Source organism: Suricata suricatta, unplaced genomic scaffold (genome assembly GCF_006229205.1).
Source record: "Suricata suricatta isolate VVHF042 unplaced genomic scaffold, meerkat_22Aug2017_6uvM2_HiC HiC_scaffold_26, whole genome shotgun sequence".
NCBI classification, from domain to species: Eukaryota; Metazoa; Chordata; class Mammalia; order Carnivora; family Herpestidae; genus Suricata; species Suricata suricatta.
Window position 1 is genome coordinate 118,856 of NW_021871547.1, and position 72,089 is coordinate 190,944.

At 40.8% G+C, this 72,089-nt stretch overlaps 1 protein-coding gene across 2 annotated transcripts; it reads right to left on the reverse strand.

The window, feature by feature from the left end:
* Nucleotides 1–2,746: 2,746 nt before the first annotated feature.
* Nucleotides 2,747–32,863, reverse strand: LOC115284912 (collagen alpha-1(XIV) chain-like). 2 transcript variants are annotated; one of them, XM_029931366.1, is made up of 6 exons: nucleotides 32,727–32,863; nucleotides 18,246–18,371; nucleotides 12,348–12,464; nucleotides 8,619–8,762; nucleotides 3,714–3,803; nucleotides 2,747–3,172 (listed from the first exon to the last, which is right to left on the reverse strand). In XM_029931366.1, the coding sequence occupies exons 2-6, from the start codon at nucleotides 18,331–18,333 to the stop codon at nucleotides 3,144–3,146; spliced, it is 468 nt and encodes a 155-aa protein (XP_029787226.1). In that variant the 5' UTR covers nucleotides 18,334–18,371; nucleotides 32,727–32,863; the 3' UTR covers nucleotides 2,747–3,143. The 2 variants fall into 2 exon arrangements, with proteins under 2 accessions (XP_029787226.1, XP_029787227.1); XM_029931367.1 differs by lacking the exon at nucleotides 32,727–32,863 and adding an exon at nucleotides 32,339–32,417.
* Nucleotides 32,864–72,089: the final 39,226 nt, after the last annotated feature.

Below are 72,089 nucleotides of genomic sequence, written 5' to 3' on the forward strand. Positions count from 1 at the left end.
CGAAATAAAAAGAAAAATTCACTAGGAAAATATAACAACTCTTATTTTATGTGCACCTAGTTCATTACTTAAAGCAAAATTACCAGGGCTACAAAGAGAAATGGACAAATCATACATTAGAGAAAGAGATCAAAATCTCTCTCATTGCCCACATTTAAACAATAAAGTAAGTCTCTGCAATATTTTTAAAAAATATTCCAACCACAATGAAATTTGTTAAATACCAATAACAAGTATCTTTTAAAACCCTCTATAAGCTTAGAAATTAAATAATATATTTCTAAGTAACTTGTGGATCAAAATAGAAAACCTAATGGAAATTAGAAAATAGTATGTAATAGTACATAATAACAATAGAAATAGAAATAGTATGTAATAGTACATAATAACAATAGAAAATAGTACATAATAACGATATTGCTTCTCAAAATGTACATGATATAGCTAAAGCAGTACTACACTATTTATGATCTTAGAAATGGATATAATAAAAAGGAGAATTAAATATAATAGTATATATATGTAGACTATATGTGTGTGTGTGTGTGTGTGTATATATATATATATATATATATATATATATATATATATATATAGGTAAGAGGTAAGGAAAGAGATAAATAGTAGATACAAAAACATAAACTAAAGACACCATAGACAGGATCAACAAAGCCTAAGATATGCACAAACTATAACTATATCATTCAATATCTGGGAATACACTCTAGAGAAATTCTACCACATGCACAGAAGGAGACATAAATAAGAATATTTATAGCTAATCTGTAAGAGCAAAATATTGGGAATGCTAAGAGCCTTAAGAGTAAAAAGGGTGAATGCATTAGAGTATATTTATCCAATGACATTCTATTCTACACAGCAAGGAAGATGAGAAATTATCTCGACATAAGTCAACACGGATAACTCAGAAACATCTAATATTGTGCTAAAAAAGGCAAGTTGCAGAAAGGTACGTATACTATAATAAAATGTATATAAAGTTTAAGATATAAATGCATAATTAAAATATGGTTTAAGGCTCAGATATATGTAATAACATGATAAAGACACACAATGGAATAATGGACAATGAATTCAGAATGATGGTAACCTCCTAAAAGGGAAGGGAATATGGAGAGATACATAGAGAGCTCCAACTATATTGTAACGTATTTTCTTAACTGGGCAAAGTCATTTATCACAGTATTTTTATACTTTTTGTATATCTGAGATGTTTAACAATAATTATAATTATAGCTAAATATAAATATAAAATTATAAATTATTAGAAAAATGTTTCATAATCTAAGAAAATCATAAAACTAAGAAGTCCATAAAAATTAAGAATACTATAATTGTCATGAATTTTTAAAAATTGTAATTAAAATTTTCAAAAAGCATAAAGTTGTGAAGCAAATAATACAGAAAGAGAAGATATTTGCAACAATAGGACAATATAACAGAAAAAGTTTTAGCATCCCAACTGCATAGAAAATTCCTATACATTCAAAGAAAAAGAAAAGCAAACATGGACCAAAAATGGGGAAAAACATCAATGACCACTGAAGATATGAAAAAAAAGCTCAAACCTCACTAGTAACCAAAGAAATATAAATTAAAGTAATGAAGCATTATTGGGAAAATTTTGTAAGTATTGAGAATTTCAAATGTTGGAAAGAATTTATGTTTCAAAAATAAGTTATTAAAACAATCCTTTTTTAAAATTTTTTAATGTGTTTTATTTATTTTTGAGAGGCAGAGAGAAACAGCATGAGCAGGGAGGATCAAAGAGAGAGGGAGACACAGAATCTGAAGCAGGCTCCAGGCTCTGTCAGCACAGAGCCTGAAGCGGGGCTCGAACCCACGAACTATGAGATCATGACCTGAGCCGAAGCTGCACGCTTAACCGACTGAGACACCCAGGCGTCCCTCAAAAATAAGTTATTGAAAAAAAGTGTCAATTTGATAGGCCCTATCAAAATTTTAAAATTTGCTTATCTTTTAACACTGAAATTCTACTTTTAGGAAGTATGTTTTCATAGCATGTTTGTAATATTGAAAACTATAAAGTATTGAAACGCTCATCAGTATGGGAAATAGTTAATATGTGATGGTCATCTGTTCCTCAGAATACTATCTGGCCCTTAAAAAGAATGTGGTAGACTGATAATGACAGCCAACATTATACACTGGTAGGAAGAATTCTGTCTTTAACATATGTCAACACAGTTAATCCCTAAGAAATCTATGAAATATACTTGACAGATGAAGAAACAGACATAGAAATTACAACAACCTTGGGGTGCCTGGGTGGTTCAATCAGTTACATGTCTGACTTCAGCTCAGGTCATGATCTCACACTTAGCGAGTTTGATCCCCATGTCCAGCTCTGTGCCTGCTTCAGATTCTGTGCCTCTCCCTCTCTCTCTGCCCCTTCCCTGCTCTCTCTCTCTCTCAAAAATAAACATTAAAACAAAAAAAGGAAAGAAACTAGGATAAGCAGTATGAATCACTCAAGCTTAAGGCAAAGGCAGGCTTTGAATTCAAGCAGGTCAACGGCTTGCTGATGCAATTTGCCACTAGGCTGGCATGTCTCCGTATGCGGTCACATGGAAAGTTCTCAATGCACAGAATAAGAAATACAATAGGTCAGGCTCTGCATATATGTCTGTATAGTCACTGAAAACCGACTGAAAAATCATATGCCAAAGCATGAAAATAAACACTGAGGCAGGTTGCTGGGTGACAATATTTTTATTCATCATGTATTTTACATTTTTAGTAGACCATTTATTCATCTTTGCATTCAGTGAGTCTTTACTTTGATGCTTGTTATGTATCAGAAATTACTAGATACTCAGTGTTAGATACTGAGCAGTCAATGAGGAACAGAAACAAATTGTTGTTCTCTTGGGTCTTACAGTCTAGTGGAAAAGACATTCAAATTATAAGTAAATGTAAAATTATAACTATGGCAAATGCTAAGAAGGAAAGCTAGTTGTTGTAGGAGGGTGTATAAAGGAAGAGAGTAGTTGAAGAAAGTGATGATCAAATTGAGCTTTGCAGGAAGAGGAGGTATTTAAGCAGTGTAGTGATGGGGAGAGTGTCTTGTGCAGACAGTGCCACGGAGAGAGACCAGATCTTCAAAGGACCTGAAAGAGAGCCTGCAGGGCTAGAAAGCAGTGAGCTGTTAGATGAGGAAGCAGAGGGAGGTAAGGTAGGTTCCAAGGGTAAGCAGGGCTTGGAGGTCTAGTTAAAAATTCTGGCCTCTATCCTAAGAGCAGTTGGAAGCCACTCAATGAGTTTTAAGATGCGTGTGGGGAGAGCATAAGGTCAGATTTGTGTTGAAAAGATCGCTCAAACTTCTGGGTAGAAAACAAATGGAGATTTTGCTAAATAATTCTGTACACCAGACAAGAAATGGCACCTTAGCTGGGTATTGGCAACTGACATGGAAAGAAATGAACAGATTCTGTCAGTATTTCAATAGCAAATAAATTCATGAGAACTTGGTGATGTACTAAAGATGGAGAGGACGTGAGAGGAAAGTGCTGGCAGTTTCTAGATGTGAGGAAGAAGTGATGTGGGAATGAGGGAGAGTTCCATATCCGATCTGCACTCTTCTGATGGGGTGAAGTCCAGGTATGTGGGTAGTGACTGTGTTATTAAAACAATTCAACTGCCAAAATAAGCAAATAAAAAATAAATCTGACCTTCTTCTGGTGGAGATGGTTTGTTCCCATTTCCTTTATCCACAACCTTGACTCTAGGTTTTGGTTCCTTTCTTTTTTCCAAATCTTTAACTGGAAGAAAAGTAGAAACACAGCAACATGTTATGTTAACGTCTGAAAGAAAATATTCACTGAGTTTTACCAAAACCCTTGCAAGTATTGAGAGTATAAAGTAGAAATTAGCTCCATGGTAGAATTCCACTCCCACAGATTGGAACTGCTTTTTTATTTTGACCTTGTGATAGGAAAGGGTGGAAAACACCTAAGGAATTACTTTGGTCAAGGACTCACTATGGGCAGATGTATCAAATTCAACCTTTCATTGAGTGCTGAAATCAGCATGATTATCCCCATTTCATGCATGAGGGAACAAAGGACCTGAAGACTAAGTAATTAAAATGCATTTCATAAAACCATAAAGTATTGGCCCAGAATTCAAGCCATATCTTCTGATCTCTGAACAAGGTCAATGAGTTGGTTTTCGTTCTAGGAAGATCCTGACCAGAACTATCCTCATTTGGAGTTGGGCTATCCACAATAGAAGGTGGAGAATCCAAAATAATTTCCTTTTAAACTTAAAACACAAAAGTGTCCCTACTAATAAATAGTAGTATTTCTCTGTCAATTTCAGTATAAAATATTCAGGGGCTGGAATTAATACATCTGTACCAATCTACTCCCTCATAGCTTCGCTTTCCACTGCTTGAAACGCCACAGCCATTTCCTGCTATTGCTTGGTACATTGACTTGTTTGAGTCAGGCAAGACCACCGCCAATGCCAATGGTTTCTACACAAATAAAACACCCATGAAAAGGCCAAAGTGATCCCATGGTGAGATATTTCACTTAATTGTTACATTCACTTCACAGAAATCAGCACATTTATTGCAGGGTGGGCTCTGTAAGGGAAGAAATCATTTCCTCCAAACTGTCATTCCTGCCCTCTCTAGGGTGTTATTCCATTAACCCTATCTCTCTCATCTGCTGCTCTCCTCCTCCTATTTCTACTGGCTTCCATCCCTTTGCTGAAAGGATCTGAGGCTTGCCAACTGCCAAGGTCATGTTGCTCTAGTTCTGTTATTTGTTTCCTTAGAAACCTTCCTTCCTTGGCTTTCAGTACCTAGAGGTCAAATTCCAAGATTAAAATAATAATAATAATAATAATAATAATAACAATAAGTATAAGATCCCTTGATCCTGGTATTCCCATTGAACCTTTATTTTCTAAATCCATTTTTTAGACCTCACTCTCCGACTTTTTTATACACCGTGGCCACTTTGGAACACCCCTTTCTATAAATTCTTCTCTTTGTCAGTTTTCACAAAGGCACTATCCTGGATTTTCTTGTACTCCTCGGACCCCTCCTTTATCTTCTCATTTTTTGGCTTTTTTTTTCTGTTTTCCATTCCTGAAACATGATCATATATTAATGTTGCTTTGCATCTCTGTACACCCCGCCTACAATTTTATCATCCCACAACTGTAATGCTCTCTCTTCTGTGGAAAATTCCCAAATCGACATCTTCAGCCCCACCCACCCATAGCCCATGGCCTCAAATTGCTTACATTCTGTAAAAGAAATCTGCACCTTTAATATGAGAACAATTGTGCTGAGCGGTGATCAAAGCAGAAATAGATCCGGCAAAAAATAATTCCAGAGGTGGAGACTCATGGAAACTTCACAGGGAAGGTGACATTTGAGCCAGGCTTTGAAAGATGAGCATGATTTTGTAGGCAGAGATTAATAAAATGTCATTCCAAAATGATAGAAAAATGGTGGTCAAAGAGAAAGTTTGCCAAAATAGAGCAATAAACCATTCTGATCTATATCTGTATCATCTATATCTATCTATCTATCTATCTATCTATCTATCTATCTATCTATCTATCTATCGATAGCAGTCAATTTTCAATTTTGCCCTTAGGTTACATATAAGATATAACACATGTGTCACACCAAGCTTCTGTCTTCCTCATGCAGGAAGCAGACTAAATTGGAAAACAGACTGTCATAAGCAAAGTGGCACTAGTCATAACAACAGCAAACATGCCCCTGTTTGTGGCAAAGTGAGTTAATCCACACAGTAATAGCCATATCTCATTACCCCCTTTTGCTGGAAACTGAGGCCATGCTTGATTTGCTTGGCCAAATATACGCCCCAAATCAGACATGCCTTTCTATCTTCAAAATGCAAAGACTGTTTCTCATGCTTTCCTGGGTTATCAGAAGATAGACTACAGAGGACATCAAGTTTCTACATTACTTGTAAATCTGTATTGTCTGGATCATCATTTTCCTGAACCCAACCATGAGAGTCCTCCAGCTGGGGAGACCAGGCTATACAGCTCCATCTCTCAAGGAGCAGAACAAAAAAGAAAACCAACCAAAGTTATTTTAATTTCATTGTTGCAAATTTGTATTTGGGAAGAACTAATCCCTCCAGTTTGACAATAAAAACAATGCAGCTAAGAAATATATGTGCTTACAGATAAGGTGTCCCACTACCAAGATTGCTTCAGCAGAGTTAAGCAAGCTGACAACTGCATTTCCTTCTTTTAAAATGTTTATTTATTTTGAGAGAAAGAGAGAGGGAGAGAGGGAAGGAGAGAGAGAGAGAGGGAGAGGGAGAGGGAGAGAGAGAGAGAGAGAGAGAGAGAGAGAGAGAGAGAGAGAGAGAGGGAGAGCACATGCAAGAGCAGGGAAGGAACAGAGAGAGAGGGAGAGAGAGAATCTCAAGAAGGCTCCATGTTGTCAGTGCAGAGCCTGATGTGGGGCTTGATCCCAGAACCTTGAGATCATGACCTGAGCCCAAATCAGGAGTTGGACACTCAACTGACTGAGTCAACCAGGGACCTCTTATTGTATCTTTTTTAAGTGTTTTGAGTAAATAGCTATTGTAAAACCTTTTAAAGATTACTTATTTCTTATGCTGCTCAATCAGAGAACTATCTGAAATACTTTCAGCCTAAAGTAAAATGTCTCCTTGGCCTTTTACTGTTTCTCACAAACTTTAAGAAGAGTTATTTTGCTCACTCGGAATGTCTGAGGCCAGAAACTGAAGTTTGGTGCCAGTAAAGGGAGACAGAGGCTGATTTCTATTGAGAATAACATAAAAACGTTTTCCAGAGCCTCCAGACAATGGGAATCTCAATAGAATGTCTTGTTTGAAACATGTGCATGTCCTCCTGAGAGCTAGATTTACCAAATGCCTTTATTCAGAAGTTTCAAGATGTAGCAGGCTAAAAAAAAAAAAAGGTTTTTTTAATTAAAAAAATCACAAAAATATGTGTCTTTAAACATTACTTAGAAGAGGAAGAAAAATAAAGGAGGGAGGGACAGAAAATCCAGATAGAACACTGCTAGAACACACAGTTCTAGAGCCCACAGCCTCCCAGATTTGTGGATTAATCTAACAGCAGGATTTTAAAAGCTATTGTTCTGTGAAATGTGTGGATTTTGTTTCAAGATTAGGGCAGAGGGGTGAAGGGAGGATAATTCATGAAATGAGACTGGCCATGTTGAAGTGACTGACGGATACTTAAGGGATTTATTATACGACCCTGCTGATGATTTAAATATGTTTAGAATTATCTTTTAAGAAGTTGGATTTTTTAAAGAGTCTATATTAACAATGAAGTCACACAGAAAGTTAACCAGGACAGGCCTCTTCTGTTTACATTCACGATACACTAAACTTCACCGTCTGCATTAAACAGCCCCTCCCAGGAGGAGGGAGTTGCTGCGGTCTCTACTCGTGAGAATAGAAGGTCTAGATGGGAAGGGATCAGTCATGTTTCCGGTGTCTACTTAGCAGTCATGCAGTATATGTTTGGTAAATGAAAAAAACAATGAATGAATGAATGAGCATTTTCCTGAAAGAAGAATCAGCCTGTATGAACAACTTTCAAACTCAGTATAAGGAAAGGCTTTCTAATGCACACATGCACTGGGCTCCCTCGGAGCTTTCTCTCTTGCTTAGAATATCTCCGCAGGCCGTGACTTTCCTTGTCTGCCCAACTTACTACTTGAGAGCTGTCTCAAATACGAAGCCATCCCCCATCCATCCTCATCCTAGCTCATTATTGGGGCAGAGAGAGACCCTCTCTCCACAGAGCCCTGAATGTATGTCTCTCCCTAATACTTACCATGTTCACAAATCTGTTTGTCATGAGACTCGGCACATAACAGGCCACTGATAAGTCAGCTGATTAATTTATTTGAAAAAGTTAATTTCCTTATTGTATAGACTGCTTCCATAGAGGCTGCACTGGCATTTGCTAGGGATACTACAGAGAAGGTGCAGGCATATCCGCTGAGTCACTCGGCAAGTATTTATTGAGCACCTGTTATGTGCTGGGTAGATGAGATGTCTGGGGAAGGTTCAGGGGACAGTGTTAGGGAGGGCATTTGAAGAGTAAAACTAAAGGGCCCCTGGTTGGCTCAGTCAGTTAAGCATCCGACTTGGTCACGATCCCGTGGTTCATGGGTTTGAGTACCCATCAGGATCTGTGCTGACAGCTCAGAGTCTGGAGTCTGCTTCGGATTCCGTGTCTCCCTCTCTCTGCCCTCCCCCGTTCGTGAACTGTCTCTCTCACTCCCTCTCTCTGTCAAAAACAAATAATCATAAAAAAGAAAAGTGTGCTGTAACTTAAAAAAAAAGAAAAGTAAACATGGAAGGATTTAAGTAGGGAATCAGTGAAGTGGGTAAAGGGAGGGGCAGAGGAGCATCACGGACAGAGGAACTCATGGAAGATTGTACTAAGGCTTTTCCAGATCTCTTCAAATCCAAACAATCCAATTTTAACCTGTTACAATATTTTCTACAGGCAAACTCAGAGCTGGAGCAGAGTCCCCTGCTGGCGCTTTCAGAACTGTAAATACGTACTTCTGAATTGACCTTGGGCTGGCTTGCTTTCTTTGTCTTTATTGTACGCAATAATTTGAACTGTGTAATTCTGGTCTGGCATAAGACCTTGAATAATTGCTTTAGTTGCAGTGTTCTGGAGATTCAACTGATTGGTTTTTCCACCTATAATAAAACAGAAAGATAAAGCAGTGCTAAGAAATAGGTTCACTGTATACACCAAGAAAATGTATTCATCAAGCAATCACAACATTTAAAAATATAGACAATGGTGTATATGTACCTAGCACTTAATTTTAATATATTGTTCCTTCTCATTCTTAGCTGTGCTCTTTATATAACTTAAACAGTTGTCTAAATAGGACAAAACACATTCACAAACATCTTCCATCATAATGCATTATTGCTTTTATACACTAGGGAAAGCCATAGAACAGGATCAGAAGACAGTAAGCCCTTCACATCAGATATTTTATTCTTTGAGGAAAGAATTCCACTTAAAAGGGCAGGGAAAGATATGGGCGGACTGAATGTCATTGTCTACAGTGGAATTTTCACTATAATCTCTCTACACTGAGTCAAAGCATCCCTGAAGCATTAGCAATTTAATTATCTTAAATCTGAACATAACTGGTGCAGGCTGTTGACGGAACCAATCATTGCCCGGCTACTTAAAAGTCAGCTTGGTTCATGAAAAGATTTCAAACCTCCATGATCTTTCCATCAAATCAGACTAACATCTAAGGCTTTCTTGGAAATACTGTTGAATACTCAACTTTTATGCAAAATTCCAAATATACCTTTTTTTTCTGATTTCTAATAGCAATTACTAAGTCTGAGAAAGGAGAAATTTAAAACTTCTACCTCGCTAGCACTAATAGCTAAGAGGATCTGAAATTTGCTGAATGAATTAAACATAACACAGATTACAATATATTTTCATCATATTCTCATAAAATTTATGATGGTATGTCTGAAATTGGATGCTGCTATCATCCAGGCTGCCTACTACATGCAGAACTGAGCCTTTCTCTTGCCAAAACTCATTTCTTTAAATGCATTTATGTCCGAGATGTTAAAACTAGTTTCATAAACTTCTATTCTTTAAAACTCATCTACTACAAATATTTACAAATAAATCTTTCTTAATGTGTGCTTTACTTTTAAAAAAACTATCTTAGAAGACTTTGCATTAGAATCCCACTTCTATTATAGAATCTATAATATTCTATTATTTTACTAAAGGCCTTGAGAATCCTGCAATAAAAAAGGTTTAAACTCTTTAAGACAGGACTTGGTAAATTTATTTGACCATTAAACCATTTGGTTTTAGAAGAGCAATAGCATCTTTCAGATCACCATGAAACATGCTTTGGGAAAGCTGGTATAAACAATACTTGGAACATCTCTTGCAGTGGTAAAATGTCTACATTTTGTGCCCCGACACATTTATTACTCTCTTTATTTACTCTATTTATTTTACGTTTTATGGAGGAGATACCAGAGTGTCAACACTGTCTTATCAGGTCACTGGAAAAAATGTAACTGGTATTCATGAAGAAATTACTTGCTTTCATTCTCAATTTTTATTTTGTCTCTGGAAGTGTTTAAGCAAGAGCTGGAGGTCTGCTTTCTGGGTATGCTGTGGTGGAGGGCATTGAAGGATCTGGTTGAGGTTTGGTTCTGAAGCTACACAAGTCACTTCCAAGACTTCCCAATTCCAGGGCGCCTGGGTGGCTCAGTCAGTTAAGCGTCCAGCTTCGGCTCAGGTCATGATTTTACTGTTGGTGGGTTTGAGCCCCGCATCAGGCTTTGTGGTGACTGCTAACTCAGAGCCTGGAGCCTGCTTCAGATTCTGTGTCTCCCTCTCTCTCTGACCCTCCCTGCTCGCACTGTCTCGCTGTCTCTCAAAAATAAATTTTAAAAAAATTAAAAAAAAAGACTGCCTGATTCCTTCATGACACCTACATGAAGACTCAATAGTTTAGTATTACCAGTAATTAATTAGGGAAAGTTAAAACACTGGTTACCAAAGGAAAGAAAAAAAGAAAAGAAAAAGAAAGAAACAAAGAATAACCTTTCCAAATCCAACATGGCGAATTCTCAGAGGTACCACAAACTGGAAACTTGTATTTTGACCTTTAAAGTCATGATGATGTTTAAGAATCTCTTTAACTTGAATTTCCCATGATCGCTTATTTCAGAACATCAACTGCATTTTCAGAAGTCAAAGTTATTTCAAAAGTAGCCCATACTTCCAAATGAACATTCTGACCCAGGCTTGAGAATGAAATACTGTTTTCTGCAAGTGAGTCACTTCTCTGGGCCAACATGGGAAAAGTTGGCGTCGGTATCACCAAACCAAGGATCATTCTAAGGGGCCTATGGGTAATATTTGTTACTAGCAGAAGGTTCATTTTTAGTGGCCGAGCAAGAAACCAGGTGTTTCGTCTCCTTGTTTTAAATCCACTACTGGGTAAAATGTCCACAATCATGAACAACAGAGCATCTACTGACCTCATTAAGTAAGTTGAAAAAGGTCTCTAATGGCAAAGAGTCCAGGTCCTTGTAAACCTCTTTATCACCAATAAAGAGGAAAAAATTATCCTTATGTTAATATATATTATACAAATACGTTATATGAAAGATTTATTATGTACTATGTGAAAATGTATTCTAGGAAAGGAACTGAGGCCTGAGAGATGTAGTCAAGATCACCTTTATACCAATCCTGGGTAATATGATTGAGCTCCTACTCTTTGGCAGTCACTGTTTTAAGTGCTTGGCATTTATAAATTGAGTTAGTCCTTACAAGTGGTTCCCAAATTTCATATGCATAAGAATCCCCTGTGTGTCTGTGTAAAAACTGGATGCCCATTCAGGGAGTGCGGGAGTGTGGCTCTCAGCTGTCGCCTATGCTGCTGATTCCCAGGCCACATTCTGAGTTCCCAGCCTATGACAACTCCATGAGCTGGGTGCTAATGCTGTTTGTGTATCTTATGTAAGAAGAAACTGAGGAACTGAGAGATTGAATAACTTGTCCAAATGATGTTTCTTATACACCACAGACCCAAGGACTGAACTCAAGCTGTCTGTTTTGTTGACCCCTTCTTTGTCTCCATAACTGCCATGTAACAGAGGACATTCCTCTACCTACTCTAGATTATTTTAGCTGACTATATTTGTACAATAAAAACATAAAATAGAAGAAGGAAAACGTTCAACCAAAATTTAATTTATAAAATTTTACATAACTACTTTATCTTCCTGATGGATAAATTTAACGTTTGCCTTTCCTGTTTTAACTTAGCACTAATTTTTACAATGTCCACTTAGTTTTTATGATTTTAATGTATAATTGCTGAATAATATACTATCAAGTAATTCATCATAATTTACTCAGCTGTCAAAACTGTCGGCCTTCCAGACGTATCGTATCTTTTTTAAGTGCCAAGAGACCAAAAATACTCATCCTATGTCAAAACAGAAGTAGTGAAGATTTTAATAGTCTGGAAACTTCTCTTGAGGAGAATTATGGTGAGCTCAAAACTGACTCTTTAGACTTTAGGAACATTATTTCCTTGATTAGAGAGTGAGATTTCAAGTTCAAATATTAAATTAAAAAAAGACTTTCATAAAACAACTCTTACAAATAAATGATTTTAAAGCAACACTCAGTACCTCACATTTTTGGTTACTTATGTGAAAAAGTTGCTAATACCCTAGAAAATGCAATCAGCTCTTTTTTACCTGAAGCTGGAGTCACAAGAAGTTTGTATCCACCAAATTTCCCCCTTGGAGCCTTCCATGAAATCTGTATACTGTCCTGAGATAATACATTATATCGTAACCTTGTGGGTGGGGCCACTGAAAAGGAAAAACAAAAATTGTTTAAGTATTGAAACATTTGAGTTTCCATTAGTTAAATTGAAGAGTCAAAGTAATGAAATCAAAATATATGATTTCATCAGCCTCAAAGTATGTTCTTTCTATAACCCCAGTAATGAATTGATCAGTTCACACAATGATATGAACCCAAGAGTATCTGTTTCTTAAGAGATAAGCATTTGTTAAATAGTATTGACCTTAGTAAGACAAAGAACTATGACTTAGGGTTAAAATTTAATAATCTGGTCTACTTTAAACTGAAGACAATCCTGCAAAATGTGTTCATTATGTTACAAAGATGTTGTGTTTGGTTTGGTTTTTCCCTACTTGGAACATGTGAGCTTTTATAATCTACTCTCCTGGGGTGTGTTTTATGCCTTTAGGTTTTTTTACTTTAGTAATCCAGTATTTTTTATGATAAGGTCATTTAAGAAGGCTATCATGGACATATTAGAGTAATAAGATCTTCATTTAAAAACATTTGAGAAAGAGATTATAAAAGACCTAAATAAAAAAGACCAAATAAAAGATAATTATGTTTTACAAACTTTGATCCATTCTTGAAATGTGGCTGATGTATATCTTTTGGAAAGATACATAGCACACGGTCATGAATCATCCCAGTATCTTTAAACTTTTCTGATAGTTCACAAAATGAGTAGATCTATATTACTTTTAATGTATGTCATTCAAACTTCGAAACATGTGTTTGGAAGCCTACTATCAGTGTCCCAGAATTTCAAAAGAAATCCTTTAAGAGAAGATTTTAATGATATAATATCGAAATTACTTTGTTCAAAAAGAAAAGTTAACATGTAACAGAAAAGTTAGCACTATTACTACCCATTTTTATGCCCTGCTTTTCTTTCTTGCTTGAGCAAACAGAGAGAGGGGGAGGAAATAAACATTCTCTTTCATAGGGATGTAGCACGACATGGGGTTTGGACATCAATTTGATTCACATTCTGTCACTTATTAGATAAAGAAGCCTGAGTAAATGATTGTTTCTGCCAAGGCTTTATTTTTAGAAAAAGTGACAGCAATACTTTCTGCACAGCATAGACGGCAATGGACTATAGGATAATGAGTATAATGTATTATAATAGGTGGTCAGTAAATGTTTGCTTCTCTTGCACTTACTTCAACAAATGGGTAATCTCAAAAGCTCATTGGATTCTCACAAAAAATACACAGCTATCCCAACTTTACATATAAGGGAACCAAAGAGAAGCTAGGGATGTGTGCAGGTTCCATACTGGCGAATGACAATCCCTGGCCCCAAGCAAAATGCTCTGTTTCTTGGGCAGAAGAACCATATTTAGAAGGTACCCTTCACTGAGCTAGATGAATGAGTAATTTGCCTCTCTACACACTACCCACACATTCAAAATCAATAAGCAGTGAAGGACACAATCAAGAATAGCTATTCTCTGGGGCGCCAGAGTGGCTCAGTCGGTTAAGCATCTGACTTCAGCTCAGGTCATGATCTCACTGCTCGTGGGTTCGAGCCCCTTGTTGGGCTCTGTGCTGACAGCTCAGAGCCTGGAGCCTACTTCAGATTCTGTGTCTCCATCTCTCACTCCTCCTTCCCCACTCACGCTCTGTCTCTCTTAAAAATAAATTGACCGTTAAAAGAAATTTTTAAAGAAAGAATAGTTACTCTCTCCCCGTTGCCCTTTACTACCACTTAGTAGAAAATGCAGAACAAAAACATTAATTTCCCATCTCAATTTGACATGAATGGAAGAGTTTACATTTCTCTTGTTTATGGAAAATATGGATTTATCTTAAGAACAACTATGTTGAAATTCAAGAGGAAGGTGGCTGAACCTAACATTTGGATAAACAGAAAAACTATTACTATTTTGCTTAGTCTGCAACTTGGAGAGAATAATCTCTTCATAGGTAGGCTCTTGCTACTTATGGAAGAGAATTTAAAATAAGAATAAAACAATTTTAAACAACATATCCAGTTTCTCGGCCAAATCTCGCCAGTGAGCTGGTAGATATCATTGGCCAAGACCATTACAAGGTTCTGCCTGAATGCCCTGGTGAAGGACAGGGGATATGCCTGGGAGCCAGCAAGTGGACAAGTGCAGCAAACAGGCTGGAGGCCTCAGTCTAGGCAATTCCAAGAGGATCTACCAATGCTGTTGGTCCCCCCGGTTTGCTGACTTCTCGAGGAGGCCAAATAAGTCAGCAATATGCAAGCGTCCTAGGTTAATGATTAGGTATCTGTATAGCATTTTCTGGCCAGGCTACTGTTCCTCAAATGTGATATGAGTTTATAGCCTGACACATTTTTTTAGCCAATAGCCACAGCCTTCCGAACCTCCAGGAGAAAGTGATTAGGATAATAATGGCAGTGCTTGGATTACTTGCCCAGGCAACACAGAGGATGCTCCAGACCCACAGGGCACTGGCTCGCAATGAAATGTTCAAGGAAATATGCTATGAAGTGAATGCAACAACAAAATCCGTCCAAGTTCAGCTTTTTAAAAACAATTTACAAACGATGCATATGACTGGAGTCCCTTTACAATGGCTAGCAAAAAACAATACCACCATTTTCTTTCATCAACAGACCACATCATTGCCTCTAGAAGCAAAAATATTCTTATAATCATGAAAGGAAAATTTTGATTAGACACAAAGTTCACACTTCCTTTAGGGTTTTGCCTATAGGGAAAAACAGTGAACAGAAAAAATGCTAGTTAAGAAAGAAGGCATGAGGTCATAGTTTCAAACTTCAAAATTAGCTCCTTTTTCTCTGTATGGAAGACACTGGGACTTGTGCCAGAGCAAGGGTAGCAAGATTGACAGAAAACATTGTAAATTCAGGGCAAAAACAAACGTCTCATGAAACAAAAAGTTGTGTATCTCTAATGCCAGACTGATGATTTGTCTTTGTGTAAGCCCAAAGGAGGGCCTTCAATACATACACTTAACTTCCAGTAATAATTACATTCTCTCTCCTTTTCAAATAAATAAACCTAAAATAATTTTTAAAGCAATTCAAATTCTTGATTTTCTGCTCAAAATCGATCACATAAATAAATGCTACCATGGTAGATAGAAATAAGATTCAGTTTCTCAAACATCTCATGTACTTTCCTAAAAGCCAAAGGAGCTCAATGGCATCTGAAGTCTCTTCTTTCTGGGATTTCCTCCAGCATGTGCCTACCATCTTCCTTCCTGAAAATTTCTTTATTGGGCCGTGCCTTTTCAATTCACCTCTGAGACCTCAAAGGTCCCCATCAGATAACCTCCAAGCACAAAACAGTTCAGATACATCCCTGCCCTCATCTCTTTCACCTCAACTCCAGACCACCCACTACCCACCAGATGTCTTATCCTGGACATTCCTCAAACACTTGAAGCTCCACATATGTGTCCAAGACTGACATCATCTTCAGACTAATCTTGCTTCATCATTTATTCTTTTTTAAGTTTTGTTTTAATATTCAGAGGTGGGGGAGAGGGACAGCAAGAGAGGGAGAGAGAATCCCAAGCAGGCTGCACAGTCAGCACAGAACCTGACGTGGGGCTCAAACACACGAATGGTGAGATCATGACCTGAGCTGAAATCCAGAGTCAGATGCCTAGCTGAATGAACCACCCAGGTGCCCCTCTTCTTTTATTAATCTCTTCAACAAATGTCTACTATGACTGAGGCATTGGTCTCTATCAGAGATACAGGCACTAGTAAGAGAAGTACTAAAGTACAGGTACACAAACAATCACAACACAAAGGTACAGAAGCAATAATAGCACGTGGGTTGAAATTAATGTCCCCATCAACTCAGTTCTCTAGCAAAAAGCCTTAGAGTCATCTTTCATATTTCCCTTTTACATCTCCTTCCATGTCTAGCCAGGAAGCCAGTCCTCTCTCTTCTACCTCTGAAATGACTTTTGGATTTACTCTCTTCTCTCTATTCCCCTACCTGATTCAGGCCCTCAACATCTACTTCCCAGACATGTTAGTATAATCTTCTAATGGCCTCTGTCACTTTACTTATTCCTATTCCCTAAGTCCCTAGGGTCACAAATATGAGTATCAGCAATATTGCTCTCAGAGTCTCTCTGAAAACAGAGCTGTTTAAAATCCTCTGCAATTTGTCCCCAATCTATCTTTCCAATTTTGTCTCTTGCTACACCCCCCACAGAACTTACATTGCAATTTATCTGCCTGTACCTGTCTCCTAGTGGACAGTAAGCTGCTGGAAGGCAAAAAATGAGGTTTTACTCGACTTTGTATCCTGACCCTGACATATAGTAGGTGGCCCATAAATGTTAACTCAGAATGAAATTTGTGTGTGTCTGGTAGACAGCATCCCTGAAAGTACCCCCGCAGGATCTCCAGGTGATCTGTTACTCCATGAATGACCATTTCTGATTTAAGTTAGACGGAGATGGCAGCTCTGAAGGGCTTTGTAATTTGCCTGCTCTTTGTTCCTAAGGGCCTGGGTCTTCTATCCCACAGTTTCAGTGGTGAGTTATCTGAGATTTCTAGAATCACTTCTCAAAGTGTTCCTGCATTACTGTAGGTGGGGGAAGCAGAACTTGTCTGTCTAATTGTTCCCTGTGTGTTGCATGAAGCACTCAGAAGTAGGGTCTTTCGCCCTGTGTTTTAACACTATTTGAGCATGCAAAGGGTCACGTTCCATGCCTTTCCAAACAAGCGTGCCTGGCTTTAAGGAAGCAGGGTGTGGTGATTCTTAACATTCGACTTTTCTACAAATGTAAATTCCAAGCATTAGACATGAACACTCCTAAAACAACTTTCTTTATCTCATTTATGTTTCCTTGCTAAGCTGATGAATAATGATTTCAGTACGAACACATCTGTTTCTGCAAGATTATCGTGTTTACCTAGTAAGGTAGTTTTGCTCACTTACACGTGTTGTGCACTTATTTCGGAGGTTAGCACACTTTTTCTGCAGAAGGCCAGATAATAAATATTTTAGGCCTTGGGGGCTACACAGTTTCTGTCACAACTACTCAACCAACCTCTCAGTGTGAAGCCACAGACATATGTAAACAGACAACTGCATTCCAATAAAACGTTAACGGCAAAAGCAAGCAGTCTTTTATCATTTGGCCCATGAGTGGTAGTTTACCCACTCCTGACATACTTTATAAAAATGAGTGGAAATCAAAAATAAAGGTACAGATCCCAGTAATACAAATAGTAGATTTCAAAAAGATGTTCAGTGAAAACAAAGCTAGTAATCACCGGAAATGCTTACAATGGTATATCAACAGTTTCTGTCGAACTCTTAGGAAACTTTGCATTGTGTGCTCAGTTTTTAAAGAAAGGAAAAAAATAAGGACCGGGTATGAAGGGGTAGAAATATTTTGTAGACTTTCTATTTAAGAGAGAAGGCATGACTAAGGTGCATCTGAACACACAAGACAGCTCCTCACTAATGGAACTGATTTTGCAGCACGCAAATCTGGTTTCTGCTGATTAAATCCGCACAGCCTTTTCAGAAGCACGTGAAGAAGGGACTATTTAACAAACCCGCACAAAATGACCCTGCTCAGTCATCAGTGAGGTCTTAACCGTTATCAAAGATCATGGCACATTTCTACGAGGTAAACCGTTGAAAAAACTAAGCAAAAGCCAACAAATGACACTGCCTAGAAACCCAGGAGAACCAGCAAATCACTATTAGGGTAAATAAAATAAAAAATAATCATCACAACCAGTGCAGCTAGAGTCCCAGCCCTAAAGATGATCTTAAAGTGTTGTGTTACCTTGACCCTGGACAATGGTGCAAAAATAAGCAATTGCCAGAAAAGCTGGAAACAACCAGTATTGCATGTTGCACTGAAAAGTCTTCATCTTATCCTCTGCCTTTCACATGAGATGCAGCAGCAGTCCTGGAAATAGAGAGCACAGGAATATTTTGAGAAGCCTGAAAGTTACATATATGTGGTCATCTAACACAGGTCGACAAGCCAACAGGGATTAGTGATGCCAGGGAGTAATTCACTCCCCGGGGCACCGCATCTTGCATTCTGTAATATAAACTGATAAAAGAAAACCTTTTGAGAAGATGCTGTAAATGGAGAGAATGATCTGAAAGATTTGGGAAAGAAGTTCGGGAAATACTTTCTGACTCCTTGCAAGGCACACATTGCACAGTGAATTTTCCAAATGATTAAATTCCAAAAGTTTACCTGAAATGAGCATTAAAATCAAGTTTCCTTGACGGGAATGTTCCTCCAGTATTTTTCACATAAAGTCAAAAGCCCTTTCTTCTGGTAATCAAAGAGAATTTGAAAAACCACTTTGTGCTAGTATTAAATCACTATTCTGCTTTTATTTCACTGGGCTGAAAAATCCATAATCCTTTCTCCTTTTCTTTTAACTCTTTTTCTCCTAGGTGTAAATCTAAAGACTCTTCCAAGGTTTTCGTTTTCACGAGGAAATTAATGAAAGAAAAACTACAAGAAAAATAGAAATGAAAAAGGGGAGAAGAAGGTAGGTAAAGAAGAAAAGAAGATGGGAGGGGCACCTGGGTGGCTCAGTCAATTAAACCTCTAACTTCGGCTCAGGTCAGATCTTAGGTTTGTGGGTTCAAGCCCCGCGTCGGGCTCTGTGTTGACAGCTAGCTCAGAGCCTGGAGCCTGCTTCTGGCTCTGTGTCTCCTTCTCTCTCTGCCCCTCCCCCTCTCATGCTCTGTCTCTCTCTGTATCAAAAATAAATTTAAAAAACCATTTAAAAGAAAAAGGAAAAAGAAAAGAAGGCGGGAGGAAAAGAAGAAGCAAGAAGAGAGAAGCAGCGAGAGTGACTGGTATTAATTTATGAGCCCGCTCCACAAACTGTTGGTTGACCACAAGTCTATTATAAGTCACTAGAGAGGAGAGACTCTGAGAAATTTCCTCGGAGGGTAAAAAGACATCTGAAAAGTTTTCTTCTATCCAGGGTATTTTTTCATTCATGTATTCATTCTTTCATTCTCCAATACTGTTTCACAAAAGATCTGAGGCAAGTATCAGATAAATGGCAAGTAATGTTTTTAGTATGTCCATTGGGTTTTTGGGACATATTTAATTATACAATTTATTAGCACAGAGTTGTGTGATCTCTCAGCTTAAACCTTATGTTTCTTAGTTGTTGATCCATTTTCAGTATTCAATGATGTGTTTCTGATTTCTCTTCTCCCTCCGGAAGAGAGAATCTATATATTCGTCCACTTTGCAGTTTTTTTGAGAACAAGTTTTGTTTTGTTTTCTGATTTATCTCTGCACTTATCATCAGGAATTGCTTCTTTTCGCTTTTCTTCTGTTATTGTTTTGTTTTTTGTTGCTCTTTGTGAATTTTTTTTGGTTGAATCTTAATGTGATATTATTCTTTATTTGAAGCCATTGATTTTCCTCTGAATGTACTTTGGTCACATCGTATAAGCTTAAATTTCCTTTTTAACTGAAGACTTATTTCAGTAAATGTAGCAAGGCCTAAAAGTCTATGAACACAATATCCAGAGGATTAAATTGTATCTCCCTCAGGCAATCATCCAAAAATAAATGGGGGGCAAGTACTTTTTGTATAATACCCAATGATAATCTTGTGTAAACTCTTCTGTGTTGCCAATAAAAGGAAGAAAAGCTTTGATATGCATATAAATAATCAAGCTAAGATCCTATAATAAAAATTAAAGAATGTATCCAATTGTGCCTAGAGACCCCCAAAATATCTTCTCCTATCATCCTACCATAGTTCCAAAATGCTAATTACAAAAGACTATTTCCTTGGGCCCCCGGGGGGCTCAGTCAGTTACATGTCGGACTTTGGCTCATGTCATGATCTCGTCGTTTTTGAGTTCAAGCCCTGCGTGGAGCTCTGTTGCCAACAGCTCAGATTCTGTGTCTCCCTCTCTCTCTCTGTCCCTACCCCACTTGCACTTTGTCTCTCTCTCAAAAAATAAATAAACATTAAAGTTTTTTTTTTAATATTTCCTTGGACTGAGACATTCAACATTGGTTTCAACCAGAACCAGGTTCCCAGAACCAGGTAATGGGAAGGAAAGGCAAGGAATCAGCCACATTTGTGCTTCTGGCATACATTTTAAAAACAGGGGACCTTCGTCAGAAAACACACAATAGGATTTTATTAACATAGGAGAAAACGATCCTTCTACAAGCCATAATCTAAAAGACTTTCTCTCTTCTCTGTAAAACACAAGTCCTATGTCCAGGTGTTTTAAAGCAATAACTAACACAACATAATGGAAGCTAATTTGCATTTCACAAAATTTAATTCTAATTAATTAATTAACTAATTAACTAATTCTACCTTTTGGTAATTTTTTAAAAATCGGTATTATTTATATGGAAAAACTTGTACCCATAGCTTATCTTTAAATCTTCCTTTTTGCTGTTTACTTTAAATTAGGATGAGTAATACCATATTGAGAGAAGTGGAATTTTAGTTTTCCCAAGGTTTTCTGCCAAGTCTCCAAATTTTTGGACAGAAAAATAGGGGCAAGAAAAATCCCAACTCCTATTAAAGTGCCATGAGACACTTTAACATTTACCAAAATGTCAAAGCCCAATTTGTTGAAACTTTGCCCAAAATCCTGCCCAAGACAAATAACTCTGCCTTAATTTTATTATTATTATTATTTTTGGTTTAAAAACATCATGTAAAAAATGGCTACATAGGTCTAATTCAGAAGGTATACACCCAATTTTGGGAAAGCTGATCATGTTTAGTATAAGTTTTCTCAAAACACTGTCACAATTTTATGTCTGTAACTTAAAACTAACCCCATTAGGGATAATTTGCTCTTCTACTTCATGTGTTTGCTTTATTTAATCTCATTTGTATGGTTGAGATTAATAAGGAGCAAAGGCCCTGAGTATAGCCAGTTTTATCAAAATTCCTTAAGATATTTATTCTAAAGTTTTTGTAAACCACGGATTCACACACACACACATACACACACACACACACCCTTGTACAGGCTCACACACACATGTACATTCCAGTCTTGCATAATGTTCTCTTCAATCAGTGCTGACTTACAAAAAAACAAACAAACAAAAAAAAACAACCCAACCAAACAAACCATGAACTTAAACAAAACTATTGCTAGCTTTCTGGCATTTGGCCTTGAGAGAGGTTGTTATTTGTAATATTGAAATTTTCATTCCAACAGTCTCTTCTCAAGAGTCCCATTACGTAAACAAAGCTCTCTACTTACTACTAAGGAAAATATAAAGCTTTATGCTATACAATCCCTGCCCTCAGTGATCTCATGATTTTATTGAAAAGAAAGATCACAAGCAACTACATTGCAAAACTTAATAAAATAAGTATGAAATGGAGCAAAGACTTAGCACAAAGTGGTAGTATAAATAGAAAACTGGGAGTTAGGAAGACAGTTCTGCCAACAATTTGTTAGGGGCCCTTGGCTAACTGGTGTGACCACTCTGACTTGGTTTCTTTATATGAAATGTGCAAATTAGCATCTACCGGATACAGTGATTAAGATAATGCAGATGATGTATTCTGAACAAAGGTAGCTCTCAGAAAGTTCTAACTCGTTCCAAGCTAGCAGCAGGTTGTAAGAACGTGAAGGACAAGGGAATGATACCATCAAGAAATGTGCTACATGAGTAGACAGTAAAGGAGGAAGGAAACACAGGAAGTCTTTATCTCTCCTATCATGTTAGCGTCATAGGACTGACTTGGCAAAAAGGCTTAGGCAAGAACTGAAGACCTAGATAATGACAGAGGCACAATTATTTGCATGGGTGAACTGCTTTAAACTTTTCAAAATACATTCCTATCCATGTTTTATCATTTCCTACATGACAGCTCAATACAGATTGAACAATCATCAACCATATGAGGATATGAAAGATTTGACTTCAGAGCAACTCATAGACTTAAAAAAAAGAAGACTTAGCAGTTCTAGTTGACAAGTTCACGCAAAGATTTAAAAGAAATGGCTATGTTCAAGCATGTTTTAAGCCTAGGAAAAATAAGAAATCAGAGGCATGTGATGAATGTCTTCAAATAATTGAAGAGATTCCACATAGAAAATAAAACAAGATATTCTGTACAACTTCTGCAAATCAAAATTGAATCAATGGACCAACCCAAAGAGATGTCTAAGTTCTCTAATGTAGAACTGGGTCTGCTCTTTTACCAGAAGTTCTGAGGCAGTAGCTGGTTAAGTTTTGCCTATAAGAGACTGTATAGAAGGAAAAGAGAACTGGACAAAATGACTTCTAGGATGCTTTCTCCAACTCTCCACTGTTTATACTTTAATGTTCACTTTATAAAAGTCAATCGATGATCTGGGTCATACAGATTTGCAGATAAAAGAGCAGAGACTAAAAACAGGTCTGTAGTTTTTAGATCTATTGTTTTGGTCCAGTGTGTTGATGTTGTTTAGGATTCTTTATTTCTTCTCTGCAGTGAAAATACCACCCTCCTCACATCCAGAATAATCAAAGTTTCTAGGATTGGCTAATGAGGCTTACTTAAAAACAAGCCCCACGGGAGGGTACTGGTTATTACTCTTATCTGTTAACATCAGGACATGGTAGAAAACAACTCCAAGTTAGGGATAATGAAGACCTAGTTTTGGTGCTATTGGCTTAGTTATTAGCCTTCCCCCCTACCCTCACCCACTCCTGGTTAACTCCCCACTGTGCATGGCATTGTGACTAGAAATCAAGTGGAAAGTGGATACTTATTAGCATAAAGTATCAAAGGGCAAAAGAGTTCAAGAACTCTAGAAATACGAATTGAGAAGGGACCTGTCAGAAGAGTGAGCTACAATGAGGAGAAATAAAATCAGCATAAAACCTCTCATCAAATCCTGGATATTTCAGAATGATAAAGAGTCAAATAGTCAAGAAAATTTAGCCATCATAAATGTGTGTGCATTTAATAATGGAGCTTCAAAATACATGAAGCAAAACCTGATAAACCAAAGAAAGGAGTAATAAGCAAAGTTAGAGATGTTAACACTCCTCCCAGAAACTGACTGAAAAACAAGACAAAATATCAGTAAGAACACAGCAGATGTGAATAACTCTATTGGCAAATTAATATTTAATAAACATTATATCCAATAACTGCAGAATGTACTTTTTTTAATGTTTTATAAAATGGGCCATATTCTGGACCAGAAAATGGGACTCAAAATTTTTCAAAAGCTTGAAAGCTTACAGAGTATGGTTTCTGACGGTAACAGAATTAAATTAGATACCAACAATTTCAGGGGTACCTGGGTGACCCAGTCAGTTAAGTGTCATGATCTCATGGTTCACAAGTTCGAGCCCCGTGTCAGGCTTTGTGCTGACAGCTCAGAGCCTGGTGCCTGCTTAGGTGGCTTCTGTGTCTCCCTTGCTCTTGCCTGCCCCACCCCCCCCTTCTCGTCCCCACACTGTCTCTCTGTCTCTCAAAAGTAAATAAACATTTAAAAAAAATTTTAGGAAGAAATCAACAATATTAAAATAGCTTTAAAAATTCAAAGTATCTAGAGATTAAACATGTTTCTAATTAATGCATAGGTCAAAGAAGAAATCACAATGGAAATTAAGAAAAATATTTGGAAAGGAATAAAAATAAAAAGACAACACATGAACATCTGTGGAATGCAGCTGAGAGATTAGAGAGAAATTTCTAAGTTAAAATATTTACATAAGAAAGAAGAAAGATTTAAAATCAATGATCTAATGTTCTACCTAAAGAAGCCAGGAAAAGAAGAGCAAATTAAATCCAAATTAAATTGAAGAAAGGGATTAATAGAGAATACAAACCAAAGAACTATGTAAACTAATATTAATGAAAATTAACAAAGCCAAAATTTGCTTCTCAGAAATATTAATAAAATTGAAAAATTTTTAGAAAGAGTGATCAAGAAGCAAAGATGGGAAAGACACCTAACAATACCAGGAATAAAATAAATTATATCACTACATATTTCACATACCAACAAATGATAAAAAAGGAAAAACACTAATAACTTTATGTCAATAAGTCTAACAATTTAGTTTAATTGGAAAAAACCCTTGAAACACTGAACTTGCTAAAACAGACACATGAAGAAACAGAAAATCCAAAGAGCCCTATATGTATTATAGAGATTAAATTTGGTATTAAAAATATTCACAAACTAATGGTGGACAGAGGGGAGGGGCATGGGGGTTGGGCAAAATGGGTGAAGGGGAGTGAGACATATAGGCTTCTGGTTATGGAATGAATAATTCATGGGAATAAAAGGCACAGCATAAAGAACATGTCAGTGACATTTTAATAGCAATGTATCAGGACAGATGGTAGTTACACTTGTGGTGAACACAATATAACATAACATAACATTACATAATGTATAATGTACAAACTTGTTGAATCACTCATGTTGTACATCTGAGACCAATGCAACATTGTGTGTCAATTACACTCAAATATATATATTTTTTCTTTTTATGAATATATATATGTGTGTATACATATAGTAAGCAAAGTTAGAGATGGTTTAACTAGTAAATTCTATCAAATATTTAAGGAAGATAGAATATCAATTCCACACAAACCTTTTCAGAAAACAGAGGTGAACTAACATCCTTTTATCAAAAACCAATGTCATTACAAAAGTTACAGAATATCCCTCATGAACATAGATACAAAAATCCATTCACCATTATATGTAAAAATAATTACCAAGTGGGGTATATTCTAGAAATGTTATGACTAGTTTAATATTTTAAAATCAGTATCATCCAGCATGTTAGACAATATGTAAATAAATATACATGTCATCTCAATAGAAGCAGAGAAAGCACTTGAAAAAATTCACTACCCATTCATGATTTAAAAGTAACTTAGCAAACTAAGAACAGAAAGGTACTTTATCAATCTGATAAAGGGCATCTATGAAAAAAAATCATATGTAATGGAGAAATACTGAATGCTTTTCTCCTAAGATCAAGAATAGGAAATGGATGTCAGCATTGTAACATTTTTACCATTTCACTGAACATTATACTATAGGTCCTAACCAGTGCAATAAGGTTAAAAATTTTTAAAGAAAGGAAAGAAAAGAAAAGGCAGAAATAATGGGAAGGCAGAAGTAAAACTATCTTTATTTAAAATCAACATGATTTTAAATCCTAAAGAACACATCAAAGAAAAAAAAGACCTACTTGAATGAATAAGTAAATTTAGGAAGGCTGCAGGACACAGATCAATAGGTGAAAATTAATCATATTCTTATAGCAGCAAACAAATGGAAAAGAAAGTAGTTTTTAAAATTCCATATATGATAACATCAAAAAATACAAAATACTTAGGAATCAGTAAGACAGTATGCTCTATACTCTTTGGTGTAAAATCTATAAAAATACAAAACTGAATACCTGAGAGAAGGTGTAAAGAATTCCTGAGAGCAGCATACTATGTTCATGGATTGAAAACCCCAATTGTTAGGATGTCTTCAAATTAATCTATAGATCCAACGCAATCTTTTTTTTAAATTAAAAAAAAAATTTTTTGAGTGAGAGAAAGACCGAGCGTGAGTGGGGAAGGACAGAGAGAGAGGGAGACACAGAATTCCAAGCAGGCTCCAGGCTTTGAGCTATCCACAGAGAGCCCAATGCAGGCTCAAACTGACAAACTGTGAGATCATAAGCTGAGCTGAAGTCAGACACTTAACCAACTGAGCCACCCAGGCGCCCCTCAAAGCAATCCTAATCAAAATTTCAGGTCATTTTTTATAGAAATTAACTAATTGATTCAAAAAAATTCCAGGGAAATGCAAAGGACTTAGAATGACCAAAATAATTTTTAAAAAGAACAAATTAGATGACTCAGAATTCCTGATTACAATCCTTATTACCAAAACAACTGCAATGACAATGAGAGGCAGATTATTCTTTGATGTGTTACTGGGTTCCATTTGCTAATAAAATTTTTCATATTAGTAAATGTACTAACATTAATAAGTGAGATGAATCTGTGGCTTTCTTTTTATGCTTTATCAAAGCAATTTAGGAGTGCCTGGGTGGCTCAGTTGGTTAAGCAGCTGACTTCAGTTCAGGTCATGTCTCACAGTTCTTGAATTCGAGCCCTGTGTTGGGCTCTGTACTGACAGCTCAGAGGAGCTTGGAGCCTGCTTCAGATTCTGTGTCTCCTTCTCTCTCTGCCCCTCCCCTGCTTGCTCTCTCTCTCTCTCTCTCTCTTTCTCTCTCAAAAATAAATAAACATAAAAAAAAGAAAGGATCCAAGATCACTTTCCCAGTCAAATAGGGGCCAGTATTGCCTAGATGGGTAGCCCTCAAAATAGCCAGTCTATGAACTGTTGTCATTGGTCTATAATGAGATAAGAAAATTATTCCAAAATGTAAATCAATGCATTGTCTTGCTTTCATCTTCAAGAAGGCTTTGCTATGAAAAAAACATCTCAGCTGAACTAACAGCGTGCTCCCTGACATATTTGATTTACATCCTGGTACAGTATTATCTCAGCAGGGAGAAGTATCCGTTTGTGAACGGGCACCAATCCGCAGTCTATAATTTGCCTAGCACTGACTTAGATCCCTCACTGCAGACCTCCAATGGATTGCATCTGCCCCTCGGCCCCCCGTAACTCTCCAGCTAACTGCAGAGCCTTGGTAACTTTTGTCTACCTTCTGTGTTTTGGATACTATATGACATCTAGATGGCAGCTTAGCCCATAATAAAAAAGGTTCAAAGTGCATAATAGGTCATGTATAAATGTTGATTGATTGAATAATAAATGATTGAATGATCAAGGCTCATGTGTTACAGGTTACAGTTGATGCACTGTACAATTTGCACTTGGCAGTGAGTGAGTGATGCTTGAAATTGGCAGACACTCTCTCCTCTGAGTTGTATGCAAAGCTGTGTCATTCAGAGGAAAGGCTACTATTTTCTTCATCTAATGGCATGGGTATGTCCTGAGAGACCACCTTTTCTAATTCATAGAAAGACCCTAGATAGGGGCACCTGGGTGACTCAGCTGGTTGAGTGTCTGACTTTGGCTCAGGTTATGATCTCATAGTCCATGGGTTCGAGCCCCATGTCAGGCTCTGTGCTGACAGCTCAGAGCCTGGAGCCTGCTTCAGATTCGGTGTCTCCCTTTCTCTCTGCCCTTCCCCCGCTCATATTCTGTCTGTCTCTCTCTCTCAAGAATAAATAAATGTTAAAAAAAAAAAAAAAGACCCTATATAGATTAACATCGGCCAAATGCAAAGAACTTGACTGCAAATCAGCCTCAGAAGACTGCTCAGTCTTAAACCAGGTGCTGTTAAGTTCTACACGATGGAAGACATAGCCACTCCCAAAGCATGGCGAATTAGAGTGACAGCTCCTTGATTCAGGAATGATCCATGACCTCGCTCTTTCTTTTTACCTCTTTCTTTTTTTACAGACTGATATAGCCCCTCAGTCAAAGAAATGGAGGGTTGTTTGTAACTAAACTCTATAGCATAAGCAGTATGAGGGGTAACTGCACATCTCAGCGGAGGTGTCTCATCCTTTAGGAAAGCTTCCCTGATCTTCCAAGTCTGGGTCACATGCTCCTCCATGGTTCCTATGGTAGTAACTTTTATATTCCAGTCCGTAGTACCTAACGCTGTACTGTAATTGGCTATTTGCATTTCTACCGACCAAAGTGTACTGTTCCCCACTATATTTTGAATGCTTAGCACAGTTATGGTACATGGGAGGAGGTAGGTCAGGGAAGTCAAGGAAGAATAGAAGCCAAAAACTTGCAGTAAAATATCACTTTTAGGGGCGCCTGGGTGGCTCAGTCAGTTAAGCATCCAGCTTCGGCTCAGGTCATGATCTCACGGTTCGTGGGTTTGAGCCCCTCATCGGGCTCTGTGCTGACAGCTAGCTCAGAGCCTGGAGCCTGCTTCAGATTCTGTATTTCTCTCTCTCTCTCTCTCTCTCTCTCTCTCTCTCTCTCTCTGACCCTGCCCTGCTGGCACTGTCTCTCTCTGTCTCTCAAAAATAAATAAAAGACAGAAAAAAAAATTTTAATAACATTTTTGACATCGTTCATTTCAATGTAGATTATCAGTCTGTCTCTAAAAACAGAAAGCCACCCAGGAACAGATACTTATCCAATAATTTATCCAAATATCCTGGGTGCCCCTAGGCATATCCTAGGACCCTCAATGGACTCAGCAAAGCCCAGCTTCCCTCTAGATCAACGTTCATAAACAATCCAGGTAATTTCTGGGAGGAAAGAGACCAAGCACTGCTCCCTAAAATTTAAAGTTAGAGACACCTGCCCAGACAGATCCAACAAAGGCCCATTGATAGAAAAGTTTGCCAAGAGCATAGATAAAAAATCACCTTGAGGAAATGGGGAGTCTAGACTGCAAGCCCTCAGCTCCCAGAAATTCCATGGCCTCTCTAGTCACCAGCCTCTCAAAAACGGAGAAGAGAAAGAGAGAAGGGAGAAAGTGGGGCGAAGGGAGAAGCAGCAGCAGATGAGAGTAGCCATTTTTGTCTTTCAGGCTCTGTATGGGATCATCTTAGATCTTAACCCTCCAGTGTGGCTGTTGTTATTCCGGTTTTCTGGATGAGAAAACTAAAGCTCAGAGAGGTCACGAACCATGGACAGGGGCACAGAGGCGCAAGTTTAGATATCACTCGTATCTTCCTGCCTTCCATCCACTGCTTCAGCTGCTGGATTTTATGGCCTCAGATGACATCATCCATGTCATTCACACAGCCCTCCCCCACTCCACCAAAGAAGCTGATGGAGAATATATCCAGTGCGATCTGGGTTCAAATCTCTTATTTTCTTTTTTAATTTTGAGAGAGAAAAAGAGAGAGAGTGTGCGTGCCAGGAAGCAGAGGGAGAGAGAGAGAATCTCAAACAGGAGCCATGCCCAGTGTGGAGTCCCAGGCAGGGCTCAATCCCATGACCTTAGGATCATGACCCTAGCCAAAATCAAGAGGCTGACACTCAACCAACTGAAGCACCCAGGCATCCCTGTGTTCAAACCTTCTTTAGACTTTTCTTAATTGTGTATCTGTTACTTGCTGGTTTTGTGACCCCAGGCAAGGTAGTTTCTATCCTGGGAGCTCAAAGAGCTGAACTCTAAAAGAAGAAGAATATTTACTTCTGCAAGTATTTGAGGGACTTAAATGTACTTCCGAAAGAGAAAAAGGCTGGTATTCAATAGGTACTCAAAAAAAAAAAAAAAAAAAAAAAAAAAAAAAAAAGCCAGCACTTCCAACACACACACACACACACACACACACACACTCTCACTCTCTCTCTCTCTCTCTCTCTCTCTCTCTCTCTCTCTCTCTCTCTCTCTCACCACCTCCACCGGAATAGGGTGAGGTTGGTCTTCACTCAAGACTTACTGCTTCCAGAGGGGTAACTGGATCCCTGCCACTTTGTACCTGGTTAGAGGAGCAAAAGATTGCTTTCCTCACACCCAGCATTATCAAGGCAAATCTGCCCAGGAGGAAGTTTGTTTTTGTCATTTTCCTTTAAGCTTTCCCCTCGGCACCCCTGACTCCAGCAGTCTCCTCTGTACCCTCAGGGACCATCTAGTGCCTCATTTAACAGCAACCTTGTTCTGTTTAACTGTCCTAATCCCAGATAATGTGTTAGCTCAGCGGCACTCAAATAATAAATACCACCTCAGCCTGAGGCACTTCAGGAAGGCCTTAGCCCTTTAAAGGAATCTTGGGTTACAAGCGACAGGCCAGGAAAACGGCAGCCATTTGGCTGAGTTTGGATAAAAAATGACAGCAACTATGGCTCTGGAGTCACGTAACTGCTAAAACTGTCAGCTTAAAACAGGCAAAAGATCTTCGTGTTTTACTAGGTGACAGTAGGAAGTATTTAAGAGCCAAAGGGCACACACCCCAGGGAATCTTTTCTGGTTTTGTTTTTTGTGGGCTGGGGCTTGACCCAGTGCCCCTGAAGTCATGCCACTTTGCTCAGCCCATCCTTCAGGCAGCCCTGGCTGATTCAGAAAACGAAGACACGCACGTGGAGGGCCCCAAGAGTTCTCCGAAATCCTCAGCTGGACCGTTAGCAGCAGGAAAAGGGCCAAAGGACTCCTCCCATCAATCCTAGAGCCTGGGACCTGCCCAAGATTGTTCCAGGAATTCTGATGGGTTCCAAGAAATCCTTCTCAGCAACGTACTGAGAGGGCTCACCAGTGTGGCTCCTGTCCTTTCAAGGGACCCCCAGGAGGCCAGGGTTGCAGTGGAGGCCCAGGTGCCTCCCTACACAGGGCTCCCCAGGCAGAAGAGATGCCTAGTGGCTAGTGAGTGGGTATAGGGTCCAGCATGGCTAAACCCTGAAAACATTTCGCTAGGTGAAAGAAGCCAGTCACAAAGGACCACGTGCATATTGTATGCCTCCCTTTATATGAAATGTCAACAAAAGGTTGGCCAGTGGTTGCTGGAAGCTAAGGGGTGGGGGATGGTTGGATTGAGAAGAAATGGGAAGTTGCTGCTAATAAGTATGGAATTTCTTTTTGGAATGATAAAAATGTTCTAAAATTGATTGTGGGGATGGCTGCACAACTTTGCGAATATACCCTTTAGGTACAATAACCAGGGAATTGGATACTTGTACAGTATATAAATTGTATCTCACTAAAGCTGTTTAAAACCAAATCCTGAAGTCTAGTACAGTGACCGAACCCTTAGGGCCAGATTCAGAGGAAATCCATCCAAGCTGCTCTTTTGGAATAAGCAAACATCCAAACGCTATCCCTTCATTCAGTCACTTATTCATCCACTCATTCTAAATTTACCAGTGAGTTCTCTGGGTGCAGGACCGGACCACCTTACCAGAAACAGAACGCCAATTTCCCTAACGTCGCCCAGCATAAGCCTGCTTGCTAGATTGGAATACAACCCCTTCAACACAGGCTGCAGCTAGGAAGCCCTTTGGGGTGGGGGGTGGCAAAGTCTTTAAGGGGAGTTTCAGGAAAACTTGTTTACATTTTTGCCACCAAGTCTTACCCCATCTTTCTCTGTTCCTCCCCCTTTAGCCTCTGCCCAGCAAACCCTCTAAAACTTCCCAATGGGAACCCAAAACTCCCGGAGGTAATGAGGCTTTCAGTAGGCACTCCAGAAGCAATCGTCAGGAGGAAATCCTGGCCCCCGGTGAGAGCTGCGCACCAGCCCCGTTTGGGCACCTTCCTTAAAGGGAAGCCCAAAGCCTGGGCCTAAGCGAGGCTCCCAGTCAACCCGGAGCTCGCGTGCCACCGGGCGGGCTTCACACGGAGGCCCCAAGAACCCAGTACCACCCAAGTGCCTGTAGTCCCGGACTGGGAGGCGGCGTCCAGACCCTCGCCTAGGGCAGAAGCCACTCCTGTGGCCCCACGAGGGTTCCTCCTGGCCCTTCCCTGACCCTGTCTTGCCCGGGCGCACTGCCTGCCAAAGCCCAGCCCCACTGGGTGCATCTCTGCCCAGGCGCTGCGTGCGTCCCCGGAGGCTTGAAGCAGGAAGGGGTGCAGACGGATAAAACTGGAGAAGAGGGGTGGAAAAGCCAGGGCCAAGAGGACCCCCCGACACCGCAGCCCGGTGGTGCATCTCAAAGCCGCAACCTCTTGCGTCCAGACACCAAAGCAAAAAGCCGGAGGCATCCGGGTTTCCTGGCGCTGCAACCGCCTGCGTCCTCCGTCTGTGCGCTCTTTTTGCTGCTCTTTGCGTCTAGCTCCTGACCCCAGCGCTGATCTGCGGCTGGGTCAGTTCGGTCTCCCAGGACCTCCATCGACTGCTCTTCCAAGCGCCCCCAATACAGTCAAACTAAAAAGAGCGTGCTATTCATATACGGCTCCCAAGACAAATTCCTAACCCCCCTTCTCACCAGATTGTCGCCTTTACTAAGTGCCTTCCTCTTGGAAATGCTGGAATTGCCCGTGTCTCCAAGCCAAAATGGCTTTTTGCCGCCGCGCGCTCACAGCACCCGGGAACAGGGCAATGTTCCCGGAAGCAACACGAGACATCATCACTGTCTTTGCATTCGCAGCACGTAGCACCTGCGAACTCCCTGCCCAGCGAACCCCGCGAGGAGGCATCTGGGGGCACCAGCCCATCCCACCCCGCAGGTCCCCGGCCATCCGGGGAGCCCGCGTTGATAAGGTCCGTGGAACTGCGCTGCGTCTGCAGGTGGCTCGCCCTCTCCGCTTTTCCTTCCTCACGAACAGATTTTTCAAAGCCGACCCGAAGTAGGGCAGAGAAAGATTAGAACTGACCTGTGCAGGGGAATGTTCTAGCCCAGGTTGGGGACCTCTCGATGCCTAGGTAGGATCCAAGATCCGCCGCGAGTTGGTTCTTGGCGGCGCACGGTTCTCGCTCTCTTCCCGCCTTGTGCCCCTTTTAATTGGCCTCTCCTTCTCCCCTACTCCCTCTCCCCCTCTCCCTCTCCCACTCCAGCTCCCACTCTGCACCCCGGCGCTTCCCTCCGGCCAGGCGCCCGGGATCAGATAAGAGGAAAGGAAGGCCAACCGGCGGCCAATTATAGAGCGGAAGGTGGCCGCGGGGGCGGAGGTTGGGGAGGTGGGAGGCAGGCCTAAGTCTCCAACGCCCCCTACCTTATCTCCTCCTCCTCTCCCCGCCCCCTCCCCACTGGTGGAGCTGCGGGGAGCCCGCCCTCGCGCCTCCTCCGCGCCGCCCACCACCTGGCTGCTGCCCCAGGTGCGCGTCGTGAGCCCCCTGGGAGCGTGGCAAGTGTGGGGCTGCTGACCCCGGCCGTGCGGTCGCCTTGCAGATCTGGAGCCCTCCGGGACTCAGGTACCGGGCGCCCACTTCCCGTTAAGGGCTTTGAGCCGGGGAGCGCGCCCACTGTGTGCCCCTCTCCTCGCTTCCTTGGCCGAACCGCGGGCTGCCAACGCAGCGATGCTCAAATCGTTGCGTGCAGGAGAATCATTCGAGGGTGTTGAAATGGACGTTTTTGTAGGCTTCCGAGGACGAATGTCGGCAGCGTCCAGAGCTGAAGCTTCCCGAACTGCAGATTCCCACTCGCAAAGATCCTGTTTCAACAGGTCTGGGCTGAGGCCAGGGACTCTGCATTTATCAAGCACCCTGGTGGTTCTGATCCATGCAGGCCACCGTATGAGGGTCTCTGCCCTGAGGTATGAAGACCCCGTGCCCAGTCTCTAGGGACTTGGGCTGCGCTGTCACCCGCTGGGTCCCCTAAAAAAGCCCTCGTCGTTACCCATTTTTGAACCTTGCACAAATCCCCTTGGCCGTTCTTTACAGTCCAGCTTGTGTGCACAGAAATGTTGGGGAGGGAGATACAGAAACAATTTAGGAAGAACTCACTTGTGCAAGAAAATGCTTTTTCACGTTGGAAAACAGCTAAAGGCTGATAATAGAAGAGAAAGAGCAAGTGGTCTTAACCTGCTTCCCACATGCCCAGCTGAGAGGACAGAAAGAGGCGTTTGAAACCTTTAGTGGGGGGGAGGGATCCCTTGGACATTCTAACCGCCCCAAGCGCTGTTAGCCACCAACTCCGCTTTCCCCGATTTTGCATGCTGGTTTATCTACTTGTCAATGCTCTGAATTTCCCCGCTGGTCCTGCAATCGGAGTGGAAACGGCCCGCTCCAGCCCCGACCGACGCTCTGCCTCCCTTGGTCCCTTTTCAAATTGGCCTCAGCTCTGCCACAGGGCGGGCCCAAGCTAGGCGCCGGGTTTGCAAACCGGGCTTCACGGAACGCACTTCTCGGGGTCAGGCAGCGGGTGCAACTGTTAAGGAGGCAGGCTAGGTCCAAGAGCTCCCGTGGCAACACTGCAAGGGTGCGAGCGCCCCCTGGTGGTGTCGCCTGGGGATTTGGGAGCGGTCAGGAACTGCAGAGAGCGCCCTCCGCCCCTGGATTGCCTTGGAGAGACCAGAATTCCTGAAATGCAAGATTTATTCCTGGAGATAGCTACCACCTTGGTTGTTCCTACGCCCCACCTCCTCATGCAAGTGCCGTTCCCTCTTTTCACTAATAAAATCTCTTTTGTAAAATTTAAGTATAGCTGACACACAATATTACATGAATTTCAGGTGTGCAACACAGTGATTTGGCAACTCTTTATATTATGCTAAACTCAGCCCACGTATAGCTACCATGTGTCACCACGCGATGCTGTTACAGTATCATTGACTATATTCCGTATGCTGTGCCTTTCATCCCTGGTACTTGCTCATTCCATAACTGGAAACCACGATTTCCCATTTCCTTTCACCCATTTTGCCCACTCCACTACCCCCTCCTTTCTGGCGACCACCAATTTGTTCTCTGTATTTATGGGTCTGTATCTGCTCCATTTTGTTTTTTAAATTCTACATATAAGTGAAATCATATGGAATTTGTCTTTCTCTGACATTTCACTTAGCATAATACCTCTCGGTCCATCCATATTGTCAAAACGGCAAGATCTCATTCTTGTTTATGGCTGAGTAATATTCCTGTGTGTGTGTGTATGTGTGTGTGTGAGAGAGAGAGAGAGAGACACACTTTCTTCATCCATTCATCAATCAGAGGCCACTTAGTTTGCTTCTGTAACTTGGCTTTCATAAATAATGCTGCAGTAAACATTGGAGTACATTTGAATTTGTGTTTTTATTTTCTTTGGGTAAATACCCAGCGGTGGAATGACTAGATTGTATGGCTTTTTTAATGTTTATTTATTTTTGAGAGAGAAACAGACAGAGTGGAGTGTGAGTGGGAGAGGGGCAGGGAGAGAGGGGGACACAGAATCCGAAGCAGGCTCCAGGCTCTGAGCTGTCAGCACAGAGCCTGAAGCAGGGCTTGAACTCACGAGCTGTGAGATCACAATTGTATGATATTTCTATTTTTAAATAAAATCTACTGTCAGGGCACCTGGATGTCTCAGTTGGTTGAGAATACAGCTTCAGCTCAGGTCATGATGTCACTTCTCCTGAGTTGGAGCGCCACATTGGGCTCACTGCTATCGGCACAGAGCCCGCTTCACATCATTTTACCCCCCCCCTTCCTGACCCTCCCCCACTCGTGCATGCACACACGCTCTCTCTCTCTTTCTCAAAAATAAATAAACATTTTAAAAAATCTACTCATGTCTTTCATTTTTACCAAGATGTAGATGACTAGAGTCAGATCAGCTTCGCCTGTCATTCCACTGGCGGAGGCAGTAGCATATTAGCACAACGTTTTAGGCAGAGGGAGAAAAAAAGTATTTATGATAAAACTATAGAAAATTAGAAATGAGAAATTCCCTTTAAAATGTGAAATCTATATGCAGTGAGTAGAGGAGCATACTATTTGGTAAATATCCTATCCAATAATGCATATTGATTTTGTAATGGTACAAAAGGCTATTTTTTAAAAGTTTAACTCATCCTACCTTCATCTCTTTAACTTTTGACTTGTGGAATTTCACTGTCAATGTCAACACGTTTCAGTTAATGTTGAATCAGAATGGCTGGTTTTAATCAGCTGTCCATTGTGTTGCAGTTGTGTGTAAATTTCCAGCCCCTTCAAAGGAGTGTTTATTCGAGATTTATCTTAAGGTCAGCCCTCAGAGTCTGGTAGAGTACTGAGAACAGACTCATAGAAACAAGACTAGAAGACCACTAATGGTCCCCCCTCAATCTAGGAAAAGACTGTATCTGAATGAACATGTGAACAGATATCTCGGGCCTCCTCAAAGATATCCAAAAAGCATCAGCCTTCCACAGTAATTGATTTCAGGATTCAACAACTCTTCTTGGACTCTCATTCTGAGCTTGACATGACTGTGTTCTTGTTTCTCCCTAAGGATCCCTTACACAGTTTCCCTTCTCCAGTCAATCTCGTGAAAACTTACAAGAAGACTGTGGATTCAGACTTGAACTGAAGGGCCTCTTTCTCTTGCTGGTGTCACTTTGGTGAAGTTATTTAGCCTTTCTGAGCCTAACTCCTTGTGTATAAGAAGGGAGTCATTAATTGTATCTCAGGTTGGCCATGTGGATTAAATGACAGATATATTAATGGACCTGTCCATGACAATGATAAATGGTAGCTAGACCACCCAAGCCAGGACTGTCCCTCTTCTGCCCATTGCATATGACTACACTCTCTTCAGTAGTCCCTTCTAGAAAATTCTCCTTGCGATGTTTGTCAACAGAAGTGCTACTGGCATTTTGGTAGGACAGCATGACTGCCGCCATCATTGTAGGATATTAATTATTTCTGACTCCATCACCAATTTCTAGCAGCACTCTCCTCTTCTCCTAGTCACTGGGAAAACCCAAAATACCACCATGCATTTCCTTATGCACTCTGTAGCAAACCAAAGTTTCCAGCTTCGTGAGTTACTTGCAATTCTCCACCCCCCTGAGCAGCCAGCTATGATTTTTCCACAGCCTGGCATCCTTTCCCCCTTCTTTTGCTAACAGAGGGTCACACTCTGTTAGGCACCAGCTGTCAATAACACATTGCCTACAAGCCAGACCCATGGCCGATGCCTCTGCTCCTGTATCCCCCTTTCCATGCTGACCATCCCATCCCTGCTTTTGGGACTCCTAGTGTTTGTCATGATCTTGCAACAGCACTGCTAGTAAGAGAGAATTAACCACCTGCACAGCAGGGAACCTTCAGGGCCCTGCCCCCCATAGTCAAGGGCTGATGTACCTTCTAATTGATGGATGTCCCTGCCATCAATTTTGCATCTCACCCTAGAGTAACTGAGCTCTGAGTTCTTTTCAGGAAATTGCTTCTACTCCACTGGATGTAGTTGTGATGGGCTGTCATTCAGAGTTCTCAAGTCTCCCCTGGCCAAGTGTGGGCATCAACTCCAAACTAGGTCAACCTGATGCTCTGTCCCTAAAATGTGAGTAGAAAGTGGTGGGACATAGGGCAGAAAAAAGGCATTTACTAAATTTTTATGTCAAATCATCCTAGCAGTGAGGCCTGAGGCAACAATAAATACACCTAGACACAGTTCTAACATCCAGTAGAAACTCCCCAATACAGCTGTGCCCATTGTCAAAAAACTGAAATACTTCCATAGCAATTGGTAAATTACCACCTTCCTACACCCTGGAATGTCCTCTTCACCACCCAGTTTCCGGGACCATTATCCCAGATCACCCTTTGATCCAACAACTGTAGAATTAACCCTTATGCTATTGTCCAGAATTCATATGTTGAAATCCTAATTTAATAATAATTAAATAGGATTTAATTTAATTTAATAGGATTATTACATTTAACAATCCAAATGTAGTGATATTAGGAGATGGGGCCTTTGAAAGTTGTTTGAATCATGAGGCTCAAACCCTCCTGAATGGGATTTGCACTCTTCTAAAAATGTTCTAGGGGAATCTCTTGCCTTTTCTACTATGTGAGGATATAATGAGAAGTCTACAACCCAGAAGGGTCCCAGATCCCACCATACAGGCACCCTGAACTCAGACTTTCAGTGTCCAGAACTGTGAGAAATAAATTTCTATTGTTTATTAGCTGCTTAGTCCATGGCATATTGTTATAGCACCCCAAAAGGATGGGCTAAGACACCCTACATCAGCCGAGGGCCTCTAGGTCTCTGCTCAAGTGTGGCCACTGGCACCCCTTCAGATTGGGCTGTGCCGCACCATATTGTTGTTCAATTTTTTGAATATCAGCACAAAACTCCAGAAAATCTTTGGCTTCTGTACTTCCTGAAGCTTTTGTCTCAGTTCTGTGAGCTACCCCACTGTTTGTAAATCTGCCTTCCTTTTCTGTTAACCAAAGAACTCCAATGGAGTTATCAACCCTGATGCTGAGACAAAGAAGGGAGAGCATATCCAACCTTCCCTAGAGGATTAATAGCAAACTCAACACTAAAATTCCTAAATGTCTTACGTGCTAGACCAGAGCTTTTCCCCCTGGAGTGCACTGACCCTTTTCCAAGCAACACTGGTCATACCTCCTGCGCATATACAGGCTTTTCACTTTATGATGTACATTCAAGTACCTCATTCTGTTTTAATACATCGACCCTGCAAGGCAAGAATCCTTCCAAAGATTAAACCATATGTTTGCACTCATAGGTCTAGCAGGAAAACAGGACAGACCTAATGGAGAACCAGGGGGAGCGGAGGAGGGAGAGAGAGTTGGGGAGAGAGAGGGATGCAGAACTTGAGAGACTATTGAATGCTGGAAATGAACTGAGAGTTTAAGGGGAAGGGGGAGGGGGGAAAAGAGGTGGTGGTGATGGTGGAGGGCACTTAAGGGGAAGAGCACTGGGTGTTGTATGGAAAACAATTTGACAATAAAATATTATGGAAAAATAAAATAAATAAAATCATACTGTCTGTTTCTGTCCTTTGTGGGGCTGGAGTCCCCCCCAGCTCCTCACAATCACCTTCCGTGTTCCTGAGCCAGTGATTAAGACATTCCTCCTCTTCTCATCTCCATGGCCAAGATCAAAGTCGGGACCTTAAAAGCAGCCAGGTTTTTCATGGGTGACAGCACCCTGTCAGTGTATATGTGTTGCATAAAAGGTTCTATTCATGGCATAATAGGGTTGGAGCAGGCCTAAGGGATCATATGTGTGTGCTAACCCCTCCCCTTTACAAATGAAGAAACTGAGGTCCAGTGAATCAAATCAGAAGGAGTCAGTGGCAGACATTACTAGATTCAGTGTCATCTGACAATAAGCCAAGACTCTTTCCAATGATAATAACACCATAATAATAAGAAAAGCCTTTATTGAGAGTCTTTGGATACAAAACATTTGAGAAAACTCAAAGGGACAATTTTAATTATTAGTAAGTAATTCATACACGTAATTAAAAAATTCAAGTATACTAATAGCTTATTTTTAAAATATTGTCTCGTTTGCCAGAAGTAGTCACTTTGAACTCTTAGCAGTTTTTTTCTGACATTTCAAATCTCCATATTTCTAAATAAAATGCATGTACTGCTATATGCTTATTAATCAATTTTAAACATTATTCATACGTTTCCTATTATGGTAGAAGAGGGTGTAGTCTTTTAGGCTTTCATCCTCTTTTCTCTTCTATCTTTATGATATGAGTAGGTTACAATTTTTTGTTAAATCCATATTCAGTGTTTCCATTCCATTTGCGTTGCAAATATTATTCATATAAAAGCATCGTTATGCATTATGATTATTTTCTCTTTTTACTTTTAGTTTTTCCAGGAGTTAATAAGAACCTTGATTTTCATCTGCTTCGTTTTCTTTTTGTTTTTTTGCTGATCTTTCCAAATTCTTCCAATAACATCTTAGTACAGTGTTTCATAAAGCCACTTACATTGGGTAAGAAAAAAACTTAAATATCCCTCTTCCTCCAGGCAGGTTTGTCTTTAGACCTGCTGTTCAGTGTCATCCTGGCCTTTACTTAATTACTTGGAATTCCATCTGCTTTTCTCCAAGATTGACTTCCCAATTTCCTGGAAATCATGTCGTCGTCGTCTTCTTCTTCTTCTTCTTCTTCTTCTTCTTCTTCTTCTTCTTCTTCTTCTTCATATATTTTCTTATTTGGGTTGAGTACATCCTCCAGGAGTTTTTCCTGGTTGAAAAGATGGCTCAGCAGTAGCGGCATGGTGATGATCGCTTGCCCCTTGAATCGGGCTATTTTGATCTGAATGGCTGTCCTCTATACATGAAGCACAGTTATATCCTGGGGGTTCTCTTTATTTCTCTCCTATGCTGGACATCCAGTTTTCAATTTTGCACGTCTTTCTAGATCTCATTTTACTCTGTTGTTTTGAAGAAGGACATCCTCTAGTGGTATCATAAGACAGGTGCATGGGGAGGGAAGATAGACTTTTGAGATTTTGTATATATTTACTTTCAAATCTCATTACTAGTTTGGCTATGCATAGAATTTTAGCTTAGAAGTAATTTTCCTTCAACATTTTGAAGACATTCCTCCCTTATTTCTTGCGTTTAGCATTGTTTTTATGCCATCCGTTTGTACCATGTGGCCTTAATATATATGTGAGCATTTAAAATTTACTATTAAGAAATGATAAAGATAAAATATGCCAGCAATAAACTATATACATATTTGCACAAAGATTAGTTCTAAATGTTCAGACAATAATGAGAAAAATATATTTTTTTACTAATTTGTAATATGTACTTTTTGTAATTTGTAATACGTACTTTTGGTCAAAAATTCACATCAGTGAGCAGTGTGGGAGCAAGACCCTAATAGAATTGTAACAGGTTTTAATATTTGCACCACTAGCAGCATTCGGGGTAATGTAGCCCTGCAAAAGTCTAGCATTGCATGCTGTACTGCTGGACCAAATTCTTTTTCCTGAGCATTAGGTTTGCCAATATTTAAACCTTAAAGACAGACACCACTGTGAAGTGCACCAATGGGATAATCAACAGCCAAGCGCTTTGCTTATCGTAGGGGTTCAACAAAGTTGTCAGTGTAAGTTATTTCAACAGGAATCAGAAGCAGGGATCCAACTGGTTGGGGAAGTCTTTCTGCTTTGATTCTTCCTGTGTAAAAACTATCAATTACAAGGCCTCTACGGAGAAGCTGATGTGCTAATATCAACAACCACGTAGGGCCTTCCTCATAATAGGGGGTTGGTAAGTGTTTGCTACATTGCATTGCATCAAAGTAATCAGTTATGCCTCCTCAATTCTTCCCATGTGGCTATCACCAGTTTTAAGTCATCCATATGCATAGACATGGTGACTGTGTGACTAGGAGGGCAGGTGACAGCCGCCTCGAAAGCAATCCACTTATTTATATCTTCATTTAATGAGTAAATACTTTTTCATCACCTGTGACCTTCTAGGCAATATTCAAGGTACTGGGGATACACAGTAAAGTCCCTGCTTCTTAGAACTTACTCCTGGTGGGGAGAGACAGAAAACACGTGAACTAATAGAGATATAACATAATGTTATTGGTAACTGCTAGAAAGAAGAATAAGGCAGGGGTGGAGAGGCGCCTGGGTGGCCCAGTTGGTTAAGCACCCAATGCTTGATTTCGGCTCAGGTCATTGTCTCACAGTTGATGAGCTCAAGTCCTGCATCTGGCTCTATGCTGATCGCGTGGAGCCTGCCTGGGGTTCTCTCTCTCCCCCTCTTCTCTCTCTCTCTCTCAAATACATTAATATTTTTTTAAAAAAAATTAAAAAGACAGGGATGGAAATGGACAAAAGCTGCTCTTTTAGATGGAGAGCACAGGGGTGAGTCCCAGCACAGAGCATTTGGGCAGAGACCAAATGGAGGCAGGGAGCCCGCTGTGGCACTAGCTAGAGGAAGGGTCCAGCGAACCGAAAGTGCAAGCCTGTGAGGATGGAGGGACTGAGGTAGAAGAGGAGAAATGTGGCATGGCTAAGGGATGAGATCAGAGAGGCTGCTGGGTTCACACAGCGTAAAGTCCACAGGCAAAGACTGGGTGTTTACCCTGTGCAAGAAGGGGAGTCCTAAACATAAGAGTGCTAGGGTCAGATTGAACTACCAAGAAGATTATTCAGCATCCAGATCTGTCTTTCTCATTTGCTTCCATTATCTGAAAATCTTATGTGTTTTTTTAAATAAGGTATTTATTTATTTATTTATTTATTTATTTATTTATTTATTTATTCTGAGAGAGAGAGGGAGAGAGAGAGAGAGGAGGAGAGAGAGAGAGAATACCAAGCAGGCTCTGCTCTGTCAGTGCAGAGCCTGATGTTGGGCTCAAACCCACAAACTGTGAGATCATGACCTGAGCCAAAACCAAGAGTCCGATGCTTAACCAACTGAGCCACCTGGGCGCCCCTAAAAATCTTGCTTTTGAGAATGATGAGAATTTTACAGGATAGTCATTTTGTTTTCAAAACTTTTTGAAGTAAACAATTATGCATGATCCTCACCACAAAGCTATTGTTATAGAAAGAGCACATAGTATCATCTATTTATTTAGAGAGAGAGAGAGAGCATAAGCCAGGGAGAGGCGGGCATGCATGTGCGCGCGTGTGCGTGTGCGCGCGCGCGCGCACACACACACACACACACACACACACACAGAATTTGAAGCAGGCGCCAGGCTCTGATCTGTCATCACAGAGCCCAATGGGGGGCTCGAACCCATGACTGAGATGAAGTCAGGCGCTTAACTAGCTGAGCCACCTGGGGACCCCAGAAAAATGTTTCTTGTAGGCCATGGCAGATTCCCAGGAAGAACTACCGCTTCACAACAGGGTTCAACTCTCTGCAAATTCACTCAAATTCTCAAACACTGCAAAAACACTTCTGTTTAGAAACCCAGAGGATGATCTAAGACCATAAAGGGTTACACATATTTTTTGCCTAGAGGAGGTGTCTGGCACAGGGACCCGGCCTTAAACTGGGGGAGAAATGCATACAAACCTTCAGCTCATTCTAAACCTCTTGTGAAGGGAACTTGCCAAGTCTGATCTGTCAGCGCTTGTGATAATGGAGTAATTTTTGACTGCCCGTGATGATAGAACTGAACAAGATTTCAAAATATGTTCTTAACTACACAGGACAAAAATGCTTCAAATCAATGATCAAAATGAACGCATCCATCTAACCTGTTCAAAGTACTAGATGTAGCATGATTGATTTGCTCCTAGGATACCATTTATATTCACTTGTAACATTGGAAGAGCTTCAATAATTTTATTTAATATTGAAACCTAGCCACATCTAGAGGAAGCAAAAATTCTGTCGGTGAAAGTGTGAGACTCTGGTAAACCTGAAGCATGTCCCAAAAAGCGGTTCCCTTTAAAAACTGTGACTATAGTTGATATGTTTGAACTTCACAATGAAAGTGACTGTTGGTCATCACAGAGTCTGTGGGGCTAAACCGAAAGATGAGACTTGACTTGGATGGCCTTACACTCTCTTTCCTTCTTTTTCTAATATTATGATGCATGCAAGTGGAATTTTCCTGGAGTCTCAAGTGTATTCGTTTTGTTTTTCCCAAACTTTTTCATTGTATTACAGCAGCTGCTTTTAGGCACAGTTGATCTTGTTGGAGTGGCATTTTCTTGTGTATTTGCCCAGAAAAAGGTCTGTGTCCTTGGAGTTTATGATCTACTGATTTCCATAATAAATTTCTGTCTATAGACTTTCTAATCAATTCTAGAAAGACCCATTAACAATATAGACTCTAAAAGAGTTGAAAGCTCTAAGAGTCTTCATCTGGAGTCAGTTAAATGAGGTAGTGGGGGGAAAATGAGAAATCACTCCAGCCAGAGAGCACACATACAGAAAAAAGAATCATCCGCTGGAAGGCATTTGTGGAATGACCTCTTCTATTTTCTGCTTCCAGGGAAGACATCTTCTAAGTCACTTCGACTCCGCAAATCACCCTTCCACTTTTGCTGAGACTCTAGTGCAGTCAAAGCAACCTCATCTCTTCCCTTTGTACTGGAATCCTCATTTTGAGGAAAGTTTTTCGTTCCTAGATACCAAACAGCTCTCCAAAAGAGAGAAACGTACACTCAAGGATTTTGCCCAGAGAGGGCAAAACAGAAACATGCGTGCATATATCTACATCTATATCTACATCTATACCTAGAGAGGGAGAGGAGGAGAGAGAGACTTAAAGTCAAAGCTGATAAATTGTAGGATACTCCAAAATGGCTATGAGAAAACTAACACCATTCCTGCTTCATATGGAAATGCTTTGGTTCAGATTTATATATTTTTTATTTAAAATTTTTTAATGTTTACTTATTTTTGAGAGACAAAGAGACAGAATGCGACCAGAGGAGGAGCAGAGAGAGAGGGAGACACAGAATCCAAAGCAGGCTCCAGGCTCTGAGCTGTCAGCAGAGCCTGATGTGTGGCTCAAACCCACGAACAGTGAGATTATGACCTGACCCGAAGTTGGATGCTTAACTGACTGAGCCACCTAGGGGCCCTGATTTATATATTTTTAAAATAGTTTTAAAATATATTTTTAGTCAAATAATTCCTGTTCGTTATGGAAAACTATAAAAGAAGAATTAAAAAGGAAAAAATCTCCCCAAATTCATCCTCCTTAAGATAGCTACTGTTTTTTTTTATTACAGGTAGTTTTAAATGTTTATTTATTTTTGAGCAGGAGATAGGATGGGGGGGGCAAAGAGAGAGAGGGAGAGAGAGAATCCCAAACAGGCTTCACGCTGCCAGCACAGAGCCTGATGCAGGGCTCCAACACACAAACCTTGAGATCATGACCTGAGCCAAAATCAAGTCAGGTGCTTTACCAACTGAGCCACCCAGGCACCCCAAAACAGCAACTGTTATAGCCACTGCTTAAAACTATTTCCCCTGTATATAAGGATTTCTGAGAGTATTTTATGATGAGTTCATGTTTTTTACACTTTTGTAACTCTTTCTTTTCACTGATCATAATACTACCATCTTCCATGTTTTAAATAGATATATGTATCATAATTTTAATTAATTAAAAATGTGTTTGATATTTTAAAAATCACCTTAAACCTCCAAGTCTGATGGAGGTAGGGCAGCCTGGGTACTCTTAACAACTTTTCCACTGAAAGAAACCAAAAAGCTATATCTAAATAAGATTTATTAAAATACATTGTTAAGCTAGTAAGAAAGTAAAAAAAAAATCCTTAGAAGCCAAAAATTAATAAAAGGAGGAATCCAGAGGTCAGCAAGCACTTAAGTATGCTTTTGTCCAAGTGCATCTGCCAACCCCTGAGACTGATCTATTTTTATAGTCTCTCAAGGTCAAGGCCGGGGTCTCTCAAGGGAGAATGCTTCTAGGTGACTCCCACATACAGCTGGAAATCTAAATGGCTGCACCATCAATGAAAGGGAAGTCCAGAAACAAACCCACTCTGAGAAGCAGACAATAAAGATTTTTTCTTTAATCTTGGAAATGAGTGAATGGATGGGGAAAGAGATTCTCTGAGAAATTATAGCCCAAAGATAGTCATGAAGGTTTGTGGACTGAATTCACACTCTCCATGGAATTAAAAAGCCTAAAGGCTAAGAGTTATTTTGAATTGGCTACATTTTGATGTTGTCCCAAAACATCCAGCAGAAACAAACTTGATCCTCTCTGGAAGAACTCACTTTAACACGGGCCTCAAATAATTCCACTGATACGTTTCCAAAGAGTATGAATACACATTTTTAAAAATCTCATAATACATAAGGGAATAAGAGACCACGGGCAACAGGCAGCAAAATAAAACAGACAATAGAACAAGATCTGCAAAAACTTTAGATGCTGAAATTAATAAGCACAAAATAAGTTATGTTCAAGAAAATAAAATATGGAATTGAGAATATGATAAGAAAATGAAATTATAAAAATGGCTAAGTAGATTTGAAAAGAAAAAGGCGCTTTTAGGAAAGAAAATCCTAGGGGCGCCGGGGTGGCTTAATTGGTTAAGTGTCCAACTTTGGCTCAGGTCATGATCTCACAGCTCATGAGTTCGAGCCCTACTTTGGGCTCTGTGCTTAGAAATAAATTTACATGAAACTTGCTAAATCTACATGGGAAAATGTCAAAATACTTCTAAAACATCTATGAACTTAAACAAATGGACAGACTTCCCTTGTCCTTGAATAAGATGACTCAACATTGTAAAGATGTCAGTTTTTCATAAGTTAATCATAAAGCCTCCATAAAAATACCAAAAAGCTTTTATCTTAAAATGAGATAAGTTAATATTAAAAGTCACATGAAAAAATAAACACACAAGAATAGCCAAGGAAACACTGACTAAGTGGGGCAAGAAGAAATCTCCATCAGATAGTCAAATATATTAGAAAACTGCTATAAGTACAAAAGTGTTGCACTAGTTCATAAATAGACACATAGATTGGTGGAATGACTAGAGAGTACAAATACATATCGAAATATAATGTGTGGTAAAGTTGGCATCTCTAGGCACTGAGACCAAACTTGGATTGGGCCAACTGGAAATCTACTTAGAAAGAAGTAAAATTGCACCCCTAATTCATACTATATAGGGAAAAAACAGAGAAGAGCAAATGGATAAGAAGCCTAATTACAAAAAAGAAGCCATGCCAGAACAGAGCATGTAGAATTCTTTTTTTGAAAAACTGTAAGGAAATGCTTACTAAATATGTCTAAAAATTCAGATACAACAGAAGAATCATGAATTCAACTAGATACAAATAAAAACAAATTAAAGGAAGCTTTGCATGGTACAAAGCTCTACAAACAAAGTCAAAAGACAAACTACAAAATGGAAGATAGTATTTGCAGTATGTTTTACAGATAATGAACTTGTATCTCTAACGGGTAAAGAACTCTTAGACATCAAATGAGAAAAGACTAAAACCACTGGGCAAAATATGTGAAGCAGAAAATAGCCTCCTAGGGATTCCTGGGTGGCTTAGTCGTTTAAGCATCAGACTTTGGCTCAGGTTGTGATGTCATGGTCAAGGGATGGAGCCCTGAGTGTTGGGCTCCATGCTGAGTGTGGAGCCTCCTTGGGATTCTCTCTCTCTCTGTCTCTGTCTCTGTCTCTGTCTCTGTCTCTCTCTCTCTCCCTCTCTCTCTCTGTCTCTTTCTGCCCCTCTTCCCCGATCATGCTCTATCTCTCAAAATAAATAAATAAACTTAAAAAACAAAGAACTTCAACCTCACCAAAATTAAATTCAAATTTAAAGGAGAAAAATCATTTTTTGCTTCTCAGAGCAGTAACAGTTAAGAGGGATGATGATGTATTCTGTTGGCAAAGCCGTAGGGTCACTAGTACACTCATACATTGCTGACAGGGGTGAAAAATGGCACTCTCTATCCAGACAATAGTGTCACAAAGGCTGTTTAACTAGCTCTTACAGGCATGTTTACTTCCTCAGGCTGCTGCCTCTTTGTACCCAGACTGATACAGAAAGCTCCACTAAGGAAGGAAGAGTATCCCTCCAAGTATAATGAGTTGGGTTTGTCATGTAAAATTTGAGAAGTATTAATGTGCAAATCAATCATCTCTCCTATCTCTCATAACTTCTTGTTTGCTTGTTTTTGCTGCAATGCTGACTTTTAGGGCTACCTCTTAGAAGAAAAACTCCCCTCTTTTTCACCATTGGTCACATTGCATGCCATAAAGAGCTAGCTCCTCTGTGTTTCCTGCTTATACTTCCACTTCTAAGTACAACTACTAAGTACAAGTACACTTGTACCCATGACCTTCAGTTCACACTATTTTGATCTAAGATTTATCAAGGTTATTCCTCGAATTCATTTTAACCATATAGTAAATGGATAAAATATTTGCATTTGGAGATCTAAGGAAGGAAAAAAGAATCCTTTTCCTCTACCTGTCTTACGTTCTTCAGCTAGGGCTCTCGCAGGTCAACAAAAGACAGATTAAGAAGAGAAACACAAACAGAAGTTTATTAACCTGTGCATTGTGTATACACATGGGAGTACCCAGCGATGAGAACTCAAAGGGGTGATTTGAACTTGGGCTTGCATAGCATCTTAGCAAAAGACCAATACATTCTTAGGGCTGTCAAGCTAAAGGAAGAGCTTTGAGCTTCTAAGACCAGCAAATTATGGGAAGACAAACATATGGTGAATAAGGGCTAGTTTTTGCAAGGTTTGTTATATAGATCCCTTGGTGCCATCTCTAGGCTGATAGGGACGTAGAGTTGTCTCTGGTGATTAACTTTTGTCCATCCTAGAAGACAGAGGTTGGGGGTTGGGCTTTATCTATTTCTCAATAGCTGATAGTTCAAAATAATCCTCATACCAAAGTGGCATATTTGGAGGGTGGCATGTTCTGATACCCTTCACAGGAATAACCAGACTATCTTATTATGTATGTGTGTATGTATGTATGTATGTATAATTTACATCCAAGTTAATTAGCATATGGTGCACTAATGATTTCAAGAGTAGATTCCAGTGATTCATCCCCTGTGTATAACACCCAGTGCTCATCCCAGCAAGTGTCCTCCTTAATTCCCCTCAGCTATTTAGCCCATCCCCCCACCACAGCCCCTCCAGCAACCCTCAGTTTGTTCTCTGTGTTTAAGAGTCTTTTATGTTTTGCCCCCCTCCCTGTTTTTATATTATTTTTCTTTCCCTTCCCTTATGTTCATCTGTTTTGTACCTTAACTTCCACATATGAGTGAAGTCATCTCATACTTGTCTTTCTCTGACAGACTTATTTTGTTTAGCATAATACCCTCCAGTTCCATCCACATTGTTGCAAATGTCAAGATTTTATTCTTTTTGATTGCCAAATAATACTCCAGTGTGTGTGTGTGTGTGTGTGTGTGTGTGTGTGTGTGTGTGTAAATATACACCACATCTTCTGTATCTATTTATCTGTCAATGGACATTTGGGCTCTTTCCATACTTTGGCTATTGTCGATAGCATTGCTATAAACATTGGTGTCCCTTTGAAACAGCACACCCGCATCCCTTGGATAAATACCTAGTAGTACAATTGCTGGGTCACACGGTAGTTCTATGTTTAACTCTTTAGGAACCTCCATCCTGTTCTCCAGAGCGGCTTCTCCAGTTTGCACTCCCACCAGTGGTGCAAAAGGGTTCCTCTTTCTCCACAACCTCGCCTACATCTGTTGTTGCCTGAGCTGTTCACTTTGGCCATTCTGACAGGTGTGAGGCGGTATCTCATTGTGGTTTTGATTTGTATTTCCCTGATGATGAGTGATGTTGAGGATTTTTTCATCCCAGACACTGTCTTTTATCAAATAATTCCCCAGCAAAAGGGGATATTATGGACTACAGCAGTCAACAACACTGGAGTGAGTGTTAACACGTGCCCGGGGTGCATAGGACTGTTACAGAGCAGGGGCAGGATGGGAGTGTGTATGAAAACTGGTTTTGAAAGAGAGGACCTTCAAACTCTGTGTACCATTTGACTTAGGAAATGCAATAATTACACTTGTAGGAATTATCCTAAGGAATGTTCCTATGGCTCTATGTGAAGTTTAAGTGACAAGGATGATCACAAAGCAAACAAACAACTGTGTCTCATAGGCATAAAGAAGGCCTGGAAGAATATGTACCAAGGTGCAAACCAGAGTTTTCCTTGGGTCATGAAGTATGAGATAATATACATTTTCTTCTTTTGGGGCCCCTGGGTGGCTCAGTCAGTTGAATATCCAACTTCGGCTCAGGCCATGATCTTGTGGTTCATGAATTTGAGCCTCGTGTTGGGCTGTTTGCTGTCAGTGCAGAGCTTGATTTAGGTCTCCCTCTACGACTCACAGTTTGTGGGTTTGAGCCCTAAATTGAGCTGTGTGCTGACAGCTCAGAACCTGGAGCCTGCTTCAGATTCAGTGTCTCCCTCTCTTTCTGCCCCTCCTCTACTCGTACTCTCTCTCTCAAAAATGAATAAATGTTAAAAAAAATTTTTAATGTCTTCTTTTTGTTTTTCTATATCGCTAATGTTCTCTATCATTATTATGCCTTGCTCTTGTAATTTTTACAGAGGTTATTTTTATTTTTTAAAATTTTGTATATGGGTCTTTTCTGATTTGGAAAACACTTAGTTATGGTCTCTGGTCCAGGAATTGAATTCCAGGGAGGAGGAATCTAGTTGCAAAGGGGAGAGTTGGGGACACAACAAGAAGTTGAGTCTCCTCCCCTTCCTCAGACTATCTGTCCTGATATTAAGCCAAGTCTTCTGCAGCCCACGCTTCTGCCATGAAATGATTCCCACTGCGTCATGTGGACACCTGCGAGGGGCGGAGTGAATCCATGTTTGGGCAGGAAGCCTGGAAAAATGGAGGGTACTTGCCAAAATGGAGTTCAAATTCCTTCAGAGTTTAATCATTTTCCATTTCTCCATTTCTCCGTAGCTAGATGACCTCCTGGTCTTCTTCCCAAGAATCTCCCTACAATTTGGTCACTTAGGTCTCAGGTGTAAATCATCCAGAAAGAATTTTTTTCTGAAAATAAGAACTTTCTATAAAAACGATGTGTTGGACTCTCTAAGTCAAGTGTTAGCTTTGGCCCCTCAACATGGTTAGATTCTCCCAGGTGTGGAGAGAGTGAGAAAGACGCCATGATGGATGATATGTGAGAAGCACGTGCAAATGTCCGTGGGGTCCAGTCCATCATGTGCAGAAGCATGTTTGGAGCAGAGCCCCCAAGAAATGCATCTCAGTGATGTTTTGTAACCAGTGAGAGAGATGGGCTTTTCATGAAAAGAAAATATGGAGACTCTCTAAACCTTTTCCACAAGACTCTCACTGGAGAGCAGCAAGTAAGCGAGCACACTAGACTTGGGTTCTTACACAAATTATAGTTGGGCAACTACTTGAATCTAGATGTCTCTGACTCCAAAAACATGTTTTGTTTTGGTTTCTAAACCATGAAATACTGTCATCAAATATCTCAGTATCTTAAAATATGTTTCACTCCAGTGTGAAAGCTTACATCATGATCCCTTACACACACATCCACTCTAACACACACACTTACAAAGTGCTTTGTGAAATGACACAGACTTTTGCTGTGTGCAAATAGATCACCTATAATCTACTCTATTTCTTCCATGCTGGTTTCAACCCACTCAATGTGTTTCACAACCCAATGAGGAATCAAAACCTACCTACCTCGTTTACATAAGCTGCTTCAAGGATTTTTTTTTCCTGAAACTGACCCTTCATTTTCATGGGCTTATTTTCCATATAAAATTATTTTGACAAGACTCCCCAACAATGCACCATCACTACAAAAAGGTAAGAGGGTTTGTTCTATGGTTTTCTACATTTTTCATAAGTTTCTCATTCAGATATCATCTTCTCAATGTTTTGCAATTAAGTATTCTGCCTTTAAGCGGAGGCATTGGCAGTCCGTCTGTCCTTTCCTTGTTACATGTTCAGAGGGCACTGCTCTGTTACTGTCACCCACTGGCACCTACATTAGGGCCTCTCCAGGGTGGAGTGCCATCCTGGGAAGTTCCCACGCAGCCATCCATTGACTTACTCTGAATTCTTGCTCTACTCAAAAACTATGTGACCTTGGGGAAATAATGTCACCCTTTGAACCCCAGCTCCATTGTCTGTGAAACAGGCAAAATGGTAGTTTTAAATTTACAGCCTTGTTATGAGAACTAAGTAAGATAACCCATATCAACTGGGTGACACATAGTCAGTAGGTGTTCCTGGGAAGATCAGCAGTCTCTGTTTCTTATTCCTAGTGGTATCCTATCCTATCCTATCCTATCCTATCCTATCCTATCCTATCCTATCATATCTCATATCATATGGTACTTCTCATGGCAGCCCAGAGGTGCAAACATATAATGGGGAATCTGTACACACACATCTTTGGTCCCAAGTTCTGACACATATTAGCTGTCTAACCTTAAGCAATTATATAGTCTTTCTTCAATGGATAGCAAAATACCTAACTACATGGAGTTGACGTGAAAGTTAAGTAAGACAGGGCATGTAAAGTGCCTGGCACATAGTAAGTGTTCACATGTTGCTGGGTTTCTGTCTAAGCCCTTTGCCCTGCTCTGCATTCACCATTCCCCCCCCCCCGCTCTCTCTCTCTCTCTCACACACACACACACACACACACACACACACACACACACACGTACACCCTCCCCACCATCCTATTTACCTGGCCATACACAGCTGGATGGTTTCTAGCTCCAACAATGCTGTCTAAGTGCACCATGTCCTATGACATGTCAATGAATTTGATACAGGCAAGCAGGGGTACAGCTAGCAGTGTGTCAGTGCCACCACTGAGCCAACCTTTCAGTGGCAGTAAAAATGCCTCTTGGATTTCTAAGCTCAAAATATAGAGACAGTGTTACTTACTAGCATTGCAGGAGGTGAGTGGAGTGAGTCTTACCTGCCTCAGCTCCTCCTTGGGAGAAGCAATGAGACAAGCGGATGGAACCACATTCTCTTGGTGGTAGTTATTGTATTGGGACAAAGAAAAACTTGAAGAGAAGTCCGAGTGAAATGGTGCAGATCTAGAGTCCAATCTCCAGAGAAGCTGTGGAGCGTCACAAAGTTCCAGGTGTGATTGGATTTGTGTGTCTGTTTCAATTCCAACTGCAAAGTTCTGCTTCCAGTTGGAATTGAAATAGACTGGAGGAGATGAAAGAGAAATAACAAGTCAATGGGAATTGGGGTGGGGTCCTGGAATAGAAAAAGGACAAGAGTTGAAAACTGATGAAATGGGAATAACATCTGCATGTTAGTAGCAAAATACCGATTTTAATCCCCTGGTTTTGATCATTGGACTGTGGTTATGTAAGGTGTTAACAGAAAAGGAAGGTTATTTGGGGCCAGCTCTACCATTGGGAACAATCAGAAAAGCTAGGATAGATTCCTGAGATATAATTTGCATGCAGCAAAATGCACAAATCTTATGTATGGAGCTCAACATACTTTTATGTGTGTAATATATAAGATGTGACATCCCCAACACACCCAACAAGCTATAGAATGCCTGCCTCACCTTCCCCTCATGAATCCGTATCAGCAGTCAGGAGAATGGTCAGCTCTGGGGAGAAAGAATTGAGTAGTGACTAGGAAGACTGGGGCCCCAGTAAGGCTCCTTTTCCTCACTCAGGTGTTGGTTATACAGTTGGGTTCATTTTTTGATAACTGATTAAGCTATATACACTTATGGCTTGTGGATTTTCCTTTATGTATGTTATTCTTCTATTAAAATATTTATTTAAAGAATACGATTTACCCTGAGTCTCATTGAGAAAAACTACAATCATTTTAAGTTCCTTAAGTGCTCCTAGACACTAGAATTTGTGTCTGGACTGGTTCATTCCAAATGAAAGGATACCACCTGAGTGAGTGGGGTTGGCATGTAGAAGGTGACTTTTTTTTAAGCCAAGAATCCGTAATATTTGATAACAATGGGAGCTGAGTCTAACGGGTCAATTATCAAATTAAGGATTTTTAATCAGTCTTCATTTAAAGTTAAGAATTTGTGGCCATTTGTAGGAAAGTGGATGGACCTCGAGGGTGTCATGCTAAGCGAAATAAGTCAGGCAGAGAAGGACAGAAACCATATGTTTGCACTCATAGGTCTAACAGGAAAACAGGAGAAACCTAATGGAGGACCAGGGGGAGGGGAAGAGGGAAAGAGAGTTGGGGAGAGAGAGAGACGCAAAACCCGAGAGACTATTGAATACTGAAAATGAACTGAGAGTTGAAGGGGGAGGGGGAGGGGGGAAAAGAGGTGGTGGTGATGGTGGAGGGCACTTATGGGGAAGAGCACTGGGTGTTGTATGGAAACCAATTTGACAATAAACTATTTTTAAAAAATAAAATTAAATTAAGAATTTGCGTTTAAAAAATTTAAACTGGATGAACCCTAAAAAACACAAGAGGGCAGCATTTCATAACTTTGTAAAGAATGGTGACCAAGTGTTTTTTAAGCAATGATCCAGAGTGAGAAGAGAGCCTAGTGAGAGCATCCTACTGAATGAGGAAACTAAAGTCCAAATAGGTTATTAAGTGGGTTGTCTTAAGTTCCTTTAAATCATCAGAGGTCAAGAGCAGCAACACAAGCATCACCACTTATGTTTCCCAACGGTGGACTCTTTTTCCAAACCTCACATCATTCAACTGTTCTTTCTGGCTTCAAGATCACTTAGAGCATGCTGAAAACGCTTGACTTCTTGCCAGAAGACCCCTGGACAAGGTCTCCATTGATTGTGGACACAGATTAGGGCATAGCTACCTGGCACCTTTCCTGAATATGAGGAATGAGTAGTTCATTTCGAATAAAACAAAAATCAGTGTCCAGAGCAGAAATAGGCTTCCAATTTAATTATGTGCTAATCTTTAACAGAACAGAAAGTAGACCTCGAGGGAATGGTTAGATGGTGATAGTTTTTAAAAGATGGCTTGCAAATGTTAAAGATGTGCATTTTAGTTACACCCTCAAATCATGTTTTATTGCATTCTCTGACTTCTTACGAGAAGTATTATTAAACCTCAGAGTAGTAGATCTAATGTGCTCGCCTTCTTTATCAGGACAGTAAAATCAGACTTTATGGAGAGAGAAAATGAGAGTTTGCTGTAGATTTTGGCTACAGAGCCCATTACTATATCAAGGTTAGGACTAACTCACAGACTCCCTCATAGTATAGAAAAGCCACCTTTCTGCTCATGACATCCAGGACAGGAGGCTTACTGTTCCATGTTTAAAGGTGACAGCGATGTCAGGAAAAGGAGACTGAAGCTCACCTCTTCTAACAGAAGGGGCTACAGGATGGAGAAGGTGAATGGAAAGAGAAGGAGGATGAGTCACTTCCAGTGTATGTCCTGCTTTCCCCTGTTTGGGATAAAGCCTAAAACCTGGAAAAGAAAGCCAATCGGAAGGAGATGTCTACCTCCTTCTCAGTCAAGACTCTGGAAAGTGACTGCCACTTCCCAGGATTCCTGATTTGGCAACAGCCACGTCCAAGTAAGCCTGGTGGTCCATTGTGGTTAGTAGAGGGAAGCCTGGACTTGAGCTTCTCCAGACAGTTCCCTGTCCGAGGGTTGAGGAGTTCTTGAAGCTCCAGGAAACCTTGGAAAGGCAGAGTGAAGAGCATGCCGACCTACCACACGCTGTCCGTGGCAAAGGATGGGGTTGCCTGGAATCAGAGCCTGAGAGTGAATGGGCAGAGCCAGAGGGCTAGACAGAAGATGTGGTGGAGGCTCAGGTGATCTAAAGGCCCAGAAAGAGCCAAAGTGAGACTAAGAGAGGCAAGGAGGACCGGGGGCACCAGCCAGGCAAAAAAAAAAAAAAAAAAAAAAAAGCAGATCACAAATTACTATAGCTACAGTCTGTTAGAGTCTGAAGAGAACCGAAATGTCCTCCTGCTGGGACCAAACTCCTTTATGTTAAGTCACCGGCTGGACAGCTTTGCTTCCTCCACCTAGGATTCATCAAGCTTTCATGCTAGTAGGTCTCTCGATTGCCAGTCTATGCATAACCTGGGCATTCTCTTACACACTCCAGTTGGCCATAAATATGCAGCTAAACTCTGAGGTCCTCGCTGCTGTTCTGAGGAGTTTCAACAAAGATAATGGTGTTCCAATTAGAAACAGAATTCACTGGGGTGCCTCAGTGGCTCAGTTGGTTAAGTGTCTGACTTCAGCTCAGGTCATGGTTTTGTGATCTGTGGGCTCAAGCCTCAGATTCTATGTCTCCCTCTCTCTCTCTGCCCCTCCCTGACTCATGCTCTGTCTCTCTCTGTCTCTCAAATATGAATGAATGTTTGGGCACCTGGGTGGCTCAGTGGATTAAGCATCCAACTTCAGCTCAGATCATGATCTCATGGTTTGTGGGTTCAAGCCCCACGTCAAACTCTATGCTGGCAGTTCGGAGCCTGGAGCCTGCTGTGTATTCTGTATCTCCCTCTCTCTCTGCCCCTCCCTCTCTCTCTCTCAAAAATAAACATTAAAAAAATTTTTTAATGAATAAAACATTAAATTTTTTTTTTTACAAAAAGAAACAAAATTCAGGGGCTATAAAGAACACCCCTCATGAATCTCTTTCTGCCAGGCAGTGGGAGTAGGGATGGCTCTAGGTCTAAAGCTCTGAAGTGTCTCCCTCCATTGGCCTGGGCAAAAGCTCAAAAGAATTGGTGGAATCCAGTGTGGGGTGGGGCAAGAGATTTAATGTTGGTTACTTAGAATTAAGGGTGGTGTCTTGACCACACCCGCTAGACTCAAATCCCATCTCTGCCACTTACAGTGTGGCTTTGGGAAAGTTGCTTACCTTCCTTGTAACTCACCATTCTCACTGAAAAATTAGGGTAACATCAACACCTACCTTAGTTATTGCCATCATTTAATGAGACAAATGAGATAACCTAGTAAGCATGTGGTGTCTGACTCACAGGGAGCACAATATGTTACCTGATATTTATTATTGGTTTAATGGTTTAAACAAAGTTTAAATACTCCAGAAATCAACACATTTTCATGCCCGGATTGTACTGATCAACACAAAATCATATTTCATTTATGCTGACTGATTCTATACCTTAACCTTCTAAATAGCCACACCTGGATATAATTAATATGATTCACGCGACGTTTGTTTCCAGGAAGAATTATCACCATGTGCTTGGGAGAATTGCCTGAGCAAGACTGAACTTACAGCAAGACTGAAGTGGCCCATGAAAGGAACGTTGAGGGGCAGAACTGTGACCTTCGGAACACGGAGAGGTGCAGCTCTGGCCAGCTTCCGACCCTTTCAGTCAGGGACGACACACAGACGTGTGGGTTGAGGAGAGCACGGGGTCTGCAGAGGAGTTTTGTGTTGTTAGGGCAGTGGATGCATTCTATTTTGTTTTCAAACAAAAGCCACAGGAGTTGCATGCTTTAGGAGGCGCATGCGCGCTGCATCAACCACAGCCCGCCCCTCACTCTTGTCTTAGTCCCAGTCTCTCTACACGTGGCCACTATCCACCTGTCATTTAGGTATTTGAACATCTCACCTTCTCACTGCAGAAAGACTGTACTGTCATGGATCTTCTCTCACAAATGCAGAATCCACACACAGAGCAGCAACCCACAGACTCGACCCTGGGGTGTCTGTCCCTGTCTCCCTCCTTCACCATTTTTGTCCTTCCCACCCACATTCAACAGGAGAGAGGAAGCCCTTTTAATCTTTTCAATGTCTCTCCCCTTTTTAATGGCCATACTAATTACTTGTTTCTTTTCAGTTTTTAAAAGATGTGACTCTTGGCTCTGATTTGTCCTTAGTAAATCACAAGGCAACGGGCAGACCCACGCCTTCAGGTATCTTCTGACTCAGTTGGGAAGTTGTAAGTACAAAGACAACTCTAAGCTTCAGGCTAGGTAGGAGAAGCTTCCAGATTTTCCAGGATTCTTTTTCTTGCTTCCATGGTTCCTCATATCAAGCAGAAGCTCTTGGTGGCGCCATTTTCATTTCTGGTACTCAGGTGTATCATAAGCTAAGTTAAGTTCCCAGAAACTAAACCATTATGTTCACTGAGAATTTGGATACCTCTTCTATCTTTACATACCTATATTGTCTCAAAGATTGCCATTTGTCTTTTTGTTTGTTTGGCTTGTGGTTTTTTGGTTTTTGCTCTTCATTCAGGAGTGAAATATCGTAGAAGAGCAGACAGAAGAGCAGTAGTATAATTACATAATGGATTTGTTTCTTATCAGCTGTGACACTTCAGTGGTGTCCCCACCACAGCTTCACGAAGCCTCATTTCCTTTCATGTGGAGATAGAGTCAAGTGATAGTTTTTAGTCCATCTCCTTGTGCTGAGAGCTTTGCTTACTTGGTAGAGCCAAAGAGGAGAAGCCCTAGAAGGCGCATTGTACATGGGAGACTGCTTATCTGGCCAATGATACCATCTTGTACAGCACCAGGGGGCGACATCCTTCAACGTTGGTGTGAATGTGTCTTCTACTCTTATGCACAATGCAACAAGCATAAAACATGGTTTTACCTATTTTGTACCTAGATATATCTATTTTAAATAGATAAAGTCCAGGGGCTCCTGGACTATTAAGCGTCCAACTTCGGCTCGGGTCATGATCTCATGAGTTTGAGCCTAGCGTTGGGCTCTGTGCTGACAGCTCAGAACCTGGAGCCTGCTTCAGATTCTCTCTCTCTCTCTATCTGTCTCTCTGTCTCTTTCTCTCCCCAAAATAAATAAGCTTAAAAAAATTGTTAATAAAAAAATAGATAAAGTCTATCCATTCCATCTATTTATAATAATTCTTACTGAGTTCAGCATGCCTGGGGGCTCAGTCAATTAAGCGTCCAACTGTTGACGTTGGCTCAGGTCATGACATCATGGTGGTGAGATCAAGCCCTGCGCAGGGCTCCATGTCATGCTTAAGATTCTCTTTCTTCCCCCTCTAGCCCTTCCTTGATCGTGTATTCTCATGATCAAAAAAAAATATTATTATTATTATTATAATTCCTACTGAGTTTAACTTGGGACTTTATGAAGTGACAATAGAATTTGTTGGGACAGACTCACACAAACTAATGGTTTCCAGCCGTTCCTTGGTGAGCGGTAATTGGTATTCTTTGGTAGCATACCATTGTATAGTATCTGGATTTTGAGCTATATAATTATGGAATATTAATTGTGTAGTAAGGTATAAATATTTCTCATTCTAGAATGAGAACCTCCTAGAATCTGTAGGTTCACTCTGCCCCTACGGATTTTAGTATGGTTTCATAAATTCTGAAGTACTGGGGATTTCCTAACAATCAACCCACAACATCCATTATCCTAGGAATGGCATTTCTATGTTTGCTAAATATTATGATCTGACCCTGGACACGTGCTCAGTTCAGTCACTTGGGGTTTGCACCTGCTCTGCCAATAATCAATAATCTGCTCCTGCTGCATAAATGAGCATGATTGGAGTCTGCTTACCCTGATGAGAAGAGAGCCTTGCTGGCTGTGCTAAAATAAAACAGAATTCTGATTTGTCTTTTTCCCTGTAAGCAGAGCCATGGGCACTGTGACATTTCCTATGTAAAACTAGTAAAATAATCCCTGGTTGGCTAAAATCAGGGCTTACCCTTAACTTTTTGACTTCTGATTGGATATAAGACAGTTTTTAAGTTTATGATTGTGATCAAGTTGAAATAGGTTTGTTGGATTGTAAGTAGCATTTTTAAAAAATGAAATATAATAGGATAGGGTTGTATAGACTAGAACTCATTTAAATTGAAAAAGAAAAGGGGTGCCTGGGTGGCTCAGTCAGTTAAGCATCTGACTTTGGCTCAGGTCATGATCTCACAGTTCATGGGTTCGAGCCTCATATCAGGCTTTGTGCTGATAGTTCAGAGCCTGGAGCCTGCTTCAGATTCTGTGTCTCCCTCTCTCTCTGACCCTCCCCTGCTCATGCTCTGTTTCTCTCTGTCTCAATAATAAATTTAAAAAATTAAAAATATTTTTTAAAAATTGGAAATAAAAAAACAAGAGATTGCATCCTAAACAGTATGGGTGTGTGTATATATTTTTGCCAAGATTGTCCAAAGTAACAGAACCAGGATGTACATATAATATAATATAATATAATATAATATATTAACAAAAATAGTATATATAGAATATATAGAGAGAATTATTTCAAGGGATAAGATACAAGATATATGCTTATAACAGAATATATAATATATATGTAGAATAACAATAATTATATATAGTATATATGATATATAGAGAATATATAATCCTTCTCTCTATATATTATATATGTATAAAGAGAATTATTTTAAGGAATAAGCTTATATGGAGGTTAGCAAATCCAAAACCTGCAGAATGGGTCAGCTTGCTAGAGACCCAGGAAGAGACAGTGCTGCATTTCAGATGCAAAGCTGTCTCTTGGCAAAATTCCCTCTTGTTCAGGGATGGTCAGTATTTGGTTCTACCCAGACCTTACACTGACTGGATGACATCCATCCACATTATGGGGGCAATCTGCTTTACTTGAGGTCCACTAATTTAAACGTAAATCTGAGCCTGGAGCCTGCTTCACATTCTCTCTCTCTCTCGCTCTCACTCTCTCTCTCTCTCTTTCAAAAATAAATAAACATTAAAAAAATTTATCGGTGGTTTAGTCGGTTAAGCATCAGAGTTGGTTTCAGCTCAGGTCATGATCTCATAGTTCATGAGCCCAAGCCCCATATCGGGCTCTGTGCTCACATCGTGGAGCCTGCTTGGGATTCTCTCTCTCTTCCTCTCTCTCTCTCTCTCTGTTCCTCCCCTGCTCGTGCTCTCTCTCTCAAAAATAAATAAATAAATTTAAAAAGAAGATATATGTAAATCTTATCCTAAAATATCCTCACAGAAATAACGTTTGACCAAGCATCTAAGCACCACAGCTTTGCCAAGTTGACACATCAAGTTAAACATCACAGTCCGTATGTGTGGTACTCACTCATAATGTTCACCAGACATTTTTGGGACTTTTCCCAGGTGCATGATGGAATGGCATTTCCCCACGCTCTTGAACTTAAGCATGGTCATGACTCGGCTGAAGAAATGGGAGAAGCGCTGTCCCAGATGGAAGTGTGGAGTGCCGGCCTTGGGCTTCCCACACTTTTTCCCTCTGCTTCGGAGTCCAGCAGCTTTGCGGATAGCACTGCTCTAGTAGCCTGAGGCCTGGAACAAAGACCAAGTGGAGCAGGATCCACAGCCGCCTCATGATGCACGAGATATAAACCCGGACAGAATCTTTGTTGTTTTGTCATTCGGAGATTTTTCATTCCTGCAGTATAGCCTGTATATACCATTTCAGCATGCTCCATACAACCTGTATTTCAGTTATATATATATATGCATGTGGAATGAGCCATGATGCAAAATCTCTTGCTGTGCGTTATGAATAAAAAGTTTGTTAGCCAATGATATAGATGGCAGTTTTTCCTTTTATCACTTATCAACAAAAAGATTAGAACTGGAAGGGCATGAAGAAATCAACTAATTCCATGAATACTGAAGCTGAAAGAGGTCAAGTGATTTATCTGAGATCACAGAGTAAGTGAAGGATTAGGACTCAAACACACCTAAGACTTCAAGCCAGCACTTTACCATAAACCCACACTTACACAAGTGTCTTGGAAACTATAAAACCTCATAAAAATGCAAAAGTAATGACATTATCACAGGAGACTGGTGGAATGAGGTGGTTAAGGGCCTTGTCTTTGTAAAGCTAGTTTTCCATCTCTCCGCTTGCAAGCTGTGTTGACCTTGAGGACACTATTTAATCTCTTTGAGCCTCCTTTTTTTTTTTTTTAATTTATAAAATGAGACTAATCTTACTTATCTCAGATTTTTCTGATGAGTAAAGGAGATAATGTGAAGTTTTTAACACAAATTCTTTTTTTTTTAATGTTTATTTTATTTTGACAGAGAGAGAGTGCATGCAAACTGGGGAGGGGCAGAGATGGAGGGAGACAGAGGATCTGAAGCAGGCTCTGGGAGAGCCCTATGTGGGGCTTGAACTCCTGAACCATAAGATCATGACCTGAGCCAAAGTCAGATGCTTAACTGACCGAGCCAATCAGGCACACCTAAGCTTTTAACACAAGTTCTTAGCACAATGCCTTGCCCATAATAAATGCTAATAATATATTTGTAGTAAATATAATACCAAAGAATTTGGCTTTTAAGAAAGTAGAAGAAAGCCACTTCTATGCTTCAAAAGAGCCAGGATTTAGATCAGAACCAGCACTATTTCTCAACTGCAGCACTATTGAAATTTGGGGCCAGATCATTCTTTGCTATGGGGGGCTTCCCTATGCACAATAGGATGTTTAGGAAAGATATTGAAATATTAGCCAGATGGTATGAGTCAGAGTTTCTAAACCTTCGCATTATTGACATTTTCAGCTTGATAGTTCTTTGTTGTAGAGGGCTGTTCTGGGTACTGGAGAAGCATCCCTGGGCTCTACCCCCTGGATGCTAGTAGCACCCGGTTGGGATAACAAATACGTTTTCAGACATTATTAAGTGTCCCGTGGAGGCAAAATCAGTGCCCATTGAAAATGACTGTTGGAAACACAGCCTTTTCCAACTTTTCTGGCAATCATGGATACTATTTCTTACCAATCCATTGAGCAGATTCTTGTGGTTCCTCTTGGCACCCATTCAAGCCACCACTTTGACTTTCCTGCGTCCAACAGCTGGACCCCATCTCTGTCCATGGCTTCCTTGACCTCACCTCAGTTTACTTTTCTCCACTTGAGTCTATGGCTTTGCTGCCATGGATGAATGTCATTTTCAGCAGCTTTGAAGCCCATGTTTATCCTCTCTTCCAAACCTCCCTGCATACTTTCATCATCTTTCCCATACTCGTCCTTAGAACAAAAACATTTCCTTTTTCCTCTCTACCAAAGATAGTCTCTGCAAGTGTCTCCCAAAACAGTAAAGAGAGGGTTACCTTCCTAATCCAACAGAAAATGGGCAAAGACTTTAACAGACATTCTCAAAGGAGAATATCCAAATGGCAATAAACAGATGAAAATGTGCTTCATTGGCCTTCAGGGAAAAACTAATTAAAACCACAACATATTACTGCCACATAGTCACCACAGTGCCTGAGGATGAAAAACACCAAGTGTTGGTCTTCAAGCTCATGCACTGTAAGCAGCAGTATAACTTGGTACAACCACTTGGGAATACGGCTTGACAGTATCTGCTAAGACTAAATATATGCCATCCCCTACAGCAATGAGTCTTTATGCCCCTCTAAAGACATGTTCTAGAATCATCATTTTGGTGCTGTTCCTAATTGCCTCAAACTGGAGCAATCCAGTTTGTCCACAAATCTAAGAGTAGAAAAATAAATTGCATTATAATCGCACACTGGAATAAGCATTGGGAATGAATTGTGTATAACTTCATACAACAGCATGAATGAATCCCATAAAATGTTGAGCAAAGAGACCAGACATGAAAAGTGTTATGTACTATATGCTACCATTCAGATAAAGCACTAAAACAGACTTAAAAAAAAATGGATGCTGTTAGAAGTGATGATAGTTACCACTAATTATGGAAAGAGCGTGTGGGATGTTTCTTGATTTGGGTGCTGGTTATATGGGTGTATTCATTTTGTAAGTGTTTATGAAGCTGTACAATTTTGATTAATATGTTATTCTGTGTTTATGTTATGTGATACCAGGGGTCAGATTATCTGGAAGCAGACTCCAAGATGAAGATTTACATACAGGAAGTTTTTGGGGTGGGGGCTTTCAGAAACAGTATCTGTGACAGTCAAGGCATGATGGAGCAAAGGGAGCAAATGACAGGAAAACAGTGCAAACAAAGGCCTCAGCTGGTCCTACAAGGAGTTCAGGAATTAAATGGCCCTTCGGAGTCACCCCAAATTGGCATGAGGGGTCATGTCTTTTATGTCTAAACTGAGCACATATTCTCTTTTGAGAAGTGTCCTTTTAAGTGTTTGTGGGTTTTCTGTTCTGCAAGTTGGTTCTTTCTTCAAAGACATGAACTGCCCCCGGGGGAAAGGGGCATGACCTTGAATGAGGCAGCTCTTTCAGTCTCTCTCTCTCCTCCTCCCTCCCCCGCTCTTGGTGAGAGCATTTAACTTCTACTCTCTTAGCAACTTTCAAATATTTATGTATTTTTGGGAGAGCGTGAGCCAGGAAGGGGCACTGAGAGCAAGACAGAGGACCCAAAGCTCTGTGCCGACAGGCTGACGGCAGCAAGCCTGACGTGGGGCTTACACTCAAGAACCATGAGATCATGACCTGAGCCAAAGTCAGACGCTCAACTGACTGAGCCACCCAGGTGCTCCTCAATTAGCAAATTTCAATTACACAATACAGTGTAATCAACTACAGTCAGCATAGTACACATTAGACACCCAGACCATATTCATCTTATGGCTGAAAGTTTGTAACCTTGGCCAATCTCTCCCTATTTTCCCGATTTCCCCAACCCCACACCCTGATAACCATTTTTCTACTCTCCATTTCTATGAGTTCAATTTTCCTTTTTAGATTCCGTCTGTAAGTGATACTGTACAGTATTTGTCTTCCTTAGTCTGGCTTATATTCCTTAACATAATATCCTCCAGGTTCATCCATGTTGTCACAAATTACAGAGATTTCCTTCTTTTCAAAGGATGAATAATACTCCACTATACATATATATATATATATATATATATATATATATATCACATTTTTAAAAGTTTATTTATTTTTGAGAGAGACAGAGACACCATGCGGGGGAAGGAGCAGAGAGAGGGGGAGTGAGAGAATCCCAAACAGCCTCTGTGCGGTCAGCACAGAGCCTGATGCAGGGTTCAAACTCATGAAACTGTGAGATCATGACCTAAGCTGAAACCAAGAGTTTGATGCCACCCACATGCCCCTATAGTACATGTTCTTGATCCATTAATCCAATAACAGACACTTAGGTTGTTTTCATACTTTGGCTATTGTGAATAATGCGAGGTAGCTCTCATTACTAGAGGGCTTGGACTGAAGGAGACCCAGCCAAGCACTATGGGTCACCAGCCCTCCCAGCAACCAGGAGGATGAGTGCCTCAGTCTGGAACAGGACCACAAAACCACTACATACTTGAACAAAAAGTTAGAAAAGAAATACTCCATCTTGAACAATGAAAGAAGAGAGAATCAATATTTGAAAGAACAAATGAGAAAATAGGACAGGCAACGTGTACACTGACCAAAGACCAGTGCTGAAATGATCATATCAACTTCCAGTAATTTGTTTGATGTCCCTGAGCTCTGAGCCAGGGTGAACTATGACATGTTTCATTAGCTACTTATCCGGAACCAGATGCTAGCACATGTTTATTTATTTATACTGCTTAGTTCTAAGAAGAATTTCCTGTGAGTTGCTCATATACTTGCAGTCCAGCAAGGGAGAATTTACCTATGAATATCCTGTTGTGGAATCTCCCATTTATTATGTGAAGTTCCAAAGAATGGTTACAGCTTCCAGCATTTTCAACCTTGCTGGCTGTTTCCAAAGGGCAGAGCTTACAGGTGACATTCCTGCTGATCAACACCCTGGTAAGGATAGTCCTACCCAATCCAACAGGGCTTGGGGTGAGCTGGTTGGTTATTTATTAGAGTAAAACCTGCAGTTTTCTGGAAGGCACAGCTTTGAGGTTGAATAGCTCTCTCCAGTAAACACTATGTCCTCTGTAGTGGCAAGGGGCCCGTTGTGAAATCAAATTCCACTGGGCTAACTCTCTACTCTGCCCTTTGGCTGAATTGTTTCTTTGGATGGGAGTTCATGGTCATCCAGTCAGCCTTCCACACATTTATCCACCTTTTTTTTCTCCCTGGGGAGGGCTAGGCCAGGGACAAGCAGACTGCTGATTGGCTTTAGCCACCAAGGGATCCGCTGCAAGGTGGGTATAAAGTAATGTCTCTCTCTCTTCAAAGAGTAGAAAGACATTCATAAATCATTGTGCTTCCCAGTACTGGGGCTGAAGCAGGGGCCAGAGCAGCAGAACTGGGAGTGTGGCCAAGGTGGGGTGGAAGGGAAGTCCACCTCTAACATTCTCCTTCTCTGTCCTTTGCTACGGAAACCTCATTTTCCTTTCTGTTCCCCAAATCCCCACTTGAATCTTGAGGTGCCCAGTGTCTACTGCCAATGGCTTTTTGGGGTCAGCTCACATCACTTGAGAGGTGCTGGAGGCTCATAGGAACACTGAGTCCTTGGGCCTTCCTTACGTGTCACTTAATGGACTGTTATATATTAGGTTATAAAGGGATAGAGCGACCCAGCAGTGGCCAGGGTTGCAGAGCTCACGGTTTGTCACTCTTCCCAGGTGGTTGCAGCATCAGCAGCTGTGGTTTATCTCACAGCTGTGTTTTGTGTTTCCACACTGCCAGTGGATTTTTTAAAATTTTTAAATGCTTTTTTAATTTATGTTTTGAGAGACAGGGAGAGACAGCACGAGCATGGGAGGGTCAGAGAGAGAGGGAGACACAGAATCTGAAACAGGCTCCAGGCTCTGAGCTAGCCGCCAGCACAGAGCCCGACGTGGGGCTCAAACCCCCAAACCATGAGATCATGACCTGAGTCAAAGTTGGAGGCTTAACCAATTGAGCCACCCAGGCGCCCCACTGCCAGTGGATTTGGCAGCAGGCAGTCTACAGAAGGCCATCACAGTGGATAGGGATGGCTTTCTTCTCCTAGGAAAGTTGTTGTTGTGGTGGTGTTTTTTCCAGAAAAATGCTCTTCAAACTCTTGGAACTATTGGTTCATAGTACTCCTATGTCGTTGACACAGGAAGGGCATATGACCCAAGATGAACCAGTAGTAGGAAACCATCCTTTGTGCACAAAAGGTGGTCCAGGAATGGTCATGTGACACAGACCAGAAGACTTGGAATTCTGGGACAGGGTATTTCATACTGAAGTCAATGGAAAATCATCCGTTCCTCTCTGATTGGTAAGCCGTAAGAATCTAAACCTTAACGCTGTGCCCATTGTGACATAAGCTTAAGTGAGTAAAGCCCACATGAGTGAAGTAGAACATAGAGAAGAATTACAGCTACATGGAGAGTGAGATCCCTGGCAGCCTTTTCAGTTTTACTCATCCTGATTGCCTACCATACATGGACTTTTGCCAGTTCCCAGTTTGCCCAAGCGGTTCCAGGTTACACCTGCTGTTCCGGCTTAATCATTAATAGCCCCCTCTTACATTCTCAGAAGTGTTCCAAGTGGACGATAAATTATATAATCATTGTTCCTCTTGCAGTGTGGTTAAATAAAGCAGTAAAGTCTTATTTCCCTGTAGTTGGCTTTCTGTCACTTGCAACCAAAACAAAACAAAAACAAAAACAAAAACAAAAACAAAACAAAACAAAACAAAACAAAAGACAAAAAAAACCACCCCAAAACCATGCTGACTGATCTACCACTCTTTTCTAAATTAATTGAGAAGTCTTTTCACAGCATAACCCCTAAACCTGATCATTCCCACATGCTTGTGGTCCTCAGCAGATGTCTGCTTCTGTATCTGCTTCTTGGTTTCCACTCTTTCTGCGGAATTGACACCTGTGCTCTTCCAAGCCCACCCAACCACTTTGTCCTGATCCTGGGTCCATTTACTGTCCATCTCACCAAAGATCAGCTGCCTTTATGGAGTTCATCAGAAGGCTTTGGGAACCAGGCTTACAGAAGAAAAGAGCCAGGGTGGGCCTGAGGGACCACCTGGGTTAATGAAGTTCAACTATTTTCTCATCCTTGCATTCTGCTCAAAATCCCTTGAAGACAGTATTGATTTATCTTGGGTCTGGAGCCCATTCGTTCACTCGGAGAGAATAGGGCCCCATGATAGACATCTCGTGACAACTATAGAAAATGAGGGAGAGGCAAGTTCACCTCCCCAAAGACAGGTGCTGTTAGCAAAGAAAAAATGGTAATGGATGCCAGGAGACCAAAAACATAGTCAACAATATACATTTAATGATGTTACTCAGTAGTTTTGCCAGCTATTTGTATGCCTATGCCAATGAGAGCTAAGTGAGCTCTTAAAATATATGTGACTGGTATTCAGGAAACTTGGAGATGAGATCATTGACCATTCTGGAATCACTGTGAACCTCAAATCTGGCCACCCAGAGTGATAATGGAGATAGTCTTTATATATTGTGCATCTCTACATTCCATAGCTATGACACAGTTTGGGCTGGTATTTGAAGGGAGTTTGGGGGAGATTCCCATGCCTCAACTCTGTCCTGCTGGGCCTTGTCCATCAGGGTTGTTCCCTTTGGCCACATCACATTATAGCCAGTTTCCAACACCCCTCTATGATTCAGTCTCCAGCTTGAGCCTTTCTTCCTGATTCGATCCCTCCACACTTCTGCCCTGTTCCCCTCTTTTAGCTTCTGGCTTTATCACACATTTTCCTGCTCATGGCACATCTCACCCTTCTGAACTTTCTGCACTGCTTTACATTTTGGTTCTTTTTTCACCATCCTTTCTACCACCTGCAAAGCCTTTGGCTAACACACCATTCAACCTAGTTTGGCCACTGAGATCTGGTACATTATCATGAACTTGCAGGAGACACTTATACTGGTTCATCCCAAAGTGAGGCAGGATGTAGTAAAAAAAAGAAAAAGAAAAAGTTCTGGTCCTGGAGTCAGACACACCTGATTCACGTCCGAGCTCTGCCATTAAGTCTATGTGCAAACCTGGGACTACCTCCTAACAGACAATAATGCCTTGTAGCTTTCCAAAACCTCCACAGCATTTTGCAGATTGGTTTCATGGGTGAATCTTTTTTTCTGCTTTTTTTTTTTTTTTTTTTTTTTTTGGTAATTAGTTGTTTGCTTTCAAATTACTCATTTAAAGTAGATTTGTTTTTCTTTTCTCCAATACCACTGTATTAGTGCCAGGCTATTTATGCTACAATAACAAATAAGCCCCCAAATCTCAGTGGTTTAAGCAATACAAGTTTGTTTCCTGCTCACATCGTAGCGTGATCTGAGTGATCTGAGTCAGGATGCTGTCTTCCACTGTCACCCCAGGAGGGTTCCAGGCTCTTTCTACCATGTGGATCCTCTATCACAGGATCCTTCTCTTTTGGTCACATGTAAGAGGGAGTGTAAGATTTCACAGGATATTTTTAGATCCGGCCTCAGAAGGGGTGTATATAACTTTTACCCACATACCATTGACCAGAACTGAGTTACAGCACGGTGGGCTAGAAAATGTAGACTTCCTTTATATCCCGGAAGAGGAAGCAGGATTGGCAAGGAAGCCTCCAGTCACTCTACCACAGTCACATTTCCTAGTTGGTGTGTGCCAAAAATAAAACTGCATGATGATATTACTTATTATAATAAGTATAAGGATATTAAGCACTTATGTGCCAAGCGTGTAATAAGCTCTTTACATGGGTTATCTCATTTAACTGAATTCTCTAACAACTTTATGAGGTTCCAGATGGCTGGTGTGGAAATAACTGGTGGAAATGGCTGGTGCTGGTAATTGTTCATTTTGTTCTCTGTGTGCCTTTTACATTCCACCTCTTGGCGACTGCCTAAGTTAGGATGTTAAAGCAGTGTCTTGGTACTGTCTTTAATGCATATGTTTGCAGATGGATCATTTTGTTACCAATTTACATGCTAGGAACTGTGAAACACACCAAGATAAGTGGAGTAGGGTCTTCAGTGTTGAGACAAGACAACTGTATAAATACAGTTAATATGAAACAGACAATCATAAGGGCATACAGAGAAGTCTGCTTGAATTCTCAATTTAATTGAACTGGGATTGATCTTCACCTGGCTGATACAGACTAGAAGAAAGTTCTGGATGATGTTTCTCATGACAAAAGTTCTAGGGCTCTCTTTCTGGCTTTAGTTTTTTCCCCCCTCCTAACACATTTCTGCCTTGTCTAGATTATGACTTTTGGCTCCATCCCCTATTTCAGATCTTACAACAGCAACAGATCTTCTGCTGCCAAGGTGCTGACCTTTGGCTCTATTCCTGTATGTCACCCTTTGTGGACCCACGAACAGACAGAGCCTCTCCACACAAGTTCTCCAGTGCTTTTTCCATCACATGGTTTTGCGCCCACTCGCACGTCCACGCTTGCCCGATCCCAGCCAGCCGTTCACAGATAGGGTCCAACATTCAGTAAGTGGTTGAAGAGGCTGCTAGACGCTGATAAGGAGAAATAGCAGGTTTTGAAGTCAAAATGGGGAAGCCAAGAGTAGGAAAGAGGGAAAGTCAGTTAGTGGTTAAGGGAACAAAAGGCAAGGAGCATCAAAAGGAAATGCCTTGTACTTGTAACAGTCAGCAAAAAAAGTTTAAAAAGGGAAACTTTACATGAACTTAGAGTCTAGACACTAACTGTAAAGGAAGTTTTTACCAAAAAAAAGGAGAGTATTAAATGAAAGGCTGTATGGGCACTGTTTTTACATTTTCTAGTAGAATTCCCATTGGGATACCAGGGGAAGACTCCAGTTGTCAAATAAGGGATGGTGTCTGTTCATGCAAGGAGGGGCCTCAGCCCTCACAGAACCCTCCAATTGTCCGGCCCCACCAGACTTGCCAAACAAACCAATGCGTGCTTTGTTTCTGGATTTGCTCTTTTTCATATTAAGAGGTTGACATCATCCAAAGGCAGCCACAATGTAGTCGATGTGAACTGAAGCTATTTCCAAGGAGTAAGAAAGACGTATTTCATCCCATGGTTGAATGTGGCTGAAGGGGGACGTGTGCATTCCGCCCCTGCTCCACATGGCAGGGACCTGAAGTCGGGAAGCCCCCTAACAGTTACCGCGTTGTGTTAGGCAACCATAAAAATGCATAGACAGGAGCTTTTCTTGTTCTGGGCATTAATGACCTTGAGTTGTTAATAGACACTTTCTCTCCGGATAAAACTCTGCCTTAGTCAGTAACTCAGGTAGGATATCACTGTACCCTTCAAACTTTTTTTAAGTTTATTTATTTGAGAGAAAGAGCGAGAGAGTTAGTGCACAAGTAGGGGAGGGGCATAGAGAGAAGGAGAGTGAGAGAATCCCAAGCAGGTCTGTACTGCTGTGTGGAGCCTGATGTGGGGCTCGAACCCACACACTGTGAGATCGTGCCCTGAACCAAACCCAAGAGTCAGACACTGAGCCCACTGAACCACCCAGGTGCCCCTAGAGGTAGCCTTCAAAAGCAGGATGACATGTTTACATTTCTTTAATTTTTTTTTTAGGTTTATTCATTTTTGAGAGCCAGCGTGTGAGTGGGGGAGGGGCAGAAAGAGAAGGAGACTGAATCTGACGCAGGCTCCAGGATCTGAGCTGTCAGCACAGAGCCCAATGCAGGGCTCGAACCCACAGATGGACCATGACATCATGACCTGAGCTGAAGTGAGACGCTTAACCAACTGAGACACCCAGGTGCCCCAACATGTTCCCATTTCTAAGAGAAAACTTGAACACAGTTCTCTTGACCCCTAATTCACATGAGAAAAGCCCAACACATATAGGAGTGAAGAGTTTCTCAGGAAACAAAAGACAACAACTCTCACAGACTGCATTGAGACAAGGCTTTTACTTCAAACTTGTGTGTGTGTGTGTGTGTGTGTGTGTGTGTGTGTGTGTCTGTATGTGAGCACACGTGTGCATGCATGAGTACAGAGTCCAGCTATATCATGGAGCCCTGGCCTCATAACCTAGTGGTTCTGCACGGTGGTGGTTGTAGGGAAAATTAGCTCGAATGTGAAGTGGAGTTCAGGAAGCACTGTGAAGTGCATTGTAAAGTGGTTACTTGGGACAATGTGCATAAAGTAAATCAAACACTTAATAACATACATAAAACACTGAGCTTGTGTGTGGCACATAATAGGCATTCAGTTTCTCAATCATTGAGAAACTCTTTCTAGAAATCTGGAATCACGGGGATTTGCTTTGATTCCTTTCATGATGGGTCTACGACCTTAAATGTCTCTCTCTGTTAAAGAGGGAGGTCTCTCTGCCTCTCCTTGGTCCTTTCTGTAAGCCCACTTTCTCCCACTAAGCTCCAAGGAAGATGGCTGAGTGAAGGTTTCCCGTGCTCCAGCAGATGTCAGTCTGGCCTTACTGGAGGATGGAGGGAGCCCAGGAGACCCCAGACTGCCTGAGGAATGAATGAAAAGGAAGGTGGGGGGCGTTTCACAGGGCATCTAAGAAAGGAGGCAGGAGAAAGGAGGCATCAAGAAGACAACTGAGCCAATTTCCATTTTGGGAAAGTACACTATAAACTTGAAGAGGTTTTTACAAACACATACGTTGTTAAAGAGACGTTAATTAAGAGATTATGGGTTCTGGAGATACAGGACTCATTGTATCTTCCTTCCTACCCTCTGGAGCTCCCAAGTTACTTTTTGGCTGTGGATCTGTAGTGATTTGTACTTAACCGACATAGTGTAGGAGGCATATATTATTAGGTGTTGAGTGAATGAAGTGAAATGCATGCATGAAAACAAAAGTGGGTATTTGTCCCCCAAAAAGCATTGAAGAAGGGAGCTGGAGAAATAGTCACTATACTTCCAGTTTTGGGGGCAAAGGAAATCATTGGATTGATCCAAATGATAGGTAATGATGTTGAGAAGAATGGGAAGAGCAAGAGGGAATCTCTCATGTCTGCGAGAGGAAAGAGACATAAGCCACCAGGCAAGAGGGGCCAGCCCTGGTCATGGCTGCTCAGGAGGGGG

Bases quoted from the DNA above. Each gene is read 5' to 3' on its own strand.
- LOC115284912 (XM_029931366.1), bottom strand. From the start codon at position 18,333: ATGAAGACTTTTCAGTGCAACATGCAATACTGGTTGTTTCCAGCTTTT. The intron at 8,763-12,347 runs GTAAAAAAGAGC...GTTTTATTATAG, and splicing joins TCTTGTGACTCCAGCTTCAG to GTGGAAAAACCAATCAGTTG. The intron at 3,173-3,713 runs GTCAGATTTATT...ACTGCTTTCTAG, and splicing joins ACCATCTCCACCAGAAGAAG to CCCTGCAGGCTCTCTTTCAG.